The sequence below is a fragment of the Sinohyriopsis cumingii genome, chromosome 15 (genome assembly GCF_028554795.1).
Source record: "Sinohyriopsis cumingii isolate HCF-2022 chromosome 15, ASM2855479v2, whole genome shotgun sequence".
Taxonomy (NCBI): Eukaryota; Metazoa; Mollusca; class Bivalvia; order Unionida; family Unionidae; genus Sinohyriopsis; species Sinohyriopsis cumingii.
This window is the reverse complement of record NC_142975.1, coordinates 36134217-36206305: the sequence shown is the minus strand read 5'-3', so window position 1 is coordinate 36206305 and position 72089 is coordinate 36134217. Positions and strand designations below refer to the sequence as shown.

Below are 72089 nucleotides of genomic sequence, written 5' to 3'. Positions count from 1 at the left end.
ACTCTTTTAATTTTCAACTTACTATGGTGCTTATGCTGTTGCTCCACAGAACCAGAACTATATATACAACTAACATATCATTTGCTTGGCAATTGTCACAATAGATGCAAACACATGAATGTTTAATTTAACGATTCGAAAATTTCAGTTTCGATTTATTTCGAGTATATAAATATCAAAATGGGTAAAGTGCCCAAGTTTATTAAAACTATTATCAATTTAAGAAAGAAAGAAAGAAAGAAAGAAAGAAAGAAAGAAAGAAAGAAAGAAAAATGATTGACAAATTGACCAACCAACTTACCAATCAACTTACCAAACAACAATCAAATCAATCAGTCAGACATTGAATAAATCAATTAATAAATTACTGTATCATATATTAGTAGTCTAGCTGGCAAATTAATTGATAACAATAAGTATTCCTATAGTTTTATAATTCATCGTATTTCGAGGACGGTTACATGAATAAAATGCGCAGGGCAGGATTAAAAACTACACTATGGACTTAGAAGAAAGCACTGTTATAATTTTGACATAGCAGTCTATATCAGTACAATACTGATGCATGTGGACAGTGCTCTATGGTCCTGATTTTTTCATTTCTATGCTCCAAGGACTGAAAGTGAGAGCCTCTTCAACTAATCAGTGTTCCATTATAGAGTAGACTACATCTGACTGTTCAGAATGGTTTTCAGTATGGCCCAATATTTTGACTTATACCACATTAATCTTTGTATCGTTCATTCACGACACTCGTATTAGCGGAGAAAGCTCGCATTTTCTAAGGTCAGTTCAGGGACATTTCAATATATGTAACGTGGTCAAGCTCTACAGATGTATTACAAAATATTGAAGTGTACAGTTCTAAAAATGCGGTCCAGCGCTTAACATTGTTTGAGAATGTGTAAACAATGTGAAGTATCAAAGAAGTGGACTTTTCTTTGTGTGTAAGGAAATGTTTAATACAATTTGACAAGTACAAATAAGGGTCATTGAGTAAAGATCATAGCTGTGTGCAATCCCGAGATAGAGTGTCGGCCCTCCCCTTATTCTGTATTTAGTAGATCTTGTCCAAACCTTCTATTCAGAAACCCGGCCTGTCCATTAGTCTTCTCTGTATCACGCGGGGGAGGGGTTGTGCGTGATACATTCATAAACTCTGGTAAATCCCTAATAAACATCCGTGGGAATAAACCCTAATGTGTATTAAGTATGTATAGTCTCTATCAGTGAGGAGAGAGAGAGACAGACAGACAGACAGAGTGAGAGAGAGAGAGAATGAGAGACATAGGGTGAGAGAGAGAGAGAGGGAGGGAGAAAGAGCGAGAGAGAGACAAAGAGAGAGAGAGAGAGAGAGAGATAGAGAAGGAGCGAGATAGCGGATTATAAGCAATAATACATTTAAAGATGAAGAACAGCTCCAGTAAATCGGTTAAACACTCGAGATACTAACAATTCATCGAGAGTCAACATTCAATTCCACGACACTGTTTGACAATCTATTTGCCGGCTATAATGCCGGTGAGAACATATGGCGTGTAAGAATTGAAGACGTACGCGATAACCTACCTTAACAGTGTTACATCCAGTTAGCTGTAGGCAAAGAGATTACGCGGTGTACAGTATTGCATGTAGATAAATAAATCCCACCTGTGAACTTTAACAATCTTTTTAGTGAACATACATGTAAAAGGTATTACCCCGCTTGATTTTCTTTCTTTATTTCTCGCCGAATATTATAACTCGAAACTAATATTTCCTGTTTAATTGTAGCCAACTATGTTTTAAAGCACCACCTGGCAGATTTGCAAACAAATTTGACCTCTTTGTTTGAATTGTTCTTTACAATTGTAATGCGGTTGTATTCCTTTTCAAGTTTGACATGGTTTCTTTTGAACTTCCTGGCAAACGATTTAGGGGACCAAGTGAACAAGGTTAAGAGAACAAATGTATGTGCTTTTCTTGGAAAATTAGTAATGTCTCCCATCTGTCCTCTAAAATATCGCATTTATCAAATCAGGAATATTTATTGAAAGATTAATTTCCTTCCCCACCATATAAATAAACATCTCTCTCTCTCTCTCTCTCTATATATATATATATATATATATATATATATATATAGAGAGAGAGAGAGAGAGAGAGAGAGAATGAGTCAGAGAGAGAGAGAGAGAGAGAGAGAGAGATAGAGATAATGAGTTAGAGAGAGAGAGAGATAGTGCACGGCAAAAACAGCGGTATTTTTAAGGTGATACGTACATCGATTCCTTTTCATACTGGTACTTCAATAGTTTCCATTAGCAACTAATGTTCGGAAATTCCTTAGTAATCGTGTTACGAAATTAATGGTAATAACAGCATGATATTGTTCGTGACACAATGTTTAAAAAAAATGTCGGATTTAGCTAGTGTCGTATTTTAGATATTTTCTCGCGTATGCTAATATGTAAAATACAAATATTCCTTTCTAAGGCTGCGAATTATCCTAAGACGTCTAAGATTTTCCATTTGAAATTTAAATAATTTCTCAAGTCCTCAGAATATGTTCCCGTCTGTTGATTAAGTGATATATGTTAACTAGCCCTTTATGATAAATATCTTGTCAAGTTCCTGGCATCCCACTCAAAGTTCCCATGCCTGTTATATCCAGAGTATAGCTAGTGAATTGTAAGCTGAAGTGTCAACACTTAATAAACAAGCTCTTAAATGTCAACACAGTGTCCTGTGCAAGTTTAATCATCCCACATTATTTAGTTTTAGTTTAATGGTTACAACTTATACAATAATTAATACACACTTAGTAAATTAATTCAACTACAAAAAGGAACATTTGGAGGAGGAAAGGAAGAAACCACGAATATGAAGTTAACACGGACAGGTAGTTTCTTTGTTTCAGAATCGGTCTAAAGCCGTATTATTATATAACACGTATTGATATTACCCAAAGTACTTTGAATTACGAATTCTATCGGAAGACATTTATAAACCTGAAAAGGAATTGTTAACAAATTTCTTCACACAACGTGACACACACACACACACACACACACACACACATATATATATATATATATATATATATATATATATATATATATATATATATATATATATATATATATATATATATATATATATATATATATTCTTTAAGTTATCTCACACACGGATATTAGAAAATGTAAATGGCCCATTCTATATTGCGCTCTCATTCCTTGTTAATTTCTGATGGCTTCGAAAGCCATGTGTATTGGCCAATGTTATTTCAACTTTAGGTTGTAATTGTTCTGGAACTTGATAATAAAAAAAATTGGGGAGCGGGGGCACCAGACAGATTCCCTCCCAATTTTTCCCCAAAAATAAAATTGTTTTTATGTGTTCATGTATCCCGCTAAGGTGTGTGTGTTTGGATTTTTTTTTCACAAAGAATTTTGATCAAAAATTTAGTTAAAACTAAAAATTTTGATGGGGCATTTATTGTCCCTAGTGTATTCTAAAGGGTTGTTCATCCCATTCTGGATTCAATCTCCAAGAACGGAATCTCTTCCCTTTTATAACTGAGTAATCTTTGCTAAGGATCTCCTATGTCCTGTGCATGCTACGTGTGTCTTTGCTATATTGTTTATGTGCTATAGACGTGTATGTAAAGACAGAAATAATACCAAGGTTACTCTCCAGTTGTCTTACCACTGAATACCTTTTTCTGATATTTGGACATTATCAATTCCTTAATTTGTCCAAAATTTAATTTCCTGTAATTTGGTTAGTTATTTTTGAATTTGAATCAGAAACAGTTACATTCTACAATAGAAAAGAAATAAAAATTACTTTTTCTTATATGTGTGTGCATTGTGAGACGTTTCTCATTTTTCCTCAACATGTTTCAAGGGTGAGATGACTATGCCCTATTTAAGAAGCCGGATTTCCGGTGGGTTTTTTTAGTGCTTTTTTAAATCATGCTTCTCTTACTCTTCGGGCATAGCCTTGCCTGTCGTCTTCAGGTTAATATATATATATATAAATATATATATATATATATATATATATATATATATATATATATATATATATGTGTGTGTGTGTGTGTGTGTGTGTTCTGTTCGTCCATTTCCTGTATATGAGTTTTTCTTAGACTCTTTTGCAGGCCTGTTCACTTCGCGTAGCGCCTTGTGTTTGTGCCTCATACTTCACCCATATGCAGAGTCCCTGTTTTCCTCAAACATTTCAAGGGAAGAAAAAGAAAACACAAGGGGAAAGAAGAATAATGTTAATTTATTAGTATATTAATATTAGTTAAGTTACCGATTTTTCCTCTAGTTTGTTACGTTTGTTTAGTTTTGTTATTTTAGAGGCACCGGAGGACTCGCTTTTATAAACATATTGTGGTTAGATGAATGGTCAAACATTCCCATGAGGTGAGAGATGAGGGCAAGGCTCGAGCTCATGCTCAGGCCGGTGCATAGCAATAATGGACTGTAAACCGAAGTCATCCCCCATCCCCCATCTACCCCCCTTAGTTATGATATCTTGTTTATCAGGTCACTTCTTAATAACAATATTATTCCACATGTGTGTCTCTGACCTGTATTTACCGCCTGGTCAAACACGATATGGCGTAAAGTGGAGAGAAGGAAACTAATGAGCATCAGAAAGAAAATTTGTAAAAATATACCAAACTGAAAACAAAGTTCACTGAAATGTGGAATGAGTAAAAGAAAAAAAGACACCTCAAAAATAAAAATAAAAACGATTTTAAAAAAAAAGAAAAAGGAGATTAGTATTGAGTACAAAAAGGGTTTCTAAAATGGTGGTAGGTCTATATCACGAGGTTATATAAAATCAGCAATGCTATTAGGAAAAGATAAACCCCGTGAATTCATAAGTTTTGAAGTGACAAAAGTGTTGCTGAAATCAGTCGTGTCTAATTCGCAGTCTCTACATTGCTAGCGTAATTTCGCGCTCCCAAGTTCTTTTCTCATCTTGCAATCTGGCTAAATTGAGCTCTTTCTCCTTTTCCCCGCTCTGCTGCCTGTTTTGTCTAACTCTCGCTCCGCCGCTTCTTGTTCCTTGTGTTTTCTAACAGTTGGCTCATCAAATTCAGCTAAATGGGCCATTTCATCTCCTAACTCTTTCTTCCCAATCGACTTAAATTCCCAAACTAGTTATTTGTCAGTATCCATCCTGGTCTACTTGTACGGGGTCACATAAACTAAGTTCTCAGCCTACGCTCTGGTCTTACTATAAACGGGCAGTACACAGCCTGACTTTCTTCCCAAATTCAGCTTAACGCTTGCACACCAAAACAAGGTGCAATTACTATCACATGAGATACCTAATTAGATCTTTTCCCAGGAGAACGCTAAGGTAATTCCCCTAGTCCGCAAATTCAGAATACGACCCCATTTCCCCCATTTCCCCCAAACGCAGAAAATAATATTTCATAGGTCCGTACTTTAATTTCTTGCAATCCTATTATGGCAACATTAAAGAAATGGCAAGAAAATTGCATGCACTTATCATATAAAATGCACAGACAAGGGAGAATCTCACTCGGATCGATATTTTCTTCACGAGCGCTAAGAAATTATTAATGTTTGGAGAGATCACATTCTATTTTATACTTGCTCAAATTTTCCACTCAAATAAATTGTCTTAAATCGACGGACAAGCATCAACGTTGTGACGTGGTAGCGGCGGTGGTTAACGTTATCTAGAAGATGACGGACCACGGTGATATTTCAAAACAATTCAGTTTATTTTGTCATGCTACATGAACCTTGAGTTAGAAATATCAACTATTCCAAACCTAAATTAGATTGCGTGTCGCGTGCATCTTGATTTGTATTTCCTTGTATAATTAAAGGAGGCAAGAGTGTATAATTTGCAACAGTCTCGTTCAAAATTAACTAAAGCTCCACATATACCGACAATAAACAGATAATATATAAATAAACAGACATCGATAGCTAATCCTTATTAAGGAAACAATAAATGTTTATAACATTAATGGCATGTTATTTATTCAAGACGGTCTAACAATGACACCAGCTTACAGTCTTTTTGTTCTGATTATATGAGATCAAATGAATAATGAAAGACGGCTCATTTCATCCATAAGCATCAATACCTGTTTTCGATGCGTCACTCAGGCCTTGTTTCTCTTGCCATATCATGCCTTAGTTAACAGTTCCATTGCAAGAGAGAGACGTCTCTTCATTCCTGTAGCAACCATTAACTTCGAAACGCCTCTCATCCACACTAGAACACATTGTTTTTTGTAGTTCTTAAAGTAGATCTACCTACTCGATTTAATAATCTACTGCCTCAGTTAGTAATTGTAATATTCTTTTCACTTTATTATTCTCTGAGAGAGCTAGAGAGATATCACTATTATATCATTCGCTCAACATTTATTATGATTCTTGTTTAGAATGTTTTTGAATCAAAGAAATGACTCTTAGTGAAATAGATCGATATTGATAACAACTCACCTTTTGATTTATTTCTGCTATTCAAATCATTTAGAGTATGCATTGACTAATTTTGTTAGAATTCTTAATAATTTAGAAAATTAAGATGGAAAGGAGATGAGAAAGAAAATTGTTACACCATCTAACCAAGGAAAAAATAAGCGAACAAGTTAATCAATCAATCAACCTTTTCAGTAGATAGTCTGTTTGGTATATTATCCTATAACAGTTTACTGGGCAATACTTATTTCCGTAGTGTTGTAATACATTCGTTCTATAAAGATGGTCACGTGAAGGAAATATAAGATTTAAATAAAGACATGGACTTTGGTGTAATCGTTACGATGACATTCAGATCATTCCACATTACAATCATATTAAATAAGCTAATGGTTATTGACAACATAATGTCTCTTGACCATACAATTTAAAACCGCCAGCTGAGGCGGACGGTGAGAGACACATCGACTAATCAGATCTTTGCACTCTTTCCCCCAGTTGCCTATCATTGTATATTGTGTCGTCCGACTGTTTTGATTCGTCAATACAAATATACAAGCAGATGCAGCATTGACTGTAAAGTCTCATATTATAATTTATACTGCATTAATCATTGTATTGTTCAATCAATCGTATTAGCAGCGGAAAATGATCATTATAGAAAGGATTCTTTTATTATCTCTGATCAGTTTCGGTCATTTAGTTACTTGTATGTTTGTCATGGGCTACATAGAAAGTAAATCATACTTGTATGTTTGTCATGGGATAGATAGAAAGTAGATCGAAGGGAATGCAAAGGCCTAACAATGGGGTTTTTACATTGTTCATGATGGCGTTTAAATGTGAAGAGTCAATGTAGTGGATTTTCTTTATGAAAAAGGAAATGCATCATACATTTTGAGAACTGCATCTCACAAATTATCATTATATAACAGTTAGGTTAACGTTATATTTGTCTTTGTGTGCGTACATGAGTGTGATCTGTAACGAATGATTTTAATTCAGTTCTGGCATTATATTTGCTGGTGGTATGATATTACTGGCGGAGTGATAATTGTATATCAAAAAATCCTTGATTCAATATCGGTCTGCTCCTTATTCTATATTCATTAACTCCACGTCCTATCTTCTCCTGCTAACTCCGTTCGATCCAAGCATTTTTCTTCGTATGCATTACAGCAGGTTGCAGTACGTGATATATTGACGTCTGCTGGTAAAACAGTTTAGGCTGAGTTTGTAAAATTGGCCGGTGGAGCTGGAAAGGGTACGTATACTATATTGGACGTAAGCTGTGATCAGTTAAGTTGTCGAAGCATGTTATTTTTTATATAAATAAATAAATAAATAAATATTTATATATATATATATATATATATATATATATATATATATATATATATATATATATATATATATATATATATATATATATATATATATATATTCATATTCCTGAGCTTATGATGTTTGCTAATGTGGGTCAATCAACCTCACGACATAAACAGTTATGATAGATATAACTGGCAACTTCAGTTTGGATAGTTACAAAGGCCAAACATTCATTCCAGTTAGGATCAGGAACAATTTTCCATAACAGCAGCTACATTTAAATTGAGCCCTGTTGAAATCGTCTATCCTTACCATTGCAGTATTATGTATATATGTATTGTGTGTTTACGTTGTGTCCATGAGTTTTGGTTGCAATAATCATTTGTAAATAGCATATTACATATCTTATTTTTGTCTATAATTGTATATTTTATTTTAAGATAATGATTTTTATACGCATCATACTCACGTAGATTTGAGTTCAGGACATTGATTTTCCCATTGGAAGAAAACAAACACGGTTTACATGGTGTAGTTCATGTTATTTACTAAAATTGCAATATAAACAAACCTGACCTTGTCAACAAATTTGATGGAAAAATCCATTTTAAATGATCCAGTTGCAGTGCAATTTATTGTTACGTACGTCGAGTGACAATCTGTAAATAGGTTTGAAGGAATCACTATTATTTCATTTCTATTTTAACACTAGTCTTTGTTGAATCAATTTTAGTTATTTTCAGTTATAATTTGAGAGAAATTAGTTTTAAAAAGTTATTTATTGAAATTACAAAGTACTCATTGACAGTTTGGTCTAAATCACTATATTTTGGTGCATTCATTGAAGGATGTTCTTGATTATATTAAGACTATTGCCACATCAGCACATTCAAATTTGGAATTCATTCGGAACTTTTGAACGTGTGATAGAACGATTGTGATTGTTTGTGATTTTATTCAAAATAATGTACTTTCCTTTTTAAAATTTCATTTTGCATTCGTTGGAAATAAATTATGTGTTTAATTTTACTAAATTTGTTAGCTTTGGTTTTTCTGTTACTTAGTTTAAGATCCTAGAGTCGTACAGCCCCGGTGGCCTAGTGGTTAGAGTTTCCGCCTCAGATGCGGTACGTCGCGGGTTAGAACCAAGGCCGAGATATACCAAAAACTTATAAAACTGATATTAACAGCTGCCTCGCTAGGCATCAAGGGGTTGGTGTTAGGACCGGTCGGCCCGGTGTCAGGATAATGTGACTTGGTGGGGCATGGTGCTATATGTCTGTGGCATGATTCCCCAGTGTTAAACAACACTATAAACTGCTACACTGCAGACATCGTATGTGACTGAAACATTGTTAAAGCTAAGTTAAAAGTCCAAATCACACAAACAGACACACACGGACACGCACACACATACACACACCATAGAGTCGTAACAGCAGTCGCGATCTTTAACATATATTGGGTTCATGTTGTCTGTCCATCCGCCCATGTACCTTCTGTAACACCGTACTGTAACAATTATATGTATGTACATATGTACATCTCATCTGTCATCTCACTGACATCCCCATCCATCACAAGGAGTGGAGCAAATTTTCCTCCAATTGTGGCTTGGAATGCCTTGCAGATGTTAGGGTCCTTCAGTTGTTCATGGTTGAATTTGAGCCTGATGTTCTTTGGCTTGTTAATTTTCTTCAGCCTCACTAGGAAGTTCATAATCACGAGGTCGTGATCACTCCCAACATCAGCACCTGGGAATGTCCTTGTTTTGGCTCTATTGATGCCAGATCGGTAACGGTTTTGAACCAGTATGTAGTCGACCTGGTTGTGATGGGTTCCATTTGGTGAGTGCCATGTCCAGCATCGTGAAGCTTTATGTTGTCTCAGGGTGTTGGCTAGTACCAAGTTGTTGTAGCTTGCGAACTCGAGCAACCGTCTCCCTCTTTCATTGGTAAGCTCATTGCAAGAAGGTCCACAATGTATTTCCCAGTCTTTTAGAGCATCTTTGCCAACTTTGGCATTCCAGTCTCCTTGGACAATGAGGATATCTTTCTTACTGACCATGTTTAGAATACCCTGTAGTTTGTTGTAAAACTCCTCTATTTCTTCATCATCATGGTCGGTAGTTGTAGCATAGACTTGGATAATTGTGATGTTAAAGGGAGATGCTTTCAGACGAATGGAAATGATTCTGCTAGATATGGGGCAGCATTCAAGCACAGATCTCTTGATGGCTTTGTTTACAAGGAAGCCTACTCCATTTATGGACTTGTCACACTCTCCACTATACTATAATATATGCCCATCTTCGGTTTGGTGTTCTCCTAGGGATTTCCATCTAACTTCACAGAGTCCCAGAATGTGCCATGTGTAGTGTTCCAGCTCATGTGTCAACTCTTGGAGTCTTCCAATTTGCGCTAGAGTTCTAATGTTCCAGGTGGCGATGGCAATGTTGTCTCTCGCTCTGATTGTATGCATAGTACCAGTAGCACACTTGTCACCTCCGTCCTGGTGGACAACGGCAGGCGCGGTCCTTGTTGACCCGGGCGACGACCGATCCGGTATTGTAAGCTCAGATTTGTCCAGCATTATCAGTGTGTCTTGGGCAAAAGTCGTCTGGCGGAGCCCATCCCTCTCCAGACCAAGGAATTGCCAGAAGGGGATGTAATACATCGTCCAGCTGCCTTAGGGTCTCCACTCCGGATTTTCTTTTAGGATTTACTCCCTTAGCCTTTGGCTAACCAAAGTCGACCTGCAAGGCAGCAGGAGACTCGTGGATGGGCGGGTGCGTCCATTTCCCGAGCAGATAAAGCATCTGCCACTGACCAATGACAGACACCTTCAACACAGTCATGACAGCAGCTGCCAAGGACATCATTGGCCTCCATCGCCCGAAGAAAAAACCCTGGGTTACAGAAGAGATTCTGAAGTTGTGTGATGCCCGAAGAGAACTAAAAACACCAGACACATAACAGGGGCATTGAAGTACCGAGAATTAAACAAGAATATCAGAAAAAACTTGAGCAAAGCAAAGGAAAATTGGATTGGACAAAAGTGCACAGAAATGGAGAGCAGTCTGATAAAGAATAACAGCAAAAAGGCATTCCAAATTGTGAAAGACCTCACCAGACAGAACCAATCAAGAGTCAGTACCATTCAAGACAAAAATGGAAAATGCCTCACAGAAGCGAGTGACATTGCAGAAAGATGGACTGAGTATTGCAAAGAACTCTACAAATATCATTCCACAGGAGACCCAGAGGTGCTTGAAGTTCCAAACTCCTCAAATGATGATGACTTCCCAATTCTCAAAGAAGAGGTGGAGTCAGCAATAAGAGCACTGAAGAATGGGAAGGCAGCTGGAGTAGACAACATCCCAGCTGAACTTATCAAGAATGGGGGAGAATCAGTGAAAGAGCTACTAACAGAAATCTGCAACAAGATCTGGCAGACAGGTGAATGGCCAACACAATGGACCCAGTCACTGATTATAACATTTCCATAAAAAGGCAATCTCCAGCTGTGCCAAAATTACAGAACTATCAGTTTGATCAGCCATGCTAGTAAGGTAATGCTGAAGATCATCTTGAACAGACTGAAACCACAAGCAGAAGAAATAATTGCTGAAGAACAGGCCGGGTTCCGGAGTGGAAGAAGCACAACAGAACAAATATTCAATCTCAGGGTTCTGTGCGAAAAGTACTCGCAGCACCAACAAGACATCTATCATGTGTTCATAAATTTCAAAAAGGCCTTTGACAGAGTGTGGCGTGAGGCATTGTGGACCACAATGAAGAAGTATAACATGGGTCAAAAGTTAACCAGTACCATCAAGCAGCTGTACGCCAAGGTTACCAGTGCAGTAATTGCCCAAGGTGCTGTGGGGGACTGGTTCCAGACAACAGTGGGAGTGCGTCAAGGCTGTCTCCTGTCACCCACGCTTTTCAACATCTACTTAGAGCGCATCATGAGCGAAGCCCCGGGAAACCACTGTGGGACAGTCAGCATTGAAGGGCGTAACATCACCAACCTCCGCTTTGCAGACGACATTGATGGGCTGGCAGGCAGTGAAGACGAGCTAGCCACCTTAGTGAAGAACCTGGATGAAACATCTTCCAGATTTGACATGGAGATAAGCGCTGAGAAGACAAAACTGATGACAAATAGTGGCAAACAAATCTCATCCAAGATTAAAGTCAGAGGACATGAACTGGAAACAGTGAGCCAGTTCAAATATATTGGTTCCATAATCACTGAAGATGGATCAAGAGCAGAAATTTTGTCAAGAGCAGCACAAACAATGGCAGCTATGTCAAAGCTAAGACCCATCTGGAGAGACAAGAATATCTGTCTGAAACTAAAATCAGACTATTGCGAGCTCTAGTCATCTCAGTCTTTTTGTACTCATGTGAGGCATGGACCCTGACAGCAGAATTACAACGAAGAATCCAGTCACTTGAAATGAGATGCTACAGAACTATCCTTGGCATCTCTTACATGGACCACATCACAAATGAAGAAGTGCGTAACACCATCAGGCGCGAAGTAGGCCAATATGAGGACCTCCTCACCACCGTCAAAAAGAGAAAGCTGAAATGGTATGACCATGTCACTAGAGCCAACAGTCTATCCACAACAGTCCTGCAGGGCAGCGTCCAGGGTGGCAGAAGGAGAGGTAGACAGAGAAAAAAGTGGACTGACAACATCACAGAATGGACCAGGAAAGGTTTTGCGGAGACACAGGAATTGGCACATGATCGAGACAAGTGGAGGGAACTGGTCAGATGTTCAGCAGCACAGTGCCTCAACAACCACATTAGGTCATGAGACTGATGATGATGATGACATATGTACAACAAGACCTAATTCGATATGTTCATTCCCAGATAGGGATTTAAAGATTTGTTCGAGTTCTGACCTAATTTTTAAGGACTTCTTCCCTTTTACCAAGAAAAGCATGTTTGCATGTAAGAAAGTTATTTTTATTACTGTATGAGAACAGGACTAAATTTGACGTACCTGTCTACTAAGGTTTCCAAGGCCTGAATAGGAGCTGATGACCTTTATCCAGTTTCAAATCAGCGACACGTATTAGGACGGGAGTGGGGGTGAGTGCAACTATTACTGATGTTATTGTGTCGGATTATGTTGTCTTTAATCATTGAAGGTAAACAGAAGATTAGACAAAGGCTATTTAAATTGCCTCCTCAGATGAAGGAATGCAGACTAATGAGATTAGTTAACACCTACCAAATGACGTTGATACAAATAGTATGGATCTTTAGACAACAAAGTCGGATGCGTTTGATGAATAAAACCTGTTTGCATGAGTATCAGTTAGAAACTGGAAATTCTAGAATGACGTGGAACATTGCAGATATATATATATATATATATATATATATATATATATATATATATATATATATATACAGAAACAACACAAAGTATTTTCGCCCAGATTTTAAAAGTTTAATGTAATTACAAAAATAATGTAAAATGGTTTGAAATGCTAGAGAAAACGTGCAACTTTATCATATACTCTAAATTTAAGAATTAACTTCTTAAAACTGTCAAAGGAAACAAACCAATAAACAATCATATCATGTGTTTTCGAACATCCGGGGCCACATAAGATTGTGGTTTTCAACCTCGCTTTGAACGATATTCTATTATCAGCTTTAGGAGAAAAGGAAAACATTATGTTAATATAACACGACATCAATAAAATTAAAACAAGTGTGTTGAATAATTGACAATAATTACAAACGATATAGGTCATAATGACATCCCTTTCGTATCAAACAGGCCGTTATATAAAAACAACAAAATTCCCAATACATTTCCATATCATCGCATACGTTTAACTATATTGAAAAAGTAGAAACATTATCGACTCTTCTCACCTTCACATGCATCATACAATGGATTCCAAGCAAGCAGAACACTGCACAGACAACATAGTATTATGATAATACAACAGACATTCCTGAATACTAGAGACACCAGCAAATTAAAGGGTTAATTGAAAGTTATTTTCCTGAAAATTTGATGTAACAAAAAACAAAACAAACTGAACCAGTGTTTCACGTTAGTAATGAAATCTTTCTAAATTTCAATTCATGATATGCAAAATGAACTATAAGAAAATGACCTATTACGTCATGTTATATATAATATTTTTACCATGAAAATACTCGTGAATATGTTATTACATGTAACATACATACATACATACATACATACATGCATACATAAAGATCACACGCAATCAGAAGTGCAAATAAAAATATTCTCATGGTTTTATAATATCTGAGTAAACCTAAATTTATAACACAAAACAAAAATTATTAATTTTTCATTGCGTTTGGACATTAGGACATTTATTATCAAATAAAATATACCAAAAGTTAAACCACGTGGATCGTACATCTTATAAAAGTTAAAAGAAAACAAGAACTGAAACAGCAATTGTCTGTATAGAAAGTGATAGGATTTTTGTATATCGTAAAACACAGATCAACAAGAAAATCTCTTCTTGTCGAGACGCTCTATCCTAACATTGCGGTATTGACTGAAGTAAAGACGGAAACACATACCAACGCCAAATTGATTACTATATCAAACATCAGTCAACAATGTCTCCACAAAATGTAAGCCATATAAACTCATTAAAGACAACATGTTACAAAAATAAATATCGTGCTACGAATAGCTTCATAAACAACATATCTAAATATTAAAAAACGTCATCCGTATGTTCATGTAGATCTTACTATATACCAGTACAAAGCTTTAGTAAAATATACATGTGTATAGAAAATGTAAGGGTTTTTACTCTTTTATATCACGTTTAATCCTTTAAAAATATCATGCCACATAATCGGCATTAAATAAAGTACAACAACATCTCTTTCATATCCTTGAGTTATATATATGGCATGGAAACGCTATCTTTAGGACTACCATACTATTTGTTTTTAATCTCACGTACGAAAAAAGCAACATTGTACAAAAATGTCAACCGTATGAACCTCATATTTTGTCCTCTTTTGTTCAATAATTGCGTCTCATTGACGGATCCGGAGGAATATTTTGTCGGATCGCTCGTTTAAATGGGACCCTGTATACCGACTGAGTTAACCTGAGTAATTATACAATGGAGAACAAAACAATACTTGGTCCAGAATGCCTTATCTCTCTAAGGGGCCTCATACAACTGTAAATCGGCTTCTACAACCGTCACGATGGGAAACTTGGCTGCATATAGGTGCCAGTGACGTTAGAACAAACAGACAGGTGTGACTGAAGCTGCCTCCAAAGAATTTCCTTTTCTTTCCTTAGCTCTCGTATTTGATTTTTCAAGGATGTGTTGTTAGATTCAAGTTCCTGTGTTTCCTGAAAGGAATGGTGTAAATATGAATAAATAAATTATATATATATATATATATATATATATATATATATATATATATATATATATATATATATATATATATATTGGATTATATGCTATTACTACTGCTATTAATAATGATAATAATAATAATAATAATAATAATAATAATAAAATCAGCAGCATCAGCACAAACACAATCAGACGCATCAGGATTAATGCACTGTTAGCAAATGGTCTTTCGGCAGTCATCAAAACACGAGAAGGAAATTTATATATACGAATCCGATTACTTTATACGTAATCGCTACTGTATATTTAATGGTATTTATTTCCTCAACTTTACCCCAATACAATAATTTTTGAATATTCTAAAAGTGTTTCATCTTTCATTCTATAGCGTTTGTTCAAGCTAAATCTTACATTTCAAGCATTTGTCAATAAAGGTAAATCTCTGCTTAACTTGCTTAATCTCGAGCTTTGTTTCTCCAATCCTAGTCGTCGTGCATATTTCAACAAATCTTTCTCTTACAAATTTGGATCATACCCAAATTGGAGTTTACGTTACCTGCTTTTCTTTTCCTTATGTCCATTAAAGACACTATAAAAGAATATCCAAGAAAACCTATCTGTTTTGTTTTTTTTGGTTTTTATTTTTGTTTGTTTGTTTGTTTTACTTTGTTATTTTTTTTTTTGGTTTTTTTTTTTTTTTGGTTTTTAAAAAAAAAAACTTTTTAAGTGCAAAAGCTTACCTTCTGCAGTTGCGTACCCAGTGTATTCTGCTTCTCGCGGAATCTTCTTGCCGCCATTCTGTTCTGTTCTCGTCTCCTTTGAACTTTCTCCTTTTCTTCGGCTGTCAACTGATAATAAGATTAATACTAATATCAACTATTCAAATCAAACATTTATATCTGTCGACATGAGGAAAGGACTTAGAAAACGCTGGTCCCGATTTGGATCCTTTTGGCTGAGCCCCCTTGATTTACGCGCGGGGCCCCCTCTGATCACGGGATTTAGAAATAAACTTTTAAACAAGTTTTATATGATATTAAATTAAAAATTTTCTTCCATCGCTTTAGTTTTACAAATTCCTAACGCGCATGGCCCCTGTGAGCGCTTTGCCCGATTGGTCCAAATCGGACCAATCCGCCAAAGGCCGGCCCTAGTCGACATTACTTGTGCGAACTTGTCCTTAAACCCTTCATTTAAAAGAGATTGTAAACAATGTTCAAAACTCTGACAATAATGGAGAAAATTGAAACTGAACCCATATACACCCCACAGAAGTTCAAGGCACAACTGTGTGATTGTGTCAGAATGTATTTCGATTACTACTGCTGTATATTCATGCTCTATGGACAATGTATTTTAGAAATGCGGTCCCGTTATGTTTGAAAATTCATAGTTGGGTTTTTCGGACTACTATATCAGATGATGTAAAATGCTGAACGAATTGATCTGTTGATATAGGTAAATGTTCTTATTAGAAATTGGTATCAAAACTTAAAACAGTCATTAAATGTGCAGTACAAAGGCAAGTTTGTAACTAAAAGCTAAAAAGAACGGAAACATAAAATACCATAATATCGTAATCAGAACAATAATTATTTGATTAACATTGTACAAAAGTTGAGGTACCTCAGCTTTGGGCTTTTCAGTGAAATCAACCATCAGTTCTTCTCTTCCCCCTGTCATCCTCTTAAACTGAATTTTGCTTTTTAATTCTTCTTTTATAATTGGCAACATATTGTTGCTTTCTATCGCCTTGACTGCTGCGAGACTTAGACGGGGATCAATAGTGCTTGACCCCGAAAACTCGGGGAATTCGTGCCACGCTGAAGGCAGTGCACTTTCTGCCGATGCTTCGCAATCAGCCCTACCGTCCATATAAAGAGTCACATTGAAAACGGAATTAGATCGTTCGTACATAGTTCAGACTGAAATAAAGAGATATTATATGCGTCAATTCATCCACGAAACAATCAGTAACATAATAATAATAATAATAATAATAATAATAATAATAATAATGATAATGATAATAATAATAATTGTAATTATTATTATCATTGTTATTATTATTATTAATAATCTATTATTAATGTATTATTATTATTGTTGTTGTTGTCATTTTCGTAATTATTATTATGATTATTACTATTGGTACTAATAGTTGTAGTAGTACACTAATTTCAGGGACCCCGAGTGGCGGAGTGTTCTAAAGCGCTCACCGTTACGGATCACTGCCTTCTCACCTCTGCCTGCATGGGTTCGAGACACGGGCTCGGCCAATGTGGGTATGTGAGAAAGCTTGGCGGTAACTTCTCGTGGGTCGGTGGTTCTTTTTCCGGGGTTTTCCCGGGTTCTTCCTCTGCCATTAATACTGGCCGCGATGTATAGCCTATATATATATCACGGAACTTTGATACTGAATCTCATCTGTAGCTAAAACCTGAAATCAATTAAACTAATGGAAAAAGAAGGAAACAAAAATTACAGGAGGGTGTGCCTGAGTCCATCTCTTTTCACAGGCACTTTTGGTGGCAGCGGGCAGATTCGCATATTGGCCCATGGCAAATTTCTTAAGTTAAGGGTATGGTGTGAGATTTTGAGCTATTATTGTGTAATAATTAAAGAGATGGATATATTTGTGACTAGGTGTTTCAGGTTTGTGTTGTTCTTGAAACCGATGTGAGGCATGTCTACCTCCCATAGTCACTGCACATTATGTAGCAACTGAAATACCAATGGTCGGCTGGAAAGCAGAGCTAGCCAACCATAGCTAGTTGGTTGTTCTAGGGTTTAACGCCATTTTTCAGCACAAGATAGGCTATACATGGCGGCCAATATAACTGGTGGAAGAAGAACCCTGGAAAACCCAAGGAAGAACCACTGACCCACGAGAAGCTACTGGCAGCCTTTCCCACGTACCCACGCTAGCCGAGCCTTGGACTTGAACCCACGCAGACAGAGGTGAGATGGCAATGATCCGGAACGGTGAGCGCTTTAGACCACTCGGCCACTTGGGGCCCGCCAACCATAGCAGTAGACACATGAGTTCAAGGCAATTAGAATATCTCAATAACGGCTTGGATGACAACTATTCTGAATTGTGTCAAACTCTTTAGTAGACAATGTTTTTCAAAAGTATCACCCAGGGAAAGGGCTTGCGTTTGCACTGTGAGCACGACATGCTTTCAAAAATTACCTTCGGATGTGAACAATGCATGTATACAATAGGGGTTGGGGTGAATAAACATTTTATTCTAAGAACTTCACTAGACTTGTCAGCTCAAGTGTGTGATATGATTATGATGTGCTTCATAATACCTATCCAAAAATATTGACTTTTTACCTCACTGATGTATTATTTTTTATGACTTTTTATATTAGCAGGTGGAAGCGATATTAATTTGTACATAAAATCTGGCCCCTGGCCCCTTAAATAATAATTATTTAACATGCAGCATTACGATCAATATTATATATTTGTGGTGTGTACATAATTTATACTCTCATTCACTCTCTCTGATTTTTTTATGTCTCTATCTATATTTTTGTCAACATAAACACTCTTCGGATTTATGCTTAAAAAGTCAAAATCTAGATGAATAAATTTATAAAATTGATCTCATAGGATTTATTGTAACATTCACCTGGTTGTTTTTTTTTTTTTTTGTTTTGTTTTGGGTTTTTTTTCTAATAGGTCTAAGTTCACGTGAATCAGATTTTTGCCGACAAAGCACCAAGTGTTTATTGCTGTTGTGAATTACTGTCTAAACTACGTACAGATAATAGAAATACAAAGTGTGACAAGGATAGCGCTCTATTCATCACAGAAAAGCAATCCAGAACGATGAAACGGTTAAGACTGAATACACATATTAAAATAACAATAATTATATACATATCTAGAAAGATATGCAACTCTTTTTGCACTAAGTATGCTTTCTGGCCTGAATTCGAGGACCACCTGTATAAGCCTTACTAGACGGACTTAAAATGTCTGTTTTGCAGTCTAGTCTTTTTACTTACGTTTTACTTTTATTCTTCTTTGTCCGATGTGTGCTCATTGATTTAACACTATTTTCATCTGTCCAGTGAAGTGCTACATAAAAATGAACACTCTGCAGCACCTGTGAATAAAATACAACCTTCTTTGAATTTTGTTCTGGATTTAAAACAAATATATATGTGGTATAATATACAGTATATACAACAAGTCCAGTATTGTTTTGTAGATGTTATGCAACAATTACGGTGACGATATTGGTGGCATCACACCATTTCTAGAGAGACAACGAAAGGGTATGGGTTTTGACGGGCAAAAATGAACATAGTATTCCACAATTCATACCAGCTAGCAACTCCTCTTTGTCCGTGTAAATAAACACGTGGATTATACCTAACTTTTTTCTATCTTCACTATACAGATGTCCACAACTAAATAAAAAAAATATATGTTCCTTATTAAGAAACGAAAGGACTCAGTCCAAGTATATATAACTGTTCACACTGAACTGCCCAAGTATATACAACTGACTCTAATATATCAGTAAATTATTACAAATATCCCCATTCATGAAAGAGTTTACGTCATTCGAATTATTCAAACTCTAAACAATGACTAAACCCACTAAATTAATCTTTGATTTAATCTGATTAGTTCCAAGTAAAAAGAGGCAAAAGAGTATTGTTCATCACAATTATCTGTTTTAATCGGATGAGTCACGCGACATTTTTATTTAGTTTGTCATTGAGAAGGGCTCAGCTGAAGAGCGAGGCCAGCACATTATCATTCATTTCCTATTTCCTCTCGTCTTTCTTAGATTGTTTGATTGTTTTTAAGTTGACCTAGATACTCTTTTAATTTTCAACTTTCTATGGTACTTATGTTTTTGCCCCACAGAACCAGAACTGTATATACAACTAACATATCATTCGCTCGGCAATTGTCACAATGGTACAAACACATGATTATTTAATTTAACGATTGGAATATTTCAGTTTCCATTTACTTCGACTATAGAAATCTCAAAATGGGTAAAGTGCCCAAGTTTATTAAAATTATTATAAATTTAAGAAAGAAAGAAAGGAAAAAGAAAGAAAGCACGAAAGAACGAAAAGAAAGAAAGAAAAAAGAAAGAAAGAAAAATGATAGACAAATTGACCAACCAACTTACCAAACAACAATCAAATCAATCAGTCAGACATTGAATAAATCAATTAATAAATTGCTGTATCATATATTAGTATTCTAGCAGGCAAATTAATTGATAACAATAAGTATTCCTATAGTTTTATAATTCATCGTATTTCGAGGAGGGTTACATGAATAAAATGCGCATGGCAGGATTAAAAACTACACTATGGACTTAGAAGAAAGCACTGTTATAATTTTGACGTAGCAATCTATATCAGTACAATACTGATGCATGTGGACAGTGCTATGTGGTCCTGATATTTTTATTTCTATGCGCCAAGGGCTGAAAGTGAGAGCCTCGTCAACTAATCAGAGTTTTGCACTCTATCCTCTAGTTCCATTATAGAGTAGACTCCATCTGACTGTTCAGAATGGTTTTCGGTATGGTCCAATATTATAACTTATACCATATTAATCTTTTTATTGTTCATTCACGACAATCGTATTAACGGAAAAAGCCCAGTACAGAAAGGGATTACTTCATTTTCTAAGGTCATTTCAGGGACATTTCATTATCCGTAACCTGGTCAAGCTCTACAGATGTATTACAAAAGACTGAAGTGTACAGTTCTAAAAATACTGTCCAGCGCTTAACATTGTTTTAGAATGTGCAAACAATGTGAAGTATCAAAGAAGTGGACTTTTCTTTGTGTGTAAGGAAATGTTTAATGCTATTTGACAAGTACAAATAAAGGTCATTGAGTAAAGATCATAGCTGTGTGCAGTTCCTAGATAGAGTGTTGGTCCTCCCCTTATTCTGTATTTAGTAGATCTTGTCCATACCCTCTATTCAGAAGTCAGGCCTGTCCATTCGTCCCCCTTTGTATCACGGCGGGGGAGGGGTTGTGCGTGATACATTCATAAACTCTGGTAAATCCCTAATAAACATCCGTTGGAATAAACCCTACTGTGTAATAAGTATGTATATTCTCTGTCAGTGAGGAGAGAGAGAGAGAGAGAGAGAGAGAGAGAGAGAGACAGAATGAGAGACAGGGAGAGAGAGAGAAGGAGGGAGATAGCGGATTATAAGCAATAATACATTTAAAGATGAATACCAGCTCCAGTAAATCGGTTAAACACTCGAGATACTAACAATTCATCGAGAGTCAACATTCAATTCCACGACACTGTCGGACAATCTATTTGCCGGCTATAATGCCGGTGAGAACATATGGCGTGTAAGAATTGAAGACGTACGCGATCACCTACCTTAACAGTGTTACATCCAGTTAATTGTAGGCAAAGAGATTACGCGATGTACAGTATTGCATGCAGATAAATAAATCCCACCTGTGAACTTTAACAATCTTTTTAGTGAACATAAATATAAAAGGTATTAGTTTTCTAGCTATTTATGTTACCCCGCTTGATTATCTGTATTTCTCGCCGAATATAATAACTAGAAACTAATATATCCTGTTCAATTTTAGCCAACTATGTTTCAAAGCACCACCTGGCAGATTTACCAATTTTTTTACCTCTTTTGATTGAATTGTTCTTTACAATTGCAATGCGGTTGTATTCCTTTTCAAGTTTGACATGGTTTCTTTTGAACTTCCTGGCAAACGATTTAGAGGACCAAGGGAACAAGGTTAAGAGAACAAATGTATGAGCTTTTCTTGGAAAATTAGTAATGTCTCCCATCTGTCCTTTAAACTATCGCATTTATCAAATCAGGAATATTTATTGAAAGATTAATTTCCTTCCCCACCATATAAATAAACAATATATATATATATATATATATATATATATATATATATATATATATATATATATATATATATATATATATATATATATATATATATATATATATATACAGAGAGAGAGAGAAAGAGAGAGAGAATGAGTAAGATAGATAGAGAGATAGTGCACGGAAAAAACAACGGTATTTTTTTAAGGTGATACGTACGTCGATTCCTTTTCATACTGGTACTTCAATAGTTTCCATTAGCAACTAATGTTCGGATATTCCCTAGTAATCTTGTTACGAAATTATTGGTAATAACAGTATGCTATTGTTCGTGACGCAATGTTGAAAGAAATGTCGATTTAACTAGTGTCGTGTTTTACATATTTACTCGCGTATGCTAATATGTAAAGTACAAATATTCCTTTCTAAGACTGCGAATTATCCTAAGACGTCTAAGATTTTCCATTTGAAATTTAAATAATTTCTCAAGTCCTCAAAATATGTTCTCGTTTGTTGATTAAGTGATATCTGTTAACTAGCTCTTTATCATAAATATCTTGTCAAGTTCCTGGCATCCCACTCAAAGTTTCCATGCCTGTTATATCCAGAGTATAGCTAGTGAATTGTAAGCTTAAGTGTCAACACTTAATAAACAAGCTCTTAAATGTCAACACAGTGTCCTGTGCAAGTTTAATCATCCCACATTATTTAGTTTCAGTTTAATGATTACAACTTATACAATAATTAATACACACTAACTATTAATGGGCTGTAAACCGAAGTCATCCCCCATCTTACCCCCATAGTTATGATATCTTGTTTATCAGGTCACTTGTTGATAACAATATTATTAGTCCGGTACTTCTCTATTTTACATATTTCCGTGATTAAGTTAATTCTTTCAGGTTTTTTTTTTTTTACATTTCACTATTGCATTACCTTTGTGAAATTTACTGTCTTGCACATCGGACATTTTGGCATTATTTTAATTATATGCATTATCATGGCTACTTCCCCTGTTAGCCATGAGTTGTGCATATATTTAAATATAAGGCTTTGCATCTTTAGGGATCTTATGTTTGATCAGTGCTCCAATGCCCTGTCCCAATTTACATCCCAATTTTCCTGCTCAACTTTGCTCCGCATACTTTTTTCTTATATCCTCCCTCAACCGTTCATAAGTTTTATATATATCCACTCCCCATAAGTTTCTTCTGTCTCTATATTTAACGAAAAGTTACTTGATATTCTTAAATTTTCTGGGTACTTCCAGTTGTTTTGCTAGGGTTTTATTTTTGTATATATCTTATCTATTTCTGATTGCAAACCCCTACCAGTATACGTACAGGGCATCGCATGATGTTTTAGATTCGGTATTTATTCTTTTTATTCTATTTATATTGTTGGTACATTTCAGTAGTATTTGGCTGGGTAATGCTAGTCCCCCCACCCCATTGTTCGCCCTATATAAGGTTTGCTTCTTTATATAGCGTGTCTTGTATCACCATATATATTTAATAATTTCGTTGTCTAGTTTATTTAGTTTCTTGTTTTCAATATCTATTGATTTTAGTATGTAGTTTATGTTTGAGCACAAATATGTCCTGGCCACTTATGCCCGCTCCATTATGCAAAGAGGCGTAAGTGCCCAGATACTAGTGTTTTCTTTGATTTTCTTTATCATGTTCTTGTAGTGTTCCAACTCGTCTTCTTTTCCATAAAAAAACTCCTAATGCTTTTTAAGTGATCTTTTATCAGATAGGATGGGGGAGTCCAGGATGATTTTCCCGGCCAGTTTCCTATTTTTAGTATCTCAGTTTTATCATGATTTATTTTTACCTCGAAAGCGTTTCCTAAATACTCAAATTATTTTACCAGGTGCTTAAAGGATATTGGATCCCGTATGAAGTTAGCACAATCATCTGCACGTTGAAGCATTTTGACTTCTTCTTTTAAATTGTGATTTTTTATCACCTCAATGTTTTGGTTTTTCCTTATATTTATACTTAGGATTTCAATTGCTATCACGTATAATAGCATTGACAGTGAGCATCGTTGCCTCACTAACCTCTGTATCTCAAATTTCTCCGTGATTGCACCATTTACCAGTACTCTTAAAGTTATCGTTTTGTACAGGATTTTAGTCCATCTTCGGAAATAATTTCCAAATCCCAATTTTTCTAGAACGTTCTGTACGTAGTTATGTTCCAATTCATTAAAAGCCTTTTCTTGGCCGACAAAAACCATGGCACCCTTCTGACATGTTTCCTGTATAAAATATATCACTGTTTTTATGCTTAATATATTATCTTGAATATCCCTCCCTTTTGCCCCACATGATTGGTTTATATTTATTATGTTATACATTCCCATCTTTACTCTATTTGCTAGGATTCTACATATAATCTTATAATATATGTCTAGGAGGAAGATGGCCTCCAATTTTTGAAGTCTTCCCTATCTCGCTTTCCTTTGTAGATTAATGTGATGAAACCCTCCCTCATTGACGGCGACATTGTTTCATTATTTTAAAAATATATTACTGTACAATGATTCAAAGATCGGCGATAACTCACCTTGGAATGTTTGATAGAATTCCGCAGTGAGTACGCCTCTGTCTGGGGTTTCCCTTTCGCATGTTGTTTCTTTGTATTCTGTACTTCTTCTTTTGAACTCGGCACATTTGTCTCTATGTTTTGAACTCGGCACATTTGTCTCTATGTTTTGACGATATTCTCTCACATCTTATTCCATTTAAATATTCATTTATGATTTTTGTATCAATATTTTGAGTTTTATATAATCCAGTATAATATTCTCTAACTGATCCTTGATTTCCGTTTTCTCTGTTAACATTTTGTTGTTATTCCTTAATTGTTCTAGATGATTTTCCCCACCCATTCTCAGATCTGCTTGCCTATACAATCCTTCTGCTTTTTGATAGAACTTTGTAAACTTCCCTGCCCTTATTTCCCTTCCTTTATTTTCTTCTTCTAAAATTTTATTGAATCTTTCTCTTAGTTTGTTTTTATTTTCCTATGCATTTGTTTTCCCTAGTTGTTTTTTTTTTAAATTTCCTCCTTCTCCATTTTCTGCAGTTCTCTTCTTTTCTTGAAAACTTCTTGGCAATATTCTTAAATATATTTTTTAAACTATCCCATTTTCTAATAATGTCTCTGTTTCCTCGTTTGACGAATTCTCCAGTTTCTTTATTAATTGTCTCTATAAATTCATTTTCCTCTAACATTATATTATTGATTTTTCATACCCCCTTTCCCCATTTAACCATATTTTTTAAACAAATTTCTATATTTATTAACATATGATCCGATTTTTAATCTTCTGTTATTTCAGCACTTTATAGATATCCTCTCCATAATTGGTTTCATAAAATGTGTCTAGCCTACTGGCTTGTTTATCATTATATTCATCAATGTATTTAATTCTAATAATATTTTTCTTCTTATATATATCAACTTATGCCTTTATAAAAGATTTTACATTTCTTGTTTAAAAATTATATCATGTGGTGTGAGTTCTAATGTTCTATCGTTATTTGCTCCAACCCAGTTAAAATCACCTCCCATTATTAAGTTTTCCATTGAGTTATTATTTAGGTATTTATGCATATTATCCATTAAAACTTGCTTTTTTATATATTTATTTGCTGGAAAATAAACATTTATTATATGAAAATTTGATACTAATCTATGTGGCATTCTCCCTGCAAAAAATACCTTTTCATTTACAGTATCTCAATTTAAATACCTTATATTTCTGTTTATTGTTGCCACCCCGACCTCTCTCGTATCATCCTTTTTGTAATTATTAAGAATTACTATAGCATTCAGTTTATCTTCTATCATTGCTACTAGTTCTTTTGAAAACTTATTATGAGTTTCGAGTACTAAAATGATATCATATTCAGTTTATTTAATTAATTTAAATATTTTATTCTATCAAGTCCATTTGTATTTATTGAAGCTAAACTGAAGTTTTTTCCTTCCATTATTTTCCACATCAGGTTCCCGCATCTCCTGATACTATTCCTTACTAATGTTTATAAGTGTATGATTATGACTATTAACAATTTAATGATTTTTTTATTTGTAGGCCTACTGTCTATTTTGCCGGGGGCACCGCCCACGCAGCCCCACCATCATTTCTACTGTTAGAATTATCATTTAGTTCGTCTTTGTTATCTGTCTCTGTGTTCTCTCTCTTGCAGTTCCGTTTCTTCTATTTCCGTGTCAATTTTAGTATTGTCTTCGTCCTCTTCCTCGCTTTCACTTCCTTTGTCCTTGTCTATTTGCACTATCCGTGTCGCTTTCCGTGTCCTGTCCTTTTGTCTCATTTTGAGGTTTATCCGCCATCTTTTCTTACAACTGTTGTCATCCTTTCGCTTTGTGTGTTTTGTGAGTCTTTGTCCTCCGGCAGTGTATTATCACTGCCTGCTAGGAGCTGAATAGAGATTGTACCATTTTTTCTTTTTTGAATCTTATTTTAGTCATCGGTGTTGGCGTTAATGGCTTTAGTCCAATGAGGTCCACCGGCCCTGTTTCTACTGAAGGGGGCTCACCCTACAGAGAGCTCTCCTCCTCTGTCAGCACATTCAATCTGTTTTTAAGCAGTATGTGCTCTTCCTTGCTAGGGGTTAGCAATCTACCCGTTTTGTTCGGGCTTAAATCTTTGTCCCACTCTTGACTTTTCTGAGAGTTATCATCCACCATTATGGCTGTAACGTCAATGTTGGAGAATCTTGTGTTGTACGTTATTTCTTATGGCTCTTTCTCTGCTTCCTCTGCATTAGTTGTCATTACAGAGCTTCCTGTTTCTTTAGGGTTTTCTAGCACTTCTCAGTTGAGTACATATTTATCCTGGGGTATACTATCTTTTCTTACTTATTCAATCAATTTCCTTTTTTCTGTTTGTAATTCATCATTCTCCTCTAGGTTTAGGTTCATTTGAGCTATATGTAGTCTAGTAGAGTTGCAGTCTAGGGACGCATTAATGCATCGAATTTTGCTTAGAAGGCCAAAAAGTCTCATTTGCGTTTGACATCCGGATAGCGAATATTGAATTACAACTATATGGCGGCCAGTATTAATGGCGGAGGAAGAACAAGGGAAAGAACCACCTACCCACGAGAAGCTATTGGCAAACTTTCTCACATACCTACATTGGCCGACCCCGTGTCTCGAACCCATGCAGACAAAGGTGAGATGGCAGTGATCCGTAGCGGTGAGCGCTTTACAACACTAAGCCACTCGGGGTCCCTCAATATATATATATATATATATATATATATATATATATATATATATATATATATATATATATATATATATATATATATATATATATATATACACACATATGTATGTATGAATGTATGCATGTATTAGTTAAACAACTAGCGGCACCGAGAAGGTACCACAATATAAAGCAAGTCTTACTAAATTATAGGGACAAAACAACTGCGGTGGGAGGTAAGTTATGATAAAGAAATACACAAATTGATTAGAAAAGACCTCAGCAGGTACACCACCATTAACGTGGAAGAAAGGAACAGACAGGTTAACTGGAAAGAAGTATGGAAGGCATGCGCAGGGATTAAATCCTAAAAAAAGCAGAATATGTTAATGAAATACTTGCACGATGTGTGGCATACAGGGTTAGGGACCATAAGACTCCACATGATTAGAAAAAAAGAAAAAAAATACCCCCCTGTGTAATACTGCCGATTTCACGAAAAATCGCGTGTGATCTCTCAATGAAAAGCAAAAAAGGACCGAAAGGGATACTTTAAAAAACCGAATTCAACAGAAAAGGGAGATGTCATGAAAATAACCTGTTTTATTTGGATCGGATACCGGATAAAGTCACAAACATATAAAATTCTTGTAAACTTTCTGCCATGGGCGGGGTGGGGGATGGGGGAGCACCTCAAATGTTACCAGTTGGAAGCTTGCGAGGGGCACACATATAAAGAATTACAACCAGATACTCATTTCTAAGCGAGATATAATTTCTGTAAATCTGTTGAGCTGAATATGTTAGAAATATATATTTTCTTGATCTCAGTGCTTTAAGACATTTTGTACCACATTCTTATTGTACAAAATTTATAAAGCTCAGTGAGATAGGTTTCTGACTGACGAGGCTATGACGGTCAATACTACTACTACTACTACTACTACTAATAATAATAATAATAATAATATTATTATTATGATTATTCATTATCATCATCATCATCATCATCAACACCATCATCATGTCTGATTGTTAAAGTGATTGCAAATACGACATTTATATTGACCATAAAAAATATGACATTTTAATGAAAGCACAATCGTTTTCCTATACTGCATAGTTGTACTTTATTATCTATGTATTCGCATACAATATTAGTGAAACTTACATGAAATCAGGAAGATGTAAATTCTACAATGGGAAAATCCTACTGAAATTAAATATTACATTAATTTACTGACGCACACAAAATTCAAGTGCATCTACTGATATGGACGTACACAGAATTCGAATAAATGCAGGGTTGAATCCTACTGAAGTTTAATATTGCAAGCATTATTTGATGTACACAGTGTTCCAGTACATGCATTTATATTTGTTTGTTATTACAGCGGGTTGTGTACAATGTAAGCACACTTGTACCTTCTGACTACAACATATTATCAAACATTTCACTTTTTGAGACTTACATGATGCCCGGTACATACATCCAAAACAATCGGAACATCTTGTGACTTTTCTGTCAAGTCCAGAAAGAAATCTTATGTGTATTTCGCTATTTAATGTGTATTTCGCCGCCATTAGCAATACTATTAGGAACTACTTTGTTCACATGACGTGTGTGGCGGAGAAAGGAGACAATGTTAAAAATGGAATATTCGACTTTTTAATATGTGGTACACTCCGCCGAAAGTGAATCAACAATTTCATAAATTTTATGTGTATTCCCACTACTGTTTCTGAGGTTCTTTTATCGACTTGACAGAAAAGGCCGAACAATGTCCCAGTCGACACTCATTAGTGAGGGAGAGACATGAAAGATATGTACCTTGTTTTCGTTACAGACAAAGGATCAAGAAACAGAAATAGAAAACAATTCAAGTGAATATCAGAAAAACGTTACATGAAAGATTTAAGACGAATTAATTAAGGATGTGTTAAAATGAGCCCCATTGTATAAGCCCAACACTCGGCAGACTTTCATGCCACAAAGTGTGCAAAAGTTATGGATGATTACGATTAAAATATTAGAACAAAGAAAAGAAGAATATTCTAACCCATATGACATTATGATTAAAAGCTGCAAATACCTATATTTCAACATCGCAAGCCAATGTTACCATATGCTAACCGTAATTACATCTAGGCGGATCGAGTAGATATTTTAGTGCTTTGTCCTAGCGACATCTATTTGATTTCATGAGTCGCCTCCCGTGGTATGTAATGCCATCTAACCAACATCGTGGAGGCAACTGACTTCAAAAGGATACTTTGAAAGTTTAACATCGAAAGCATGAATATGTACCAAGAAGAAGGCATTACAGGTGTATTTGAGCGAAAGGTATTTGTACCAACACGGACCAGCAGTGGAAAATTGCTTATTTATGAGTCCATTCAAGTAGTGTGCTCCCCTTGTCGCGATCATGCAGGTGTTGGCCTCCGATCGGCCACGGGATAGGATGGTGTAGTTGTTGTTTCGCCTTCTTCACGTTTCTCGTTTCAGCGTGTTTTATTTTCCTGTCTTCCTCGGGTTTTTGAATGGCCTGTCTGACAGCTAGGCGTCAGGTGGAGCGGTTGTTAGCACAGCTCTCGCAGTCGCTGACGTTGATGTTGGTTATCTTCATTTCCTTCTTTTGGATATCTTTGTAACGCAGATGTGGTGGTACGGTCAGTCGTGCGCCTTCTGCTAGCTCCCCGTATAGCAGATCATCGGGAAAGCGGCCTGGATTCATTATCTTGACGTGGCTGAACCAGAGAATGCGCTACTCGCTGAGAATTCAGAACAGCATGTTCATGTTGGTACGTTCCAGAACCTCTGTGGTGGATACCTTGCCCTGCCACTGGATGTGCAGAATGCGCGTATGGATCTCAGGCGGAAGCTGTTGAGTTTCTTCTCATGTCTCGCATAGAATGTACATGTATCGCTGCAGTACGGAAGTGTGCTGAGGACGCAGGCCTGGTTGACGCACAGTTTGTTTTTTTCAGCAAGGTTGAGGTTGTTCAAGACCCTTGGATGCAGTCTGACTATCACTACTGCTACCTTGGCAATCCTGCTGTTCACCTCAGAATCAATGGAGAGCGAGCTGGAGATGGTAGACCAGAGGTATGTGATTTTCTCAACAACTTCCAAGTTGTACCCGTCGATGGTGATTGATGGAGGGGAGTCTGAATCCTGCGCCATGACGTTCGTTTTCTTCCAACTGATGGTCAGTTCAAACTTGTTACAAGCGTGGGAGAGGTGGCATACGAGCTGCTGAAGTCCATGTTCCACGTGTGATGTTAAGGCTGCATCGTCGGCGAAGAGCAAGTCACAAATGAGGACCTCTGTGACTTTAATCCTAGCACGGAAACAAGCGAAGATGAATAGCTTGCCGTCAGCCCTGGTATGGATGTAGACCCCTCGCTGAAGTCTTTCAGTACGTACTGGGGAAGAAGAAGAAGATGGCAAAGAGCTTATCAGCAAGGATGCAGCTTTGCTTAACTCCGCTGATAACTGGGAAGTCCTCCGATGTTGCGCCATTGAAGCACACTGTGCTGTGCATATTCTCATAGAACGACGTGACGACAGCCAGCAATCGGAGGGTGGGTGTGTGTCAGCCGATCTTCTTCAGGAGCCTGAAGAGGCCGCTCCGACTGACCAGGTCAAACGCCTTCATCAGGCACATGAAGGCGATGTAAAGGGGCATCTGCTGATCTCGACACTTCCCCTGCAACTGGCGTAGTGAGAAGTTCATGTCTACAGTTGACCGGCCGGCGAAAGCTACACTCTGACTCTGGGTAGACGTGGATTATAAGGGTCTGCAAGCGTGCCAAGGCGACACGGGCGAAGCCTTTCCGACGATGCTGAAGAGAGAGATTCCACGGTAGTTCTTGAAGTCACCACGGTCTCTTTTGTTCTTGTACAAATTGACGATGTTGGGAATGTGTCCGTGTTTTCAGCAGAAGCAGAGGAGTACGGGCAGGGGCCGGAACAATGCTGATTTCCCACTCCTGAGGACTTCAGGCAGAATGCCGTCGCTTCCAGGTGTCTTCCCACAGGCTTTTCCAAGCTCTTCCAGGGTTGGTGGTATGTCTTGTTCCTCCATGACTAGCATGTCTTGGATGGCGTCAAGGCGGTGTCAGTGTATACTTTTTGGGTTGCATACAGCTAGCAATAGTGCTCAATCCATCGCTTCAACTGTCTTACCTCCTTTTTGATGACTTCGCTGGTTTTGGAGTCGAGGAAGGCGGTCTTGAAGGTGGGGGTGAGGTCGCCTTCTTGATACCCTCGTACATGCAAGCAGCAGGGAAGTCGTACAGACCAGGTGGCTCAGATAAAATTAAGCCTCCCACACAACATTTCTTCGTAGAAGCCTCAGATTGCAGAAATAAACCTTCCTACGAAAATTAATCCGCGAAATTTCGACCCAGGATGCAATTTCAGACATAAAAAAAAACAACAAAATTTGGGGGGGGGGTATGGTAAAGTTTGTTTGTGATTGCAAGATTGGGTTGCGAATACTAATTTTATTTCACAATAAAACAATATCATTGAAAATAAGATGAGTCGGAAAGTTAGTAGAGTTGGAGAGCCTCATTCTGCCAGATTAGCGCGAGAGCAATTAGCGGCATTAAAGAAGCTAATTCCGACAAAACGATTATTTAAGAGAAATGTTCGTGGTTACGAAGATATGCAACATGGAATTTCCGAAACTTCGGCAAAATGGTTGAAGCCAGTGACCGGAACAATTGAACAGGTTGTATATGGCGACGAAAAAGATCCAGATATCAAGAAACGCGGAATCTTTCCTATGTTGAAAGGTATTGAGGATCAATCACGAACATTACCCGAGCGATTAGCAATAGCAGCAGCGGCGCAACAACTTGCAATTACTGATGGAGGAAAACCTGGAGATGGAAAACCGGGAGGAAGAAAAATCGCAATGATAAAAGGAAAATATAATATTGATAATTTAAGAGAAAATTTCACCGATGAGGGATGGGAAATAATATCGCAGCCCCTCTCGACATTGTATAATATAGATGAGATTGGCCAATTTGCGGAGGAATATTTTAGTAGTCGAACTGAATTTTTGACTGCAGTGGGGAAAAAAAGATATGCAACTCGCGATAGTTGGTATGATATGGTATATAAAATTTACACACAAACAACATCAATAAGGAAGACAGCGGATCCGCGTTACAGAAGGTTTTTAGAAACGGCAAGAGATACACAAAGATATAATAAGCAAATGGCGGAAGAAAGAAAACAACTAGAGAAAGAAAGAAAACAACAGGAGAAGAAGGAAAAAACTAAAAAACGAGGGAGAAAAGAAACACCACAGGAAGATATTCAACCACAGGAGCCAATATTTCAACCAGAGGAATTAGAAGCTAGACCAAAACCTAAAAAACGAGGAAGAAAAGCAGCATCACAGGAAGATATTCAACCACAGGAGCCAATATTTCAACCAGAGGAATTAGGAGCTAGACCAAAAGAAAAAACTTCACCTCAGAAAAAAGAGAGAAAATCGAAAAAGAAAAAAGATCAGATTGATGAACCAATAATTGTTCACGAATATGAATCATCACCGACTAGTGGTTCGATTAAAATTAATCCTGAAATACCTGCTGGAAATTATTTGGATGAAAACATGTTGCATTTAACTCGCAACTATGATTCAAGAGTTCAGATGGCTGCGGATAATTCTCCGGAAAATAAAAGATTACTTTTACGAAAAGATATTGATGTTGATAAACTTGACGAAATTGATTGGCTAGCAATAATGTATTTTGGTGGTATAGGAAAACCAATAACATACAGCGATGAAAATTTTACAAAATTTTCATCAGATGTTATTAAATACAGATTTGCGAGTGCGAAAAAGGCAATTTCGTCACCTAAAAGTAAAAGTTCGTCACCCAAAGATAAAGGTTCACCACCTAAAAGTGATAGTCCTGAATCATTTTCCTTTGATCCTCACCACCCTCTTTTCTCTCCTACATTCTATCCAAGAGGTTCTCCTACAGAGCGCTCCTCTTTGCGACCCCCACCTCTGGAACCAACAGCGTCAAACTACAGGGGTCCCACTGAAAAACCATTAAGATGGGGAATTCACCCCGGGGAGGGTGCAACACTTAGGGGCGGTACCCCTTCACCTCCACTAGAACAATATTCACCACCGACGTCGTCAGGGACATCACCAGGGTCAGCAGAGGAGAAGAAATCTTCATCGCCGTCAGATGAAGTATTTTACGTAACGCCATTGGAATCTCCAGAACAAAAAAAAACAGGAAGCGGATATTCAGTTTGCCCTGACAGTGTTGTCAACGATGTATCTCGCCTCGAAGTATTAATCGGAGGAAAGCGAGCCGGAAATAACTCCCGTGAGATAGTCAACGAAGCATCAGATATTTGTCAGCGATTATTCCGTGGTGGTATCATCGATTCTCACATTTATAAAGAGTTTGTCGATGAACTCATCGATTAAATCAATATAATTGAAATAATATGATTGTTCATAAACATCAACGCAGACCTAATCAGGTCCGCATAGTAAACTCTCGATTGCCAGTATACAAATATATTCACGGCAATGGATTCGGCGATATCATTGGAAGTCTCGTCACGCGAGTAATACCTAAAATTGGACCAATGGTAAAACAATTAGGATTAAAAGCGATAGGAAAGATAGGTGAGACTGCTGTTTCTGGTATCGGTAATTTGGCTAGTAAAGGCTTCAACGCTATCAAAAATAAAATATTAAGTTTAGTACGTAAAAAACAACCCGTCAAATTACCCATTACCAGCGAAATGCCACCTGAAGTCAGTAAGGCCATAAATGACGCAGCAAATAAAAAAATAAATGATCTGGCACAGGAAGCTGCTATAACAAATCTAGCGCAGGAAGTTGCTAATACAAATCTAGCGCAGAATGTTGCTAGGACAAATCTAGCAAATACAAGTTTTGTTTCGGGTGATGGTCTTCGTTTTAGACGATATTATTAATAATAAATGTTCGCACAAGTGTCAAATGAAGTATTTGACATGGATGAACCAGTAGGTAGGGATACATCAGTGCGAGATTTTCAGTATTTCTCGTACGATGTAGTTGAGCCGGATTCAAGAAATCGAAAGGAAATACAAGTCCACGATACAACAAGATATTTTCTTCCATCTGAGGCGTATATCGAATTTGTTGGGAGAATTGTAAAGGCAGCTGATGATACCAACTACGATGCAAATTTTGGTGTTGGGTTTGTCAATAATGGTATCATGGCATTATTCAAGAATGCCACTTACATGATTGATGGAAAAGAGATTGAATCAATTACGAACAACGTTGATATAGCAACGACGATAATAGGTCTAGCGAGATACTCGGATGATTTTACCAGGTCAGCCGGTCCTAGTATGATGTTTGCCAAGGATAATTCCAATGAACCTGAACATTCTCCATATGATATCGGTAGACCGGTAACCGTTGCTGGCGCCGCCGCTGATATTCGTTCAGTGATGATTTCCCCCAATGCCAATTACAATCTTGGATTTGCCATAAGAAAAAATATGTTGAAGGGAGCTGAACGAAGATTCTCCTGTGCAATTCCATTATCTCACATTTTTGGATTTTGCAGACATTTCAGAAAAGTTATTTACGGAGCAAAACATACGATATCTTTCGTTCGAGATGCCAATGATGACAGAGCCATTTGGCGAGATCCTGGTGATGCTGGTAAAGTTGTCCTTGAAAAAATTACCTTGTGGATGCCAGCAATAACACCGTCGATGATCATTGAAGAAAAATTATTATCATTTATGAATCAAGGTGGAAAATCCGTTATGTCCTGGCTGACAACTATGACAGATTCCTACGATGTTAATATGAACGGAATTTTTACTTGGCGAATTGCTTCACAGCAGGGCTCTTCCGCACCTAGACACATCTTTGTTGCCCTTCAATCTGCGGATAGAAATGATCAACTGCATAGCCATATGATATTCGATCGATTCGAGGCGACAAACGTATCATTGAGAATAAATGGCCAACAGGAGCCATCCGAGGAAATAGCCATCGATTTTGAGAACAATTCGACGGCACGCGCGTATCATCGATTACTAAGTTTTATGGGTCGCGATCAAAATATTGATACTGGATTGCAAATATCACAGCTGGATTTTAATAATCTTTATCCCATCTATTATTTTTCCTTGGAACATCTCGATTTGGTAAAGCAGTCGGTTGTCGATATTCATTTCAAAGCCAGAATTAACACAAGGGGAAATAATGCAAGAGCAATTGCAGTTATTCTCAGCGATAGAACAATGATCTTGGAAGGCATCAGTGGAAGAATGAGAGTCATCGATGCACCCGTAGAAAACATGTAATAAATTCCAAATTTAGATTAAGTGATTATTAATATGCCATACGATCACGTCAGCGTAACTCTGACCCCCGGTCAGGTGAAAAAGCTTCAATCGGCAACAACAGCGCGACGAGGTTTAAGTTTAACCTTGAAAAATAATCAACTTCATGGTGGACCTAACAAATTATCGTTAACTAAAAATCAACATGGACATTTCACCAGAGCCAGATCAGCAAATACTGGTATTCGCCTGAATCTCTCAATAGGAGCAATCAGAGATATGATCAAAGTAGGTGGTATTTTTCCTTTATTTGCCGCTATTCCGGGATTGATAGCTGCGGCGGCTCCCGCGATTGCAAAGGCAGTAGGATTAGGTGCACTTGGTGGGATAGGTTCCGTATTAGGAAAAAAAGTCGTCGGAGGAAGATATCGTAAAAAAAAGGGAGGGATATTCCCTCCTCTTCTTGCCCCCCCTCCTTCTTGCAAAAATGATGCAGCAACGACAAGGATCCGGCCTTTATCTAAGACGACCCCCGTACGGATCCGGTCTAAGTCGAGCCTACCAGCCTCAAATTTAGATTTAATAAGTGAAGCAAAAAAAAAGAAAATAAAATTTTTCAGAGGTGTATTTATGCGAGATCAACTACCAGATAAACCGAATCGTACCGAGACAGGAATAATAAATCTTGATAAAAATTCTGGTCCTGGCACTCACTGGGTTGCTTACGCGATTAATCCTCGCGAAGTTGTTTACTTCGACTCATACGGATTAGCACCGCCAAATGAATTTATCAAATATGTGTCAAAACTAAAACTTCCGGTTTGGTATTCAACACTTCCAACACAAACATTAGCGGATCCACCAATATGCGGCCCGGAGTCAATTAATGTCCTTGATGCAATTTCAAAATCATCCAACCCTTATCGCAAAATTTTATTTGAATATACCGTAGATAAATATCATGGTTGACATTTACGGTAGATCTCTCTTCAGAAAAGAAAAAAAGGGAGCAGTCGACATCGATACATCAAAGTTTGCAACCAAGAGCGATATTAACAATCTTTTATCGCTGTCAGAGGTGGATCCTGGCGAAGTTGCTGTATTTCAAAATGCAGAAGGGCGATTACAAACTAGCAACGTCAAAATAACTGATATAATCAAGCGAGACGAATACCGCGATCACATTAGTCAGTTTACTCGCCAATCGGAGATGGTATTAAAATCTATTGCTGATATCGCCGATATTATAGCGAAGTTACCCCTGAAGGCCGATAAAGCATTACACGACGATCTTCAGGACAGAATGACAAAAAGACTTAACAGGCTAAATAACGACTTTAAAAAACTTGACGATGCCTTAGCTAAATTTAGCAAAAAATTTGACGAGGACATAAAAACATCCAGCGATACTTCCTCCGCCACAAATGAACTAGCAAAGAAAAAAGCCGATCAAGCATCACATGACGATCTCAGCGAGAGAATAAGAAAAATCAACGAGGATATCACTGAAATTCTCGCCGATATTACCAAAATAAATACCGCGATGGGTCAGAAAATCGATAAAACATCAATCGACGATCTCAGCGAGAAAATAAAAAAAATCAACGAGGAAATTACTAATATTCTTGCCGAAATTAACGAAGTAAATATCTCGATGGGTCAGAAACCATCAATCGACGATCTCAACAAAAAAATCAACGAGGAAATAAAAAAACTCGGCGATGTTGTTGTTCCTGAATTTACCAAGGGGGTTAACGTGATGCAAGGACAAATAAATGAGAAAATAAAATCCATTAACGATGAAATTAACGTGGTACGTGAATTGGCGCGTCAAAAGTTAGATACATCAACGTACGACGGAGAAATTCGAGATTTAAACACGAAACTTCTTGCTGCAACAGCAAAGATTGACCAATCCGTCGATAAAACTGGTCACGCCACTGACGTAAAACAATTAGGTAGGGAAATTATCGAAACAACCACAAAAATTAACAATATCAACACAAAAATATCGTCAATGAAACTTGGAAAATTATCGCGAATTTCGATACCGGATGAGGTAGAAACAAAAAATCTACAATGCCATGTACCATTTGTGGTAAAAACATATTATGTTGAATGGACACCTGAGAATAACACATTTAACTTCACCGCGCCAATTACTGGCATATATCGAGGATATATTATCATATCGCAAAAATTCAATGTAATAATGGACGAAGAATATACTGATTTTCAGGAATATAGTCCTGGTTTTTTTGTTATTAGTATATTTGAAAATCAAACAAAAACCTTTAGGCTAGAACCGCAAGCTAGAACTATGATGATAGCTGATTGTCAGGTAATCTTCGAATATTTATCTGGAATAAACACAATTGGTTAAATAAATAACTAATAAATGACCGCATCGGATTACCGATACAATCAGGCGCGATCATGGCAGGATTCGTTAAAAAAACTCCTCGACGATTATCAGATAAAAATAAAGAAATATCAACGAAGGTTAGTTACCATTGATGTTGCTGTTTACGCAGTATCTGCGGTAGTCGCTGGTGCAGGAATAATTCTATCCGCGGTAACAATGATAGCGCCAATCGTAGCAACAATAATAATCTCGTCAACAACAACAATTGCCGGTGTTTTAAATATCATCGCAAAAAAGATATCCTCGTGCACAAGTGAAAAGTTATCTTCGTACAAAAGTAAACTAACTAAGATCAGTGACGCGTACTCAAAATTATCATCGTTACTTTCGGAGAGTCTTAATGACGGTATTATATCCGATCTAGAATTTTCTTCGATTATCAGTATCTACTCGGAGATTGAACAAATGAATATTAATAATGTCCGAGCTAGCCCAGATCGTGACAAACACGACGCCGCCGACAACAACGTTAATATCGTTAAGTTCAACGAAACCAGAATTTAGCATTAATTTTTCAACACCAATCAGCGTCAACGAAATTGCATTAACACAATTGCGCGTCTACAATAGCTGGCCTAATGTTAGATCAAAATCATTCGGTAATTTGATGCCAAATAATTCACTTGTTTTTGCAAATAAAAATAAACCCGATGGAACACCTGATTGGATCGTCGTTGGTATACCAACGGGCAGTTATGAAATTGATCAGCTGAATAATGAGTTTACCACTAGAATATCAAATTTAACCGGTGATGCTACTCCGGGAATAAAGATATCTTCACATGATCCAACACTATCGTCAATGATAGAAGTAAAATCACCGTACGTGGTAGATATTTACCAATCATCGATTAGAAATATATTAGGTTGGCCCGAGGTCGCACCTCTGGTAGAACCAAAAAAATCGGATGTTATTATTCCAGGTTGGTATGATGAAACCCTTCCAGAACTACCGGAACCAAAAAAATCGGATTTTACAACCGACGAAGGATGGTATGGAGATATCAAACACAAACCTTTGATCCACAGCGCCATCAATCTCATGAATAACCACAAAATTAACCTAGTAATGTTCGCTTTCACTTTTATTAACGAAAGAATTCTCTCATGGCTGCCTCTTCCTAAAATCCCCCCAGATGTGAAAATCTTCGACGCTACCCACATTAACAGGATAATAGCCCCCATAGACGGTATCTTGGTAAGAAGAACTCTAGACGAGTTTATTCAAGAACACGAATTACAATTAAATTTATTGCGAGGATCATTTCATGAATGCATCCTAAATAAATCTGGTTCATGTAGCGAAATTATAAAGCATGTGAAGATTTTAAATCAGCTTGCGAATGATATTGAATATTATCATGATATGTTTATTCGGGCGATAGTCGACGATATATCAATTGCCGAATATGTTCTCCCTATTAGCAAATTCGAGTTGATCAAGAACTCAGGAGAAAAACAAAAATTCATGAGAGTATTTGAATTAACCGAGGAAAAGCTACCAAATTTCAAATTTCCCAATTCTGATTTTGATGCGATAAGAAAATCCGTCACTGATACCATTGATGATTTATTTCCGAAATTACATGCCGCATGGACCAAAAAAATACATTCAGAATTGATTCTTAAACACAATAATGATCCTGACAAAGGTGGACGACATATATCGCCGGATATCGTTAATATAACGGAAGTTATCGCGATTTATCTTCACGCGGATGTTGTCGAGGGTAGCTATAATGTTGATTCGTCAGTGTCGAATCAAGCGAATCAGGGATTTGTATTGTATTCGTTTTCACCTAGCGCATCTCCTGGTTATTTGATAATAAAAGAACCAATGAATCCGTTTTACCTGCGATGTCATAATCGGTTATTGACGAGAATAAATTTCAAACTAACGGATCAAAAAGGAAATTTACTTGATATACGAGGAGAAACTGTGAGTATCAATCTTTTGGTGAAATCGTGAGCGATAGTCTCTGACTCTTAAATCAGAGATTTTTAAATCTATATCCCATTGAAAAATGGGCGAAAAAAATAAATAAAAACCAAGAGAATTTTCAAAATTAATCTTTTTTTTTTGTTTTGCAGAAATTATTCAGGAATTGGATGATTCCCTAATTTTACTTTCATCGACAAGTCTTTTCAACTGCCTGACGCGCGAGCTTGTAATTTTTCGTGATTCATACGCGTCTGATAAAATCAACCTAGCATTCTCCACCAACATCGATAATTTAACAAAATCCTCGATGCGATCATCGCTGATTGTTGCCAGTGATTGGTATATCGCAATCTGGATTTTCTTTATTAATTTATATTCTGATGGTAGCGTATATTTGTATTCGAGTTTTCCTTGAACAATTGTTTCGAATTCCGATCGAATTTTATTTGTATCTAGATCCGATGGAAGATTTATTTTTTTCTTCAGATCATCAATCGCTCCAATGATGTCGTTTATAGTTTCCTCATTCATTATATTAATTTTGTAATATTCAATTATTCTTCGTCGGATATTATTCGAGTGTAGGAAAACTCGATCCACTCGCCAAATCGATAAGAAAATGCTGCGCTAGTTATTTTTTCTGCCGCACGATGCACCGATGCTGGATTAATACTGAAATATTTTGCGGCGGCGGTCATCGACGTGAATATAATTTCTTCATTTGTCTCTTTATTTACTGATATGACCGACTTAGCCGATCGTGAACCACCGGTATTACCAAATTTTGAATTTTCACTCGGAGTCACTGCTCGAAGATTGGAAAGTTTATTGTTAAGTTTATTTCCGTCAATGTGGTCGATAACAAGACCATCCCTGATAGGTCCTTTGTGACATTCGAACACAAATCTGTGACAGAAATAACTTGTTTTGTATGCGGTAAACATGAGATAACCCGAATTACAAATACTACCAACATTTTTCTTTGTTCTGATATGTCTAACGGTACCATCCGATGATGCCTCGTAACCCTCAATGGTAGGATGAGATCTATACTCGCTCATGATTTTCATTGCAGGAATCGCTGATTTCATTTCCATATACAATATTCTCTTTGTTTAAATCGTAATTTGCTTTGAAACGATTAATATAATCTTCTTCACAGGATATCACTGAGGAAGATCTTTTTTCATAATATCTCCGTAATTCACGATATTTTTTCCCTCCACAAGAGAAACATAATCGAGTTTTTCCTCGAATACCAACTTGACAAATTAAGCATCGCTGTGGTCCTTTGTTACCTCGTCGAATTTCGTATATGTGAGCGCCGCAATATTCACCTCTGCAGGATTTATCGCATGATTTTGTTGATCCGACTGTTATCCATTTGCATTGCATTATATAATTTAAACATTTGTCTAAAATATAATAATGGATTTATTTGATCTTGACGAGGCAGAATATATCATTCCAGAGGTTGATCGTGCAAAGAAGGAATTTTTCGATGATGGAGCGATTCATACCTGGTCGACATGGAAAACTAATTTTGTTGATGCTACGATGAATCTGGAGCGAGCAAAGAAGATAATCGAACATATAAAAAATTCACATAAAGAAGAGCGATTTATCTTTGGAATAAAATTTATTGCACAAATACCCGATGATACTTGGATTATTCGTGATAAACGAGATCCAGTACGCGGCGGTAAGAAAAATGTTATTCTTGATAAGAATTCGAAACCAGGATTGTTATTGGGTATAGACGGTCCTTATTATGCTAAGGCGTATCCTTCTAGCGCTGTTGTTTATGGAATTTATCGGCTGAATAATAATCCTGATGTGAAAAACCTACCTACGATGAGGGAATCACCGAAAATAAATTGTGTAGCTGAGCGCGTCATCGAGCACATGAAAAATGCACGACGTGGATCTGGTCTGACTCAATTGAGATTGGATAAAATTAATTCATGGGCAAAGACAGTTGCTGATGGCGCATCGATTGACGATGTTGCTGCGTTAAGTAAGAAACTTAAATTTCCTATCACAGTAAAAACGCTATCGGGTGAAATATTATATTCGTCGCCGTATAATTCTCGAGGAACACCAGTCGAAATTGTTGATCATAATTCACATGCGTGGAGTCAGTCGGTAATGATATTCCCGCGAGATCGTGTTGTTAAGTTTTATCCCGTGGAATCTGAGAAAGACAATTCCGATGCAATGTTTAGGTTTATCAAACTATTAGCCAAGTCCGATCCAATATCGATTTGGTTATTTTCTAGCGAAGAAAGATACGATCAATTTATCTTACCACGCGGAGATATTTACCGTGATGAAATATTACACGAAACAATGAGAAATATCGCGGAGAAGTATTCATCAAATCCAGATCAGTTGCTGACAAACTGCTTTACTGTTCCGTCTGTTGCCGCTCATGCTGCGAGAGAAAGAAACTCGTGGAAACCTACGAGGAATGAGTTTCTTAATGATATTCAACTTAGTTGTATCGAATACGGCCATGGAGGATTATGGAATACCAAGTATTATTTCGAAGATATGATTTCTGTTGATATGAGCGCATGCTATCCTGGAAGTTTTCTCGGATATGGCGATTGTGCGGATTACTTTGCTAAATTCGGCCATCCCACCAACGAAATGACGAGAGTGGCAATTAACGGACCGTTACCTGATTTTGTCATGACAGGATTCGCTCATGTTGCTTCATTCGAACTTGCTGAAAATTTGCATAAAATTTGTTATATTTGGTTTGGTCGGCATTTATCTCAACGCAGATGGGTCCCTACGGTATTGTTGAGATTTATGTTGGATTCGTCGATGTTAATATCATTGACGGTAAGTGAAGCGATTATATCGTATAGAAAGCAGACCGAGGTGTGGTTGCCGACAGATTGTGAAAACGCGAAAGATATTGGAAGAAAAATAATTGGTAAATTTACTCAAGGAGGATCAGTTGATCATAAACATCGCCACGCTAGGTTATTTATCAATGATGCTGAGATGGATTTTATTATTGCCGATACAGTATCGCGTGGAATATTTTGTAACAGAGAAAATATTATTATTGATGGAGAAAAGTTGGGTACCGTGATTAGTTATCTCGATGGAGAATCAGCGCAATATACTCATTTGCGGTCGTCAATGCTCGCTTATGTGAGTATTAATTTGCTGTCGATGATAAATAAATTTTCTGATATCGCGGTAAGAGTTGCAACGGATTCGTTTTATATCGATAAGAAATTCCAATGCAGGTTGGAGAATTTAATCACTGATGGTTCTTGGGGAACTTGGAGAATAAAAAACGAAGATATTCTAGATTATTGTGAGGACGCGGATGTAGAAGATTGCGATAAATTTCATAAAGATAAATGCGATAAAATATCAACAGCAGCATCCGCATTTGATCCGATTTCACGAAACAAATTCGTTTACCTAAATGGTCCTGGCGGTAGCGGTAAAACAACACGAGCGATAAACTTATTTTCAAACTCTGATATGATCGTGTTGACTCCAACTCATAGATTAGCGCGAGAAATAAAACAGCGTGGCGTTAATTCTTGTACGTATCATAGTTATTTCAAGTACAGCGGTGGATTGTGGGATTCAGCTCGAATGGGAAATAAATATATCAACAAGATTATAATATTTGATGAAATTTGCACAGTAAATTTAGTTGTGTTAAAATTATTCCTGGGTTGGCTAGAAGAAAAAAATACCGCTGTAATAATGTGCGGAGATCACGGCCAACCTGATCCTATTGATGGTGAATCTCCTCACAGGTGGCTTAGAAATTTTGTAGATTATTATGAAGAAATTGACGCTGATTATAGATCTAATGATATTTTACTGACCGAGTTTAAAAAAATGATTCGATTGCAACCTAATAAATTTCAATGTGATGTGATGAGAAAAATAATCGACGAAACTTCGATGGATAATTTTCTAACTTTGTGGCGTCCAGATCATCTGATTGTTGCTAGCAGAAAAATTGTTCGCGATGTTATTCAGGAAATGCTATTCAAACTTCATTGTGAGAAATTTCCAACATTGCAGGTACCATTGTGTTACAGGCCAGCTGATACCAGGAAACAAAATATTAATGTTACTTTGCCATGCGGAGAAGAAAAAATATTAGTTTTGAATGATATTATTTTCGTTGATATCAACCTTGTCAATGATGCGATAAACGCAGAAAGATCGCCATGGAAACTCGGATACGCAGCAACGATACACTCGTCACAGGGATTAACAGTAGATGGCCAAGTCTGGCTCGTCGATGATAGAATTTCCTGGTCAAATTTAGTTTATCTGGCAGTTTCTCGAGTAAGAAAATTATCTCAGTTAGGTAGAATTAAATTTCACATTAACGATGCTGGCGGTAATTGAGTATCTCTCGGTATTATTTGTAATTCTTCTTTGGTAAATCCGCGTTGTGGTGCTAGTGAATCTAGAAAATAAATTGCTGGCCTTCCTGATGATCTTGTTACGGCTGATATTTTATGTGTCGTAACGCTCCAAGTTGGATCAGTTGCTCTTTTTCTGCCACCCTCGGCTTCTCCTTCTTTATATAAATATCTGACTATGACGCTACCTAGCACAGGTGGAATTGTGGAATCTCGCTTTAGTGGTATATTTGGTTTTGTAATTGCAATTGCGGGCTTCATTGATATTGTTCGTGTTACCTCATTATTTAGTGCGTTAATCACGTGAGGTAATCTTGTTACCCAATCGTGAGATCGTTTATCTTGGATAAATTCTCTCGCGTATTGATATCCGAATAATCTTTCTGCTAGTGTTTTGTTGAATCTCTCAACGATAGCTTGATTGTGATGAACACCTACAATACCGCGACGGATTTTAACATTATTCTTTTTCATCAGTGAAGTAACCGCGCCAAGAAATTCTCGACCTGGATCAACCTGGAGAAGCTTCGGCCATGTTAATGGAGATCGTGAATAAATTTCGCTAAACGCCTTAGCAATCTCTGTTGCTGTTTTATTCGATAACGGTTCCGCTTCCTTGTACCTACTTGCAATATCAACAACCGTCAAAACATATTTGTATATAACTCCGTCAACGGTATCGTGAGGAAGAAACATAAGATCAGCCTGATGGACTTCATTAGGGACGCTGACAGAGAAACTCGCATATGATATTTTCTTAGGCGGAGGAAGATAAATTTGCCAGACCGCCTGCCTCGATAGCCACGATTCAGCGGTGGATTGTTTTACTTTTGCTGCCTTAGCAAGTTTAGCAATTGCTGATTTTCCTCGCCAAAATCCTCGCGGAGAATAATATATTTGCTCCATTATAAATTACCAGCACCTAGTACTAATTTACCTTTCATTGCTCCTTTTATTAACCAAGTTGCCAATTTCTCTTTGAAATTTTTATCAGGAATTGCGTCTATTGCGTGAATTAATTTAATATCAGCGAGATGTCGTTGTTCTAAATCTCCGCTACGATATGCAAGATCGTGATAGTAGCATGCGTTATCGATAGCGTTTACTGGATCCTCGCCAGGATTTGGTTGATCATTATCGTTGAGTCTCATATCTAGCCTTGTACCAGGTCCGCAGTAATTATATCCTGGTAGATGCTTCTCTCCGGGATATTTCGCCCAGGGAGCTCCAGGTAGATTTGTTAAGGAGGCAGCGATGTCTCCTCCGGTTCTTCTATCTTTTTTTTTACAAATCTAAACTTGATTGTCTTGCAAACTTCACATTCACCTTTGATTGCATTCCTGTTGTTGCGTGTAACGACTTCGATTGGATTTAGCGTAGCAGTTCGAGTGCGACACTTAACACAATATAAATCCATAATATTCTAATAACATGAATGTAATTGATTTTTCAGCCACAAAGAAACGCGAGCAAGTAAAACACACCGAGGCATTACCAAATTCGATAAGAATGATAATCATTGGACCGTCTGGATCTGGAAAGACGCAGTTGTTGTTGAATTTGATAATGCGATGGTTAAAATGGGATAAATTGTATTTGATTGCACCATCTGTTGATGATCAGCGATGTTATCAGGTACTGAAGGAATTTAGCGATAATACTGAAGATGGAACAATAGAATTTATAACGGATATCAATGAAGCTCCATCGGTGGAAAGTTTAGACGGTAATGCTAATAATCTTGTTGTTTTCGATGATGTGATGCTGGATAAGCAAACTAACCCAGCTAGGATATTCTCGCGTGGCCGACATAAGAATACCGATGTGATTTACGTGACGCAGCGATATACGCAAATTCCAAAGGTGATTAGAGATAATTGTAATATTTTATCAGTGTTCAATGGCGTTGATACTCACACGCTGAGGAATATTCATCAGACTTGGTGCAACGGCGACATGGACATAAATAAATTCAAAAATTTCTTTAGTCACGCTCAGGCAACACCACACGGTTTTGTCACGATTAATCTTCATGATCCGCGCAGTAGATATCGAATCGGTCTTGATCAAATTTACTCATAAAATTGCAACCGGAATTTGCAATCACAAACAAATTTTACTATACCCCCCCCCAAAAAATTGCTGTTTTTTTTTATGCCCGAAATTGCATCCTGGGTCGAAATTTCGCGGATTAATTTTCGTAGGAAGGTTTATTTCTGCAATCTGAGGCTTCTACGAAGAAATGTTGTGTGGGAGGCTTAATTTTATCTGAGCCACCTGGTCTGTACGACTTCCCTGCTGCTCATGCATCATGCATCCCCAGTTTCGTCAGTTGTTTGTATACTTGTGCAGAAGTTCAGTCAGTAAGTGTTAACTCAGCGGCGGCCGGTCTGCTAGGCGTTGTTCCTGACAGTCCTGAGGTCGTGTAGTGTACTAGGGTTAGGTGCAGTCTTGTATGCCAGGAGGGCTTTCCTCTTCGCCTCAGTTATGGGCTTCATCTTCTCCTAGTTGGCCTCATACCAATCGGCATTTGTGCGCTCCAACTTCCCGTAAGCAGTGGTGGATAAATGGTACACCGCGTCACTGAAGTGGGACCACTTGGAGTCGATGGTGCCATCAGGTGTCGCTTTGGTGAGAGCTTCCTAAAGTTTGCTGATGAACTGCTGTGTTTTCTCTGGGTCGCTTGTAAATCAGGTGTTGATGCGTAGGCGACCCTTCTTCTTTGCGTGGTGCAGCTTCTTGGATATTGTTCGAATCTTGCTGGACACATGGGAATGGTCGACACTGTAGTAGCGAAGGATGAGGAAGACACTGGCCAGTTCCGCATGCTTGGTGATGACGAAGTCTAGCTGTTGTCAGTGGCTGGAACGTGGGTGTCTCCATGAAACCTGGTGGACCTTCTTGCATTTGAAGAATATGTTGGTCACATAGGCTGTGGGAGGAGCACATTTTCAGCAGTCGCTGAACATTGTCGTTGATCTTGCCCCTTCCGCGGGAACCAGTAAAGGTGGACCAGGCCTCGTTGTCAGCTCCCACTCTAGCATTGAAATTTCCTATTAGGTAGAGGCCTTCAGTGATGGGGATACTGGATATTGCCTGATCCAGAGCTTCATGGAACGTATCTTTCTCCTCGTAGGTGGAGCAGAGGTATGGGGAGTAAACGCTCAAGATGTTAGCTGGGCCTAAGGATGTTGACAACCGGAGGGCAAAGATTCTTTCTGTACCTGATGACGGAGGTTCAATGAAACCGACACCGTGCTGCCTAGGTTCATCCGAGGGATTCCCTTGACAAAAGAAGGTGTAGTTAGCTTTCTTGATGGTGCCGCTGTCGGCCAGTCGGGTATCCTGGAGGCAGGCAATGTTGACGTTCATTCGGGAGAGTTCTCTGTCTATGACGGCAGTCTTCCGTGCGTCGTCCATCTGCTGAAGGTCAGCGGAGAACCCAGTAGACATGGTCCTGATCTCCAAGCTTGCGAAACAAGGAGCTGAAGTCTTCTTATTTCTTCTTTTGAGTCGTACTTTGTGTGAACTTTGTATCCCACTTGTCGAGATGGTTCTCTAAGGTTCACGCACCTAATGAAACAGGTAGGCCATGGCGGGCAGCACCTTACTGACTGCGAGCTGCCCAGCTTGAGGCGGACGGTTGCTGTCGAGTGAGATATGGTGATCTCTCCCACCGTTGGAAGCGATCTCTGGACCCAGGTTCTACACCAACCGAGCTTTGACTTAGAACCGGTAAACTGCTACTTCATGTGTTGTGCAGACGCCTTACGACTACGCTGGAGTGTCCTCTCCAGTGGAGCTACAAAGGCTGGGTAGGGTGGTATGGAGAATCAGATGTTGCCCATTCAGCAGATCCCCCCTCTCCGCACAGCTAGTGGACCAAAGGGAACGACGAATGTAGATACAGCTTGGATATTCCGGAATGACGTTGAAGTCGATGTCAGACCGCCTTCGGGACTCCGTCTCCGGATTTTCTGTCGGGGTTTGCTCCTTTAACCTTTCCCGTGAGTGGGTATAGCCGCAAGGCAACGTAGGTTTAGAATCGCAGTTTTCCTTCTCCTAGATGAGCTACCATCCAAGGTTTACAAGTCTCATCTACCCGATGAGACTGGATTTAAAGCGCCAATGGCCCGCCTTTACCCCTTCTCCTGTTAGTGGAAACATAATCCTAATCGGTTGGATTTTGATGCTAAGCCACTCGCGAAGGCCGGAACTGGATTTTAGTTGACAGAGACACAAGCGTATGGGAAATTTCTGGATGAGTGGAGCGCTTGTCTTCCACTCCCACCCCGGCAATGTCAACCGTGGACAATGATCATGCAGGTAAGGTGTTCAACTCTGGACAACTTAATTTTGATTCGATGCGATGGCTTACCGCCTAATCCAATGAAACTCATAGATCCGAAGCAAACAAATATCAACTTGATCCACCAAGGTGTATATAGGGTTAACATACTGGAACATATTGGAACCTTGGCTATCGAAGCTGACTACATTTCTTGCCAATGCAAATCTCGTTGTTTTGGTCTTTGGGTATGGGTGAGAGTAAAGAGAGGATGGACCAGATAAAAATGAATCGATTTCTCTTTGATGGGGGTGGGTGTTCTTCGTTTTATTTATCTACATAAGAATCTCTTAAAGTCTGTTCCTTTGAACTTAATATATTATGATTTGTTTCTCAAACATAATGATTTGTAGCCAGTCATTGACAAAAACGATAAGGCGTAAATAAATAAACTTTAAAATCTTCAGCTGTCCATTCTAATCCTATTTTGAAAGTTCATTATAAACTATGCATATCATATTCATTAATTGCTGAATATTGTAAAAGTTAATTCATTTCTCTCACACCCTTTTGTCAGCAACATGTTTCATTTTGTATAAGAAAAAATTTTGTAATTCTTTTAACCCTGCCAGCAGCCATTTCCAGGAGATATATATTATGATTTTAAAATACAGCCAATGAGTATAAATGTTAAAATATCATATGCAAACAAGAAGAGATCAAAATCGTATGATGATTTTAAATAGTTTGTACCAGTGAAGGGTACAAATCAAGCCGAATGCAGTTCAAAAACAAACATAATGTACAGAGTTATACTGTTTGGAATACAGTCTTTCCAAACATAACTGGAGCGTGTAGAAATCATCTATTGTCAAAGGAAAGGAACGTAAGATCCTATTGTCACTGGTCTTGAAGCTTTCGTTATTTTATGTGCATTGCACGGAAATAATAGGTATAGCCGTCAATTAATACAAAAGAACTGGATAGTTATGTACCTGTAAGTAATGGCAAAAATCAGCTGATAGAGGAAGTAAAAGCAGTAATACTTACCCATACTGTATATCTTGAAATAAAGGGTATCTTTACCTGGAGATTGCACACTATCTCACAATATAGTAGCTAATGAGAGAGAGAGAGAGAGAGAGAGAGAGAGAGAGAGAGAGAGAGCAATTTTGATTGAAGTGTTTATGTAATAAGTGCTTACAACATGTTACCAATATTAAGACTGTGGCTCGTTAATATTCCCATTTTAAAGTTTAAAACTGACGCTGAAATTTCTCTCCATGAAATATTTTAAAAAACGAAGTTACGTGGAAATCTTTCATAAAAGTGAACCCCAGTGAGGATCATTCTTACGATCTTTCCCTCTATCATTCGACAGAATTTCTAATTATATGGATTCTTCTTCCCATTCGTTTTTTTTTATACTAAAGTGTAAAAATTGACTTTGTTACAACTCTGTACGTATTTTTTTCATCGTTCTAATATCTTCAAGAGTCGCGTTGTTACAGTTATATATATACATATATACATACATATATATATATATATATATATATATATATATATATATATATATATATATATATATATATATATATATATATGAAAGCTACTAAATTGTTTTACTGTTTATTAGAGCCTAAACACGTAGCAAAATATATATATATATATATATATATATATATATATATATATATATATATATATATATATATATATATATATATATATATATATATATATATATATATATATATATATATATGTGTGTGTGTGTGTGTGTGTGTGTGTGAAAGCTAATAAATTGAGAATAAGAATAAGATATCAGCTTCTAATATTTTTGATATTTTCAAATGTTGAATGTCAGTTGTTGAGTTAACAGGGCGTATAAAAAAAATGAATACAGATATAAAGAAACAAATACATGAAAGAAAATAAGTAAAACACAAACAATAGGAAAGGAATTCGGCCAGTTCAAATGTTAGTGTATTTTTCTACTCGAAATCAGTTAGGTCGTGATATCTCATAACTTAAAGAAAGAAACTATTTACATTGGCATATATTTTTATCAAAGTGTTCAGCTCTTGAAACAGGATTTGTATAGCTTGTGTGTGTGTGTGTGTGTGTGTGTGATTTCGATTTTTAACGTAGCTTTAACAAGTGTTCAGTCATATTGCTACGTTGTCTGCAATGTGGCATGTAGCATGATGTCCCACCTAGTCACATTATCCTGACAATAACTCTTAATGTTGAAGTCGTAGCAAGGCAGCTGTTAGTACCATGTTTATAAGTCTTTAGTATGATTCGGACTTGGATCGAACCCACGACCTCCCGCATCAGAGGCGGACGCTCTAACCACTAGGCCACCGGAGCTTGTAAAATGTATAATATTAAATGTAGTAACACTCTTGGATGAGTAATATGTATGTATGTATGTATGTATGTATGTATGCATGTATGTATGTATGTATGTATGTATGTATGTATGTATGTATGCATGTATGTATGTATGTTCAAATACTATTAATGACGATATAAGCTACAAATTACGACGACATCGATTATGATGTGGAAAACTAAGAATTCTTTATGAAAGTGTTCACGTTTTCCGTTGATTTTCAGTAGTACCTACTACTACAGTGTTTTACTACTTGAGAGTTGTGTTTCATTCAAATCACTGACACATTTTGTCTAAATTAAGGATTCTAAATTTTATATTAAACATTGGTTGACGTAATTATAAGTATATCATTTAAATTTTATTTTACATCGACAACTTAAACTAAATAAAGGACTAGTACCCTACCGAATATTTTAACATGAGCTAAATAGAGTTCTAGTACCCGACTAACTATTTTAACTCGAACAAAATAGAGTTCTTTCACCCGACTGACTATTTTCACTACACTTAGTACTACTACCCGATTGAATACTTCAGTTACACAGATGAATATTATCTAACTGACTACTTCACCGGTCCAAAGTATTAGTGCCCTATTACTAATCTACACAGAGTACTACAGCCATAATGACTGGTTCATCTTCACAGGGATAGTTTTCATTAGCAATATATTATAGTAGTAAAAGCTACTAGCTATTTAACAACACAAAACTGCTGGTATATACGTTATTAGGTAAAGAAAAGTCAACTGTTTTTCCTACGAAAATCAACAATCATTCTGATTATGTGTTTTTGTTTATCATTTTGCCCAGAATGAATAATTGAAACCCCAGTGAAACTTCCGTGTTTCAGTCGTTGACGACCGAGTATCCGATGTGCCACAATGGTGAAAATATTTTAACAGCTGATTAAGTTTCTGGAGTTGTACCTACCCAATAGCGTAGTCGCCATTAAGTACGTGTTGCGTTTGTTATCGTAAGGAAGCAAATCAGGTTTAGTTTTACATGATTCGGATGGTCAGAAGTCAATTCATTCGGCAACGTCTGCTTCACCTTTGACAATATTGTTTTGTCTTTCGTCTTGTCAAAATAACTCTGCATTATGTTTTATTTTCTATGATGGTAACCAAAACAGTATTTATAAAAGATTCTTGTAGATTAGCGTCATAAGGGTGATTATTTTCGTTTGACTTAAGAACTTTAAGTATTCTTATATAGATCTAAAATTAATGATTATCGAAAATCAGGTTTCATAACTATCAAAATTTATCCATTAGACACCCTGATTAACAAAATTGCTGAAAAATATGATGCCTTTCTGAAAGCTTGTTTTGTAATACACACGTTTTCCATCTAACGTAACATCAGGAATAAACCATATTTTAACAATCATCTGTTTAATGGATGTATTAGTGACAGTAACAAAAGATGAAGTTTAGTTTTCAGATAAAACTTTTATCACTGTAATTTTTCCAAACTGAGTGAAACAGCTTTTGTTCCATTTAATTACCAGGTTGTTAATTTCCCTTATATGTTACAAATATTTAAGAGTTTAGATTTTGTTTCTAAATTGATTTAAAACTTTGTACTTAAGACAGCAAAGTTGGTATAACTCCAATTAAGTTTATACGTCTTGTAAAATATTTCTTGAACCAGAAAAGTTGAGAATAGTAATTACAAAGATGCAAAGAAGACGCCAGATAATTCTATAAACCATCAAGGCCAAGTATAGACTCATCTGCATCCTGTGAAAGAACATACGTTCATGGCTCATGTATATTCCCTTAATAAGTTGACTTTTTCTTATCACATTGGCTATGCTTTCTGAATGCTGAACAAAATCAACGAAGAAGGTTTTTGTCGTTCATTTTTATTGTTCATAATTCATCAGAATCTTTTACATGTTCCCCAACATCACTAGCTGATCATATGTACGGGGTATTACCATAAACTTATTTTCCTTCCTGAAGTTTATTAATGTTCCGTTATTAGACACCACACAAAACATACATTCACAATTAGACACGTACACTCACAACGATTGTAGAAAAAGAACTAATCATTTGCAAGCCTGAAGGTGATTTGCATTGCCTATTTGTTTGTTTGAAGTGAAAGGAACAAAAAACTAAGAAATCAAACCAAACGCGGACAGAACGGTCCACTTGTTCTTAAACTCATCACTTCTGTTATTCATTTTGGCAACATATTTTTCCAAACTATTCCATGATAAAACACGATTTTCATAATAGGTGAGATTTGGAATGTTTGATGCACTATCTGATCTGTATATCTATTTTTTTGCAAGAAAAAATTATAAAGTTGATAATATCATCAATGTTTTTATTTCCGATAATGACATATTGTCGTCTAATTTTAAATCAGGGTCGTACCTTTAGATCCATTCCAAAAATAATTACCAAAATTGTCCAGTAATTGAATAGTCATAGAATAAGTGCTTAACGTGTTCTGTTACCTTCTTCCAGAAAGTGCATTAATCATTATCACTTAAATTAATCTTCATCAAATAAAGGTTTGTGGCAATATGTCTAAGCCGAAATCTAAAATTAAAGCTAAGCAGATTTGTGTCTTTTGCACAAAGTTGCTATGAAGAAAGTTAATCTTCTTGTCTCGTTCCTCGTTCAATACCAATTTTTGAGTCTTGAATATTAAACATACCACACAACGTGATGTTGCGACAAAAATATAAGCTGTACTGTTTTATTATTGGTTTTTCAATTAAAAAAAAATGAATAGTGCATATTTTTAAGAAAGGTTATACATTTGATTCAAATACATTTTCAAAATCAAGCAAAAGATGCACGACTATTGTGCTTTCTGGTGTATGACGATAAAACATCGGAATTTTGTATGATACATTTTGGAGTGATATGTGTCTCCAATTTGAAATACACAATTTTAAGTTTGCTACACTGTCCATTTGCATTATAGTTATCCATGCAATGTTTGTCTAAATGTAAATCATCTCTTGCACTAATGTCTCTCATTTTAGGAGTATGCATCTCTAATTAGAAAAATTAATATGCGTATAACAACCTAAATGGGCAGTTCATCTAATTAAAATCTTTTAGCCTTGCAATACGCTTACAGTCATGCTAAAATGTGACCACTGTCTTTCGCTGTGGCTTCAATGCTCAATCTGCGCACTGATTGCACATTTTGCTTTTTGTACCGATCCCACATTTAGAGCAAGCGAATGTTCCTCTGCCCTTCGTTTTTTAAAAAAAAATGTTTTATTACAAATCTTTACCATACAGATCATACCACGCGAGTCCCCCTCCTAATTAATGGCCACCAATCGTTATTGCCCTTTCGCACCATGTATATATTGTAAAGAATACTTTTCTTTAGTTGACAAAAGATATTTTGTCGATAGCAGTAAAGCTTTTTAAATGTTCCTTAATAGTTTGTACGCACCAGCTCTCTATGTTGTTGGGGTGAAGATGGGTATACGTGTGTCACCTGAAACAATCTGCCCATTGTACATCTGTGCATGTATAAATGTATGCATGGATGCATGCAGATCTTGCAAATGATGTAAACAATGCATGAGGAAGATATATTGAAATTCTTTACAGACAGAAACCTAACATGGCGTCGAACATTCTCGCAAGTATGACCAGGAAGTTGACCGAGATAAAATATTCGGTCACTGGATAGTCTTCTTGCACGCAAATGTCACTCAACAATGGGACCCTTTATCTATTTCACTTCAAAATGTAAACAATAACACCGCAAATTATGTCAAGATAGCACAAGCGGTAAAGCCATATGAATCAACTTATAACAATTGAGTTCCCATTTCTTGTACGAAACATTCCCTAACTGTTAGTAGAGGGTCGTCGGTGGATGAAAAGTGTGATGTTTAAACCAGACACTGGTATTAGCTTCGGTAATTTTCAGTCCGATTTGACAGCCTTGGTTATTATTTAATGGCGTTATTATACTGAGATACGTGGAATCAAATCTTTGCATGGCTCATTGCCAAAAAGCAGATCTATGATTATTACTTAGTAAAGTAGAATCTTTTTTTATCCCAGTAGAATCTTTCTTGATCCCAATTGACAAGACACATGTTATGTAAAACACGATGCAACAAAATGCCAATTTTACCAGTAAACGAATATGTTATTGCAGATTATTTAGACAACAAGAATATACAACTTGATGCATATGACAAATACGAAGAAAATAAGATGCATGTGTGTATATGTATGTATGTATGTATGTATGTATGTATGTATGTATGTATGTATGTAACTTACCTTTAAACGCCTCTGCATGTATGTGTGTGTTTTCTTGATCTACATTTTCCCTTATCACATAAATTCGACTTTGTCAAAGCCTTTGTCCACGCGTGAGGTGTTCAGGACCTTTCTACTATTTATGTGTATTTAGCAAATCTGCCTATAAGTGGGGAAACAAGGAAGGTAAGTCCTTAACTATTAATACGGCTTGTTTCGATACAGTTGATAATAATTTAGATAAATAATTAGATGACCATACAATTCATTTTGTTCACATGTACGTATGTCGATAAATGGATTCATAAATCCACACAAGAACATTGTTTGTTTAGATGATGTCGATGTTAATAATAATAATAATAATAATAATAATGATAATTATTATTATTATTATTGACATAAATACTTAAATAAATTATATATATATATATATATATATATATATATATATATATATATATATATATATATATATATATATATATATATATATATATATATATATTTAAGTCCTCATTGATTCCCACCATGTACACCCCTCAACCTCAAGAGTAAGAGAGTTACGTATTCATATACCACTGAACAATATCAATACATGAAGCAATTTGATATACATACTTAGTCCATAGAAAAAGGAAAAAAATGTCAGGACAATTTATCCAACCATTATGCAGTCGGAAGGTTCCTAGATCTGGAAGACAGCATTTGACATATCTGATCATCGTGATAAATGTTGACTTGCTATGTTTGATTTAAACAAAGCTATAGAGTGCACAAATTGAAACATTAATGTCGGGCTGTTTATAGTATGTCAGCCTGTATGTTACTCTGTCTGGATGCATGCGAGTCTGTAAATTAAGTCTGCCTGTCTTTATGAATGTTTTACATGAATGCATCTATGTGCGTTTGTTCTCCCTCTTAATTGCTTCCTTGTTTAATCAATTAGTTACAGAATTTTGCGAAACTCTTGAAAATATACAAAAAAAGGAGCCAGACGTTACCGCTGTCATGATCGTTATTTAAGTGGTCACTATATTAGTCATTGTCAAGAACACCAACAACAAAAACGACTATCACAACTAATTTTCCTGCTATTACAACTGCTATTGCTACTCTAAATACTCCTACGAATGATACTATTACTGTTACTATTAATACTTTTGCTACTACTGCTACTGCAACTACTGCAGTTACTGTTGCTGCTGCTACTAATACTGCAGCTGTTACTACTGCTGCTAGTTCTACTACTAATGCAACTAACCCTACTGCAACTACTACTGACACTGCTGCTGCTACTATTACTGCAACTAATGTTACTGCAACTACTACGACTACTGACGCTGCTGCTACTACTACTGCAACTAATGCTACTGCAACTACTACTGTTACCGCTGCTGATGCTGCTACTACTATTGCAACTAATGTTACTGCAACTACTACTGTTACTGCTGCTACTACTGTTTCTGCTACTACCGCTGATACTACCACTACTAATACTGCTACAAATACTGCTACCATTGTTAATACTACTATTGCTACAACTGCTAATGCTACTGTTGCTACCGCCACCGCTACCACAGCTATACTACTACTGCAACTCCTGCTACCACTACTAATATTACTGATAACACTACTACTAACACTACTACTGCTGCACTGCTAATACTACAACTGTTACTGTTGCTACTACTGCTGAAACCACTGCTACTACTATTACTGCTACTCCCACTACAAATACTAATACTACTACCACTGTTGATACTACTACTACTGCTACTCATTCTACAAATACTACTATAACTGCTACCACTGATAATACTACTACTACTGCTAGTGTTACTACTGCTACTATTGCTGCTACTACTGCTGCTACTACTACTACTAGTGCTGCTATAATAATAACTCAAGAATAATAATAATCTTTAATAGTTGTTTTATATACCTTTACGTTAAATTTTAAATTCAACTAGTCCTAAGTGTTCTCTCGATTTGAAATTATCAGGCACATTTTTGTGGCGCCAACTCATCAATCATCACGCCGCCTCATTCTCCGTTTCTAAAAGATGAATTTCACTCTCTAAAATGTTTGTTTCTTAAAATCATACTTTACAAGCAGGAAAAAATTCTTTGATTAAAAGTATTTTACCATACAAAGATTGGTTTGTTTCTTCAGTTATGCATCTTGAAATTATATTATTCTTATTTCCAGAGGGAAAACAAAGTACGTTATTAATTGAATCTATAAAACATCATCCCGATTATATAGCCAGAGACATAAGGCATTAAAAGTCTTTTTCTTTATTAAAAAACTCTCTCCAATAAAACATCGCTGAATTTCAAATCCCTTTTTCGGGCATTTGTTCTGTACCATGTTTAAGCAAACAGATACATGATTTTGTGCACAGGACTACCCCCCCCCCCCACACACACACACACACAAAGCAACAAACCCCCCAAAATAACCCCAAAAAATAAATAAAATAAAAAATAAAATTAAATCTCGATTACATTTTGGTCCAAAGAATGTCACAAGAAAATGTTCAAAGTCACCAAAGCACCAGAGCGATTACCAATATTTAAAAACAACGTTTATGCACTAACGATTCGAAAACAGTCAAATTTATTTTACAGGACATTTTGCAATTTAAGTTATAACAGGGACGAGTTTTGCATCTGAGTAAATAAAAGTTACCGCTGCGTTGTGTCTGGGGGAGCTCATATAAATGCACGAAGCTGCTTAGTTTCTTATTCGGTACTCAACATAATCATATCAATCATGGAAAAACAAACGATTGTCCAGTTGGCACTGCTGACATGTAGGAGTTCATATGACATCATACAACAATTGCGAGAAGCATCGTATCTGACCTGAAGGGTAGATAGGTCACGTTTTAATACAATTAATATTGCAAATATATTTTAACAGCACAGAAAAGAGTCCGTCAACATAAGGAGCATCCACGAAATTGAGGGCTGAAATTATTGAGCGCACGAGTTGAAAGTCATAAGAAAGGGACGAAAGATAAGATACCCATTATTAAGCATTTACAAATTGGGGCCTAACCGACTTCTGTTAAGGAATGACAAAGTTTCCGTATGGGCAAGTCTGTGGAGTCTAGCATAGATAATTCCTTTGTTTAACTCTTCCATTTACTCTGTATATTGAAAATGACAACATTTATATTGCTGTCACCTGTGAATTTGTAACTCAGATGGATACAATCCTATGATATATCCACCTTTGATGAAGAGTAATTCATGATGCACATGCAACTGTTCGCCGTGGTTTTGGTTATTCGTAACGGTGTGTGTTGGATTTTATTATAACAATTCCTTTAAACCGCTCCAGTGGTCTAAGTGGTCAGATCATCCACCTCTAGTGCATGAGGCTGCTGGTTCGAATATCGGCTGAGTCAAACCAAAGACATTCGTTTTCGATTCCAGGAGATTAACTGAATATGTTTGACACACTCACACACACACACACACACACACACACACACACATATATATATATATATATATATATATATATATATATATATATATATATATATATATATATATATATATATATACATATATATATATATATATATATATATATATATATATATATATATATATATATATATATATATATATATATATATATAACTGCAAGATCTCATGAAATCATGTATAAATATTATTGGATAGTAATTAAATTGATGATAAAGATACACACTGATTCGAGCTGGAAGAATGCACATAAAGAAGTAAAAAGACGAACTTGGCGTACAATATTTTACGAACATAGATTCATTTGGAAAAGTGTCACAGTCAATTTGATAACAAACAAACAGATCGATCTACCCAACAGCAATATGAGCAGCATTCTTCTCATTAATATTTGTCTTCTTCTTTTTCTCTTCATTATTATTATTATTATTATTATTATTATTATTATTATTATTATTATTATTTTAAATTATTATTATTATTATTATTGTTATCACGTACCTTGCGTCTTCAGGCACATGCTGCGAAGAAGAGATTCTTTGCTGTGTCATTTATTGCCTGTTAGTTTCGGCTACAGTTAATTTTTAATGAAACTATCCAATGGAATTAAAAATAAAGAGCTTAGTATAGTTTCATTATCAAATGCATCCACTGAATGCTACTTCTTGAAAGGCGGCAGGCAGATATTTTCCGAAAAGTTCATGCCCTATACTTTGAAATTCTATGACTAAAATAGAGCACTCAATCTTAAACAAATGTTTACGAGCAGCAGACCAGCTGTGGAGCAAGTCTATTTTGAAAATAAAGCTTCCAACGAAAACAAAAAGAAAATACAATGTCAATAATGTCAAACCGAAGCCTCGAACCGACCGAGATTTTCTCTAATTGGGTTGACCCATTTTGCTACTTTATTTTTGTCGCTCGTGTTTTCAAATTTGTATGCGTGTTCTTTTACCCACCAGGACACTCATTGTTGGTCGTCACCCTCCCTGCTGTCGTTTCTTAACCAAAAATGTTATCAAGACCTACACGATATCGCGAACGAGGATCATGTAAATGTATCGTGATAAATCCTTGTGGGGTAGCTTGCGCACGTGAAAAGAAGTTTCTGAAATTAGTCATATCCATATCCCCTGAACATCAATTCTGATGAATATTTCGCAGAGTATGTGTATCGACTCCCTTAAACACAACTAAAATATTGCAGTTATCTCTAATCAATTTAGGTATTTGTACAAGTATTGCGCTATGTAACATATTTAACATCGGTACTTTTGTGTCTGCCTCGAGAAAATATCCGAGCTGGATTTGATTCTTTGTCCAGCATCACATCATCGTATACTACGAGGTTATTAATCAATCCATCGAGGTCATCGACAGATTGGGTTTCATCATTATCGGTGATAAAATCAATAATATAATTACCATCCTGGTCCAACAATTTTGCATTTTCATTAAAATCTGTAAGCATATCGTAGCATTGCTGATCATCTACGGATAATGTCACTAAAAATAATTTATCCCACTTGAGCAATCTCGTTATCAGATTAAAAATCAGTTGCGTCTCACCAGACCTAGATGGACCAATGATAATTGCTCTGACAGAATTAGCGCTGGATGATAATTTACGTGTCGCTGAGAAATCAATGACATCCATGTTGTACAAATATAATAAATGTTATGAATTTATATTATGTTCGGTACAGAGCATCCTCCCCTACAAGTGGATTAACAACAATAATAACAAAACATAAAAGTGTGCGCTTACAGGTAAGTGTGTAAAATGTGGCAAAAATTACAAATTTATCTCCCTTGACAAATCAAGGAAAACAGGTGGAGATATCGCTACCTCATTAGGATAATTACCAGGAGCTCCATGGGCTAAGTATCCAGGAGAAAAACATCTTCCTGGATATAATTATTGTGGTCATGGAACCCGACTTGATATCCGACTTGACAAGCGAGATCAACGATAACCTGGAGAGTATCCAATTAATTGCCATTGATCAAGCATGTCACGTTGATGATGTTGCGTATAAAAATAAGGATTTGCAACAACGACATATTGCAGATGTGTAGTTGATTCACTCGTTAAATTCCATTAAACATAAATCTCTCAGAGAAAAACTAGCTAGCTTCCTGGCAAAATTTGCAATGAAAGGTAAACTAATATTAGGGGCCGGTAATTAAACAACCGATTATTATTATTATTATTATTATTATTATTATTATTATTATTATTATTATTATTATTATTATTGACTCGATTTATTAGTATCCAAAAGTATGGAGGGGTAGAGCAGCGATTAGTAAACTTGCTGATACAGAAAATGTTACACGTTATGTTGCTGCAATAATGTTAGCACGACAGGCAATATGGCAAATTTATTTACCACCCCCTAAATAAATTCAGTACGCACATTCGGATATCAGCGCTCGCAACGAAACTCATCAAACATATATTCTATTTTTACTACACGATACTATTAAGACAAGTAGACGTCAATCACGCACATACAAATACGCGTTAACTGTCGTTGACGTTGCAAGTTGATAAAATCAAGCAGAACCACTATCAACTAAAACAGCAATTGAAGTTGCATCTACTTTTAAACGAATTTATCCACCGTTGCGATGGCCACAGTAGCTACAGGTTGATCCTGGCAAGGAATTAATAGCAGCAGTATCATCTCTGATAAAAAAAAAAAACATAACGTCAAAATCAGACGAGTACATACCGCAATTCATCGCGATTAGGCAATTGCTGAACGATTTAATCGAACACTTTCTTAGCGGTTATTGGGATATTAGTATGCGCAGAAAATATCCCTGAAAAAAATTAATAAAGATATGAGATCTCATGAGTAGGCTGCAAGATTAACAAGTGCGATAGCTGAGTTAAGTAATGAAATTACTCGTGCAATTTATATGAAACCCATTAATGCGATCACAAAAAAATCATATACCAATACAACGACATGACTCCTTCTCAAAACAACCAGTACCGTGACTGTGAGGTATTTATATGAAAATGGTGAACTTGAAGGGGGTATAAAAGAGCAATTGGACATATTTGGAGTGAGATGACACATAAAATTTCCAGCGTGGCAAGATCTACGGGTAGACCTGCAATCTACAGATTAGATTAAACTGCTTTTACGCATGGATTTGTACGTAAACAATTACAAATAACTCCTGAAGACAAACAATTACCACCGCGTTCACTTTTGTGAAATAGCGCCTTGAGGTCGATTACAATCAAGACAGCTAAGTATCACATTTTCATGTGAGTGACCAGGATTATTATTAATTCTATCCACGGTAAACTGTCTTGGATTTTTATTTGAATACTGCCACAACTTTACTTTGTCACAGCTCACACGATTATCATTGTGTCGTTGTTTAAATGTCATGATACATTCAGGGTCGAAATCAAAGTTGCGCTTATAATTTTTGTCAAACCGTTTTAACTATTTTTCTTTTTACATCATCTTTGGTTTCCTGAGTTTGATTATTATTTTCTGTGAAGTTTATGATAACCCTCCGCAGCTGAGATATTCTTCTGACTCGAGACACGTCGAGATAAACTAAGTTTGACCATTCGATGCGATCATCAACAATCCAAATATTAGTATGCGAAATAGTTAATCCTTCTTACGAATGAATCGTTACAGTATATACTAGTGTCCATGGAGTTTTGTCCATTGTTAACGCGCTCTCAAAAACGCTGACAGGAACGAGAACAATATCATTTCATACAAGATTTTGTTTACTACCACAACCTGGAAGTTCAACGTCTATATTTTGCCATGAAGGGTACGGGTAGATTAGAAATGTTTTCTTAATGTAATATTAATACTTTTTGTTGAAGTTTATCACGAAATACATTTCTAATCGTAACTATAAAGTCACCCGGTCCCAATTAATTACAAAAATGGTCCATAGGAGTTTCTGAAATTATCTCACGCATTATTTTACACTACAAATTATTTGGTTGTAGTCTGATTGATTTCTTAATCTCTCTTAATTCTGGATCAAACGTTCTATGATCATCAGTAATCTCCTTATAATAATCCACAAACGTTTTCAGCCATTCAAGTGGAGACAATCCATCAAAAGCTGGCGGTTGGTCATGATCACCAGACATTATCACAGCAGTATTTGTTGTCAACAACCAATCATGATATATTTTAATGTCTCGAGCAACACTGTACATATTTCATCCCATATAATAATCTTTGGAATATATTTTTCACAATTCGTTCAGGAGTCTATGTATCTCCCTTCCATCGGAAGAAGTTATGATAAATATGAGATCCAACGCCTCGTTGGTTCATTTCTCTAGCGAGTCTATGCGTAGGGGTTAATACAATTATATCAAGTCCACGAAATAATTTGATTATATGTTTTGTTTTACCAGAACACCCTGGTCCATTAAGATAAACAGTCTTATGTCTGGTCACAGGACCACATACAGATTGTATTGATGATAATTCTGATATTTGATTATATTTGTATTTTTATTATATTTGTAAAAAATATCCTTCATTTCACCGTCGGCAGATTCATAAAAGGGTCAAACTTGTCACGAATAATCCAAGTATCGTTTACTTCCGCGGTATTTACCGCTACTATAAAGTTTACTCTAAAAAGTAGCTTTGATTGTCGAGATAATTAATAATCCTCATTCATTGCAGCATCGTTAACACCTTCGGTGTCGAGCATGATTCTGAATGCTGACCACACATGAGATGCACCATCGCTGCCAAATTCTTTCTTGGCATCATGAATACTTTTAATCAGTGTTTTCGTCGGGTCAACCGTAGGTCACCTCGACAAGTCAGGGGTTCTTCTGTCAAGATCGAATCTAGCCTTAGAAGATTCGATTGTAGAAAATCTCTCAAACTCTTCCCTATTATAATTAAGACAAATATATATTTAAATTGAAGTTAATGCACACACACACACAGACACACACACACATACATATATATATATAATGATTCAAACCAAAAATTACTGTAAGTGTCTAATGATCGGTTTTTCATTTCCTTGTAACAAAGCTTGCGTAGAGGAATTATATGGGCTTCATATGCAAAGTGTGCGAAGAGGAAGTCTAAGACCAAAACCGTGTTCGATATGTGACGTCATGGTAAGAGGAGAAACGCAGTTGTGTGTCAAATGAACGTGGTGGTAAAAAAAATACGTGAGCTAAAACGATATTATGATTGAAAATTTAACGCCGGCAAAGTAAAAAAAAAACGCTGAAGACACTGTCTCTAGATTTTCAAAAATACCTATTTTGACAGATGCTATTTTTATATAAATGGAACAAAAAAAATTTTAAAACATCCCATCATCAAGAATTATGAAACATCTCGTGATGGTATTATCAGACATTTTTGACTAGGAAAAAGTCAGTACTGTTATTAATACTGGTTATCTCATGTTTCCTGCTGGGGGAAAGAAAACATTATCTCTCTCATGAATTTATATATGAGTAACTTCATGGACTAATCTAAAAGGGTCTTGTGATCGATCACATGAATTCAGATCCAAAAGAAAATTCCTTGAGTAATATAAGACCTGTAACACAAAGTCAGAATTGCAAATTTGGTGGTACAGGTAAGCACAAAATAATTTCAAAGACAGCTATGAAATATGTTAATGTGGAGATGGGTGAAGGATATATACACCTTTTGACTTCGTTCTTGATAATTTCAGAATAATAGTAAGACACACGCTTCGTTTATGTAATAGAGCTAAGTTAATTTTAGATCTCTTGGTAAGATAGCTGTATACAGACCTAACATGTTGTTTAACTCGGCAAAAATATATTTGCGATTATTTTTCATGGCTTGTTTGGAAATTGAAATAAATCCACGCTGCAGTTCATAATAATTGTTATTTGTTCAGTATATTAATCATGTGTAGGAATCCAACATAGGTAACTTCATAATAATTTCTGCAACATGTATCTGCAAGGATGGTCCGTTGTGCAGTGCTAGCGTGATGGTATCTCATGCTGGAGGTCTGGCGTTCTAATCCCATCACTGACAACTTTGACTTTGGTAGAGCGATAATCACATTGGTTTCTTTTATAGATTCCTCCCCATGCTCGAACTTTAACAAACAGGTACACCTTGCCACCAACTCACCACGTGGTTGATTATGGGGCAAGTAGTGCACATTTGTGAAGGTAGAGAAGGCTCCCCGTATATGCATTGTGCCGTCGTTAGAGCAAAGATTGTATAGAATGCTGAAAATTTGCTACTATATGTTGTGCCGTCTTTAGAGCTAAGTTTATAAATAATGTTTTAAATATGCTACTATATGTTGTGCCTTCAATTGATCTAAGATTGTATATATTTCGTATCGCCCTCTTTACTCGCTAGAATGTCGTTTGGCAATATATAGGTTCACATGGGTGTTGTGCCGTCCTTAGATATAAGTTCTTATATATTTCGTATCACCCTCTAGACCTGCTAGAATGTCGTTTGCAGTGTAGGGGCTTACATGAAGGTTGTGATATGTAAGTGTTTTGTATCACCATCTGGACCTGCTACAATGTCGCTAAGCAATATAGGTATTAACATGGGTGTTGTGTTTTGTAAATATTTTTTTTAAAATATATGTTTCTTATATAATAAATTTTGAAAGTATTAATTCTATTATTTCTGGACTTCGAAAGTTACAACATGACGGTATAAAAAATTCTGATCAACCAAAGCCTGAATTTTTTTTTCTTGTGATTTTGAATTCTTACAACAACAAAAATTTGAAGTTAGATATACATTACCAGCAGGATATCGATTCATTAAGCTGATTCAACTGTCCATATTACAACCTTTGGTGACAGTCAAACATACCAAAGTTGAAGAATTCGTTTCTTTCGCACGCACGATTAAAAAATTAGATCAGAATTATCTCACAAGTACGAAACAAAATATTCTGTGAATACGCTTGTAAGGCAGTTTAGAAAGATTTTGTAAAAGCAAAAATGAAAACAGTGACAAAGTAGTGATTGTGAAAGTGAGTGCTGTTTATTATTGACTGTGGTTACAGCTAAACAGAATAATTCTTTTCTGACCATAGTAAAAAGAAACATTTATTTCTATTATAATAATAATTCTCATTCAGATTTATTTTTATTCTGATAATATTTTATTCAGAAATATTTTATTTTATAGTGTAAAATTATTTTTTTTATTATTAATAAGCGTATGGAACTTTTCTGGATGGGTGATGCGCTTTAATCACACTCCCACCCCGACAATGTCAACCTTGCACAAAGATCATGCAGGTAAGGTGTTCAAATTTGAACAACTTAATTTCGTTTCGATGCGATGGCTTACCGCCGCATCCAATGAAACTCACAGATCCGAAGCACACAAATATCAGCTTGATCCACCAAGGTGTATATAGGGTTAACATACTGGAACATATTGGAACCTTGGCTATCGAAGCTGGCTACATTTCTTGCCAGTGTAAATCTCGTTGTTTTGGTCTTTGGGTATGGGTGTGAATAAAGAGAGGATGGACCAGATAAAAACGAATCGACGGATTCTTCTTTGATGCGGGTGGGTGTTCGTTTTATTTACCTACATAAGAATCTCTTAAGGCCTATTCTTTGAAGCTTCATATATTATGATTTGTTTCTCAAACATACATGATTTGTAGCCAGTCATTGACAAAAACGATAAATAAACTTTAAAATCTCCTGCTTTCCACCTAATCGTATTTTGAAAGTTCATTGTAAATAATGCCTATTATATTCATTAATTACTGAATATTTTCAACGTTAATTCATTTTTCTCACACCCTTTTGTCAGTACCATGTTTCCAAATTTTAATAATTCTTTTAAGCAACCATTTCCAGGAGTTATGTATGATGATTTTAAAATACAGCCAATGAGTATAAATGTTAAAATATCATATGCAAACAAGAAGAGATCAAAATCGTATGATGATTTTAAAAAGTTTGTTATGATTACAGATTTCGCAGACATAACTGGAGCGTGTTAGATAAAAATTGAATCACTGCAGAAATCAGTTATAGTCAAAGGAAAGGAACGTATGATCCTTATCTCAGAGGTTTTGAAGCTTTCGTTATTTTATGTGCATTGCATGGAATAATAGGTATAGCCGTCAATTAATACAAAAGAACTGGATAGTTATGTACTTGCAAGTAATGGCAAAAATCAGCTGATAGAGGAAGTAAAAACAGTAATATTTACCAATACTGTATATCTGGAAATAAAGGGTATCTTTACCTGGAGCTTGCACACTATCTCCCAATATAAATATAGTAGCTAATGAGAGAGAGAGAGAGAGAGAGAGAGAGAGAGAGAGCAGTTTCGATTGAAGTGTTTCTGTAATAAGTGATTACAAGATGTTGCCAATATTAAGGCTCTAGCTCGTTAAGATTCCCATTTTAAAGATAAAAACTATCCAAGCTTAATTCCTTAGTTACTTTTATCAACAGGTCTCAGTAACGCGTCATTTTCTTCAGTAGCAAATGAAAAGCATGCCTACATACCTAGGTGGACATTCGCATTTGTATGCTATTAACTGTAAACATATGCAAACAAAGTAAACAGGTAGACAAAACATATAGATAGGAGGATAGAGAAGACAGACAAACAAGTCGTTGATTAATAAGCAACGTAATCAGATATTATTTCCTTTTACAGGGCAAAGGTCAAATTGAGACGTACTGTATATCGGGAGCTGACAGTGCCAAAGCCTGTCTATAAGGAGTTGTACAATTTTGACAATGCTAAAGCCTGTCGATTCGATGTTATCTAATGTGCTCATAATCATTAAAAATGTTGAACTTGGATAAATGAATGATCATTGTCTTGTAAAAATAAATATCGTTTTCCATTACACCAAAAAATGTAAACCATTTGAAAACTAAATAATTCATTTTAAAAAGACCTTGAATACGTGAAAAAATAAATTAGAAGTTTTGATCTTAAAAGTTAAATCTCAATATATATGTGCTGAACAATTAAATATGTTTTAGAATATATATACATCTGAATTTGAAGCATGTTGCAAATTATCATGTTTTCTTTGAAATGCTTCTGTTGGAAACTATATCAAGAACAACTTCATATGCGTCTTTTAGGTAACAATTACAATGTCTAGAGGTAAAGCATCTATTGTAAATACAAGTGTTGAAGAGAGAAGTGATCTGAATTAACTACGAAATCAGAGGGGAAAAACGAAGGAGCAAGATGATATTATAAATAAAAATATGGATGGGGTGAGGGTTAGGTTTTAATCCATATTGACTAAAAACGGAGAGAAAGTGACTAAATACTACTGTTAACTTATAAAATAGAAACTTCATAAGTAAAATGATGCCACCTTTTCTTAAAAGCTATGGTTCTTTAACTGAGAGCTAGAATGAAATTCTAGATGAAGGAAACTTATTTTATTTTATTTTATACATAACTTGTATAAAAAGCGCGAAGATGAAACTGACGATCTCGAAACGCTGCTTAATTATTCTGACATTCTATGACCGAATGATTTACAGAAACATTCCCTAAATGGACCAAGCTGCAAAGTTCTATAGAAATGCCTAATAAAGAATGTCCAGGATATGATAGATTCACCATAGAATTTTAAAATTGTTTTGGAGGGATACTGGACAGTTTCTAATGAGGGCTATAAATTCTGGTCATAAACGTGAAGAATTACCTTACACACAGAAGAAAGGAATACTTATATGCATGCCAAAAGGTGATGAACCCAAGGAGCATATTTCAAAGTGGAGACCCGTTTAGCTTTTAACAGGATCATACAAAATTGCTTATGCGTGTATTGCATTTAGGGTTAAAACTGTACAAGCCAAAACCATAAGTTATGATCAGACAGCATTTCTAAAAGGACGATACACTGGAGAGAATGCTAGAAACTTAATATGTAGTTTAATGTTTGTCATCAAAACGAGCAATATACATGGTCTAGTCGTTTGAAGACATTGAAAATCGTCTCTTACGTAGTAATTTATTGATAAAGATATGAACGTTTTTCAGGTTTGAGGAACCAATAAAACGATAAAACTTTACAATAGGAACATCAAAAATCGTGTATTGTTATGAATGGTCAGGTCTTCAGTTGGTTTGGTATTGAAAGAGGGTATAGTTAGGGGGACCCTCTCATTCCATATAGTTTTATACTGTATGCAGATATTTTAGCTTATTTAATATGTTGTGTATATTTGATTTAATTTATATTTGGTTTAATTTAATTGTTTGTTTGTTAGTTTTTTATTATTCCATTACATGCAATTGTAATGTAACTTTATTTACTGGATCTGATATTTTTCAGTAATGACTGATTTTGTTTTATTTTTCAAACTAAACAACTAATTAAGGAAACTTTGTATCAACTGCTGACTTTGTTCCTGACCTTTATTCAGAACTAGTAAGGATTTAGGTAAACAACTTTTTTGTTGTTTCTTAATTCTTTCTCAGAGTAAGATTCATAAAGTGGTTTCAAGGCCATAATTGGAGTCCGTGACAAACAACATGTAATTATTAATACAATCGTTCGATCTTCCCAGAAGGATGGACTCCTGACCTGCATCCTGGAATATTTTTATGTTGTAGTTAAACTTATTACTGAAGATTTGAGAAAGAATAATCATTTGTGCCTTAACGCTGGATTCGTCCATGTGTTTTATGTTGTGCCCAGTTTGGGTTAATTATTTTATTTTCTTCAAATTATTTTAAAGAAAGGTGATTCTTTTCCCTGGAAATACAAGTGCTCTAAATTATGTCTTGAATAAGAACATTTATCAAAATTTATACAAAATTAAAAGAACTGGAATAATATGTTCTTCGATTCAAAAAGAGACGGCTGACACTGTAACACTTCACAGGTTACCACAGACGTCATCGTCTTCTATTTTGGATTTCATCGGGATTCGAACATAGTTTTATAAAGGATTTTTGAACAATATGACTTCTATTTTGTTTTTAATTCTACGATAAAGTTTACATTTGATTCGTAACCCGTAAGTTCTTTTTCTCATTTTTACCTTGCTCTGTATGGAAATATATTATTTGTTAAATTTTACAAAGCTTGTTGTCTTCACCTTTTTCTTGTTACGTGTTGTAAGAGCTCAAACACGTAACAGATAAGAAACAATAACGATACGATAACGTTCTTTCTCAATATGATGATGATGTGTCACTTACGTTTGATGGTTCAAAGAAATCTCTAATATCTGATTTGGATCTTTTATCTCAATCTTCAGAATGTTCTTGCCTTAGTATAAATTTAACATATCTAAACTTCGAGGAATGACAATTTTACTAATTTAGCTAAATAATGTCCATTTGGAATGATATTAGTAATAAACAGTTTAGCTATCTTCAGAGTGGGGAGTTAAATATTATTAGCATAGCTAATTTTGTAAATGATTTAAAATTTACATGGCTCAGAAGAATGTTGTCTGAGCAATCTAAATGGAAACAAAGCTGTTACAAGTTTCAGTGTCAAGTATTGAGGATTTTGTTTTATTTCAAATTTTTAAAACTCAATCACTTCTGGGTAGTTGATTTTGATGCATTTCTAGAGCTAACCAGAGCATTCGAAATGGTCACGGACAAAAGACTTGTATTAACACAGATATGGCTGAATCTTTATGTTACAATACATGGAACAAAGTGTTATTATGAACCGCGTTTCCAGAAAGACATTAGATTTGAGAATAATATAGTCAATGAAGATAGCTCCTAGATAACGTTTTATAATTAAAACTAAGTTTTCTATTCAGATTGATTTCAATGATTTTCAAAGCATATTCACAGAGATAAAGTCATACAAAAGTAAATTCAGAATCAGTTATGGCTCCAGTTTACAATAACCGTCCAAAAATACAGTTGTGTATCCTATTATTGAAAATAAGGAAAAGATGTAAGAGTGTATATGAAAAACTGATTGGAAACAACGACGAAACACCGATTTTTTAATTTTGTGAGTTGAAGAAAACGTTTAGCAGATATGTTTTGACTACCATAGAAAACTACACAATGTCTTAACCTTAGATGGTTGCAGCTTAAAATATTTCATAGAATTTTGGCTATGAATGTTTTGAAATATATGCATTGGTGATTGTACTGAAGAAGAATTATTGACCACGACATAGTGTCAGTCGGCTTGTCAAAGAAGAAAATCAAATAAACAAATTCAATTTAATGTAGATTTTCAATTGCTCGTGGATTCTTACACCGACTAAAACTTACTGACCGAAAGTTGATGGGTAAAAGAGTACATTGATCACGCTCACTGATTATCCATGCCATAAATGCATAGGTTTCTTCTTGTTTGCTTTTCTAATTTTTAAAAGGAAGTTATGCCAATTGTGTGACAATACGAATGTATTAATGATGTTATTTATACCTGTATGGAGGCGATTTATACAAGTCACCTGAAACTTGAATCTTCAACATATGCCTTTTGAAATAAAACGAACTATAACGGCATTTGTTTCTGTTTTAACGCCTCTCGTTTTAACATTTCAAGTGCATTATTTCTTGACCAACTTACCCGATATACATAGTAAATGTATTTGTATTGTTTTGCATGGCTTTGTATTGGTATATTTTGATTGTGTTGCATTCTATTATATTGTATTGTAAGGTTTTGTGCTGTAAATGATAAAAGAATAAACAACTAAAACAAGCCGTTAAAAATATTTTATCTAAAATGTATCTATGTCCACCGTAAAGTTCAAGTGAAGTGCCTCAACAATATTGGTTTGTATATTACACTTACAGAAACGCATTTGCTGTAAGGAGATACCTGGATAGCTTATGATACGTCCCAAAAACTCAGATATATTTTACCTTCTCTTTTGATTAACGCATTTGAATGCATACCTATGGTGTTTAATTTGACCACGAGTAAATGACGTATCAGAACTTTACAGTATTGCACATGAACGTATATGAGGTAACGTATAGGAAGAAAAGTTACTCATTTACGTCATACGATATCATAGCTTGAGACAGTATATATACTCAGACTGGTTCTGTTTTGATCTCATGTTCAAGGCAAGATGCACATAATAGCGAATATACAGAAAATGTTAGGACTGAAGCAGCAGAGCTAGAACTGTTTTGTTCTT

The 72089-nt window shown here is 36.0% G+C and overlaps 1 long non-coding RNA gene across 2 annotated transcripts; it reads right to left on the bottom strand.

Annotated features, from left to right (window-relative positions):
• Positions 1-16842: 16842 nt before the first annotated feature.
• LOC149781606 (uncharacterized) lies at positions 16843-59511 on the bottom strand. Of its 2 annotated transcripts, none has more exons than XR_016414514.1 (3): positions 59441-59511; positions 19234-19334; positions 16843-17135 (listed from the first exon to the last, which is right to left on the bottom strand). It is a non-coding gene; the product is annotated as an uncharacterized LOC149781606 (long non-coding RNA). The 2 variants fall into 2 exon arrangements; XR_016414515.1 differs by lacking the exon at positions 59441-59511 and adding an exon at positions 55457-55594.
• Between the last annotated feature and the right edge of the window lie 12578 nt (positions 59512-72089).